The sequence below is a fragment of the Bidens hawaiensis genome, unplaced genomic scaffold (genome assembly GCF_021521415.1).
Source record: "Bidens hawaiensis isolate Kalapana, Puna unplaced genomic scaffold, B.hawaiensis_p1.1 tig00034419_1, whole genome shotgun sequence".
Lineage (NCBI taxonomy): Eukaryota > Viridiplantae > Streptophyta > Magnoliopsida > Asterales > Asteraceae > Bidens > Bidens hawaiensis.
In genome coordinates, this window is record NW_027505320.1 from 34,017 (window position 1) to 94,964 (window position 60,948).

Sequence of the window (60,948 nt, forward strand, 5' to 3'; positions counted from 1 at the left end):
CGTTCGGCAATGGCTAGTGACGGTCATAGGATCCGAATAGTATTTTTTTCCTTGGAGTGTGAAATAGGTTCAGGTTCATTATACTATATATTAAAGCAAATGTAATTGCTACAGTTAAGTATAGTCCATTGCAATTTAGTCCCTTATGTTTTAAATTGTTTCAAATCAGTCCTCAAAGTTTTAAATTGTTTAGTCTCTTGTTGACTATAAATCGAATGATCTGAACATTGATTTTTTATTTTTTATTTTTCTTGATGGGATAAAGATGATTATAATGGTGGTTATGGTAATAGAGAAAGAAGGCAGGGCCGGTGGTGGTGGTGGTGTGGGGTGCATTGGCGAAGTTTAGAGAGCACCCCCCCCCCCCGCGGTTTTTTACGCAGTAGTGTGAAGAGCCCGTTTTTCGTCTGAAAATTTGCATGCGTGGTGTAAATTTGCTCATGTTTGCCTGAAAATTTGGGGGAAGCTGAAAATAGAAGGATGGGGGCGGCCGTGAGGTGTCGGTGGGCCACTTATATATTATTATTACTAAGTAGGGCAGGTTGATCATTTTACATAAACTTAACTGAAAAATTTAACGGCGTTAGCAGGTAAGGACCATTATTGTTACAAAATTCATGCATATACACCATCTTAGTCATAAGTTAAGAACTATAAGGATCAAGTTTGTAATTAGTTTAAGTTTGGGGTGATATCTTGCAATAACCGCAAACCACATTGCTTATTTTCACCAACTTATAACTTACAAACTTTTTGAAAAGTAATAAGGTGTTTGGGATTGTTTATATTGTAAGATGAAAAGTTTCATAAGTTACCAGTGTTTTAAAACCCGGTATGTACCAGCTAGTTGAACCAGTTATACCGGATTTTCGTAAGGTCACCGGTATTTAGAGTCCTGTATTTTTGGGCGGTTTGGTAGAACATTGTACCGCCGGATTTTTTTGAAAATACCGGTTTAAACTGGCAAACCGGTTTTAAATCCAAAAGATTTTTGATATTTTTTGCGGCCCATATTTTTAAAAATGACTTTTAATATAGCGGATAAAGTTGAAACGAGTAAACACGATAAACGATGATTAGTTATTCAATCAATTTTGTATCATGCAAATCCATGTTGGTTTATTTACATCTTTTGTAATCGACTAATTTTGTATATAAAGTATATAAACTTTCTATCTAACTTGACCATTGTTCATGTGCAATATTTAGTTCAAGTGCATGTTTATTAACGTTTTTTTGGGTTATTTTTTGAGTTGAAAGTGCATGTATATGGAATTACACGGTAAATTATTTTACCCGGTTGAACCTCTCGGTACATTCCGGTTCAACTGGTTGTACGATTTTTCAACCAAATCCAGTACGGGTAATCAAGTGTCATGTTTATTCATGTTTTTTTGGGTTATTTTTTGAGTTGAAAGTGCATGTATATGGAAATACAAGGTAAATTATTTTACCCGGTTGAACCTCTCGGTACATTCCGGTTCAACCGGTTGTACCATTTTTAAACCAAATCCAGTACGGGTAAAATACCGGTTTTTAAAACATTGTAAGTTACACTTTTGTAACTTGTTAACTTAATGAAAAGTTATAATATGTTAAAATAAGGAATCCCAAACACCCCTAAGTCTAAACTTTTATATTTAACTTAAAAGCGGTTTAGTCCCTGTTGTTAAACCAAATTATCAATTTTAGTTTAAAGTTTCCTTCTTCTTTTTAATCTAATAGTTTCATTTTCGTATCAATTTTACTCCGGTCCATTAACTTCGTAAAATAACACTATTAAGTTAAAGGGCATTCTAGTCTTTTTTTTCTTTTTTTCTGAACTACATCTCTCTCTCTCTATATATATATGGGGTCAAGCACTATGTTTAATTATGTGAGGGTTTTAGTCAGTTAAGAAGGATTTTTTTTGAAAAGAAAATAATATGGGATTTTATTTGATTTCCTTAAGACCATTCATTTTGGGACTATTCATTTGAAAAGAAAATAATTTACAAATTGCTCTCACACAAATTTAGAGACTCTGGTATCAATTATTTTAGAGACTCTGGTATTAATTATTAAAAGAAAATAATATTTATAATAAATATGGGATTTTATTTGATTTCCTTAAGACCATTCATTTTGGGCTAGAGTTCAAAAAAATGCTAATGTGGTTGTGAGCATTAACCCACAACGCATAACCTAACAAACAGTCTATCTTGATGTGTATTTGGCATGCTTGTTTTGTGTTGGTAAAGGCTTGATTCCCATAGATCATGGCCATAAGGACGGGAACAACTCAATTATTTAAAATATTTATATTTTCCTCTTTTTCGATATGAATTTTCTGTTAGGAACAAAGCGGAGCAGCGGAACAACACACGAACAAGCACACACAATTATACACGCAGTCAACAGAAAATAAATGATAAACGATAAACACGACACAAGAATTTTACGTGGTTCGGTCCCAGTGAGGGACCTACATCCACGGGCTACAACTAGGTTATATCATTGATTGAGGTGCAAAGATTACAATTACATAGCAGGGTTATTTATAAGATATGAACTAGGGTTAAAGGCTTAATTAACAAGAAACAATAATGGGCCAAGTCCTTGTTCTCCTTGTCACCAATTTGAGCCCAAGCCCAAAGCCTTCACAAACCCAGCAATCTCCCACTTGAAGGCTTTGCACAACCGCAACAACCTTCCAAACAAACCATGTACCTAGTAACTTCAGTAATCTTTAATAACAGAAATCCACCAAGCCTCCAGTTCCAAGAACAAGCTAAAACTTCAACAATCCAATCCACCTAGTTGCAGCAAACGGCCTTTGCATCAGTTACCCGAAAGGCCCATTGAAGCGCCCCAGCTCCAATACGGTCATCACAGACCCAGTCATGGCAAAACCTGTCAATGACTCATCTTCAATCTCAACCTGCACCTACTTACTCACACAACCGACTCCAGAGATTTCCAGAAGAAAGAAGCACTCTCCTGATACAGCAAGCATCCAAGAGAGAATTTTCATTCGGAATTCTGGTCTCAAAAGCCTAACGTCATTGTGTAATTGTACTTGAACACCCCCGTGCTCCCACTGTTACCGAATCCCCGTCAAGGTTTAAACCTTCGAATACGCTCAAGATGACATCCTTGTGGCTCTAGGATTCATGTTTGCAATATGAACCCACTTAGATCTACCCGATGTAGCGAGCCAAGACTTTTACAACTATAGAAAAGTCTTCAATAATAGATTCGCCGATGCTTCGTTGAAGTAGGTAATAAGAAAATGAAGCAAAACAGAATCTCAAACCCAAAAGTCTTCACTGCGTTCCACCGAGCCCCAATGCATCACCATCGACACATTCTCAGAAGCAGAATTTATCATTTATAGACATCGACCCTAAAGAATGTCTCACACCTTCATGCAGCCACACCAAGTCAAACTATGCTCAGCTCCCACTGTCTCTGTTATCCCAACCAATGCCAAAACAATACTCATGAGTCGGATCTCCACTAGTACTTCCCTAGCGAAAACCTTCACCCAGTACTAGTACAAAAGACCCCCCTCAAATGTCAAACCACTGATCACCACTGAACAAGAGTAGCTTCACAGTTCCAGACCAGCTAATAGGCAAACAATTATAACAGCAGTCGAGCTTTCAACGGAAAGCCAGCGGTACCAAGGATTCTATGACCGTCACACGATCAGTTAACGCAAACCCTAACCGAAAGATCATCCAAACGAGCAATAGATCACATGACTTGTAACTAAAATTTGTTTTTTCACTTATGTCACCACCAGCGCACCCACTGGTTCAATTTTCTCCAGGTTTATCCATCACCAGTACCACATCCAAGTTCCAATGACAACCCAATCAACCAAAAAATTTATAACCGACAAACATTCCGATCACAATCATCCCATCTTCAGCTATGGCAATAACAAACGAGAACATATCTCAGAGAATCACCCGCAGACAAATCTGAACTCGGACCCCAAACATTCTTCACAAAACTCAATTAAAATAATTATGGTTGATAACCAGTCAAACCCGAACTCAGAAACAAAACGCTACTTAGCCCGTAACACAAACTCGATTAACGACCGAATAAACCTCATCAGTAGCTCCAATCGAATTATTAAAAGTCAACTAGCGGCTCAAGGATTTTTTAAAATAAAGTTCAAATCTTAATCAAACATATTAAAAAAAAGATACTGACCTCCATTCCATATAATGGATTAAAAAAAAGGAATATGGCCTTTCCATATGAAGTCTACGTGATGTTAAACCACCACACAAAATAAGCCTTTTCCTATTATGCACAAATACCTAGACAACATCACATAACTTGTTTGACAATTTACCCGACCACCACCACCACTGTAGATCCGGCCTTCTTTCCGTCACAAAATGTCGGAGACCTGGTGTCATACCTTTGGAGTCGTACAACGCCAGACTTTAATCGCACAGACTACCCACCTGTCTCGATTTTCCGGTCACACCCATGGTAAAACAGTCGACAATCAGCCCCGCGCCGTCACGGAACAAACCCAGCCCGGTTAACGGCCACAACACCAAACGATCCTAGCCACAAACCTCGGTACCAAGAGTTATTTCTGCGTTGGCTAAGAACGCCTACCACTAACCCTAACCAAAAATTGTTATGCCTTTTGATATTTGATTTTGCCGTTCACAGCTGCTGAACAAACTAGTCACCTTCTCTCGCACACAGACTCCGGTTACAAAAGGTTTCCATTGATCAATCCAACCACCAAAACCCTTAACCAATCTGACTTCCAATTATCAAACAAAAATACAAACCAAAACCAAACCGGGAATCATTTTTCGTGCAACCAACCATGTGTTCAACGAGCCAAAGCTCTGGTACCACTTGTTAGGAACAAAGCGGCGCAGCGGAACAACACACGAACAAGCACACATGATTATACACGCAGTCAACAGAAAATAAATGATAAACGATAAACACGACACAAGAATTTTACGTGGTTCGGTCCCAATGGGGGACCTACATCCACGGGCTGCAAATATTACAATTACATAGCAGGGTTATTTACAAGATATGAACTGGGATTAAAGGCTTAATTAACAATAACGGGCCAAGTTTTCCTTGTCACCAATTTGGGCCCAAGCCCAAAGCCTTCACAAACCCAACATTTTCAAGATTCATCGATGTGAACCAACGTATAAAAGAAGAGAAATATTATAGAAACGTCAAACATGATAACATGAATGCGTCGCAACCTCAAAGATAAAGACAGCATTTGCTATTCCAATTTCTATGAAAAGGTTTATATAATAAAATAATAATATGCTTTTAATATAGTATAAATAACTTCTGCCACATTCCACATATATTTAAAGGAAAACTTGATAGCTATAAATATTATAATTTAGACATTAACTGCGAATAGAATCTTCGTAGCAAATCGACAAAGTCACAAAGTGCCCAGCATATTTGTTTATCATTATCATTGTTACTATTAACATATTTAGATAGGTAATCATTTGGCCGACTATTTCATTAGACACACTTGATGAAATAAAATGCGAGGCTGAACATGGTCACCCTTGGAGGGATCAATACTTTTCAGCCTAAATTAAGAAAACATTTAAATATAATGAAAAGCTTATGTGCATGCAAGAACATGAGAACTCATAAAAACATTACACGAATAAGTGAACTGGCACACATACATATGAACAGATGAACTCACTATCATGCGGATACTTACACGCAAACCTTCAAACACTGAAACGTACATACACAAAGACATGAACTAGTATGCTAATTAACAAATACGTGTGAACAAGCACATTACACATACGCATATATGCATGTGTTTACATGACATGTAGTGATTTGTTATAAGAGACATATTAGCTGAAAATTGCTTCGATAAATATGCTAAAATGACATAAACATAAGCTTAATTTATATCATTTTCCTATTTTTACCGTATGTCTCTTGCCGATACACTTAATAGTGGAAATAAATAATAAATAAATAGGACTCTTATGTTTTAAGACCAACAAAAATACAAGCAGCTCCTAAATAACAATTATGCAACAAAACATGAAAAAGAAGACTTAACCCAATTAAGCCATACAATGTTCTTATGACTCAATATATATTCTTAATCCAACCAAAAATATTAGTCATGATTTCCTCCAGGCGAAATCCTGTTGCTGAAGATCTGTGCAAATGAACCAATTAATAGAGGAGTAAATATAATAGAACCCAAGAGACTGTATGCCCAAACAATAATCTCATAATCCAGCAAGAGCCGTAAAACTAAAAAAAGAAAAACATATAATCCAGCAAAAAGCCGCCACATCCCATGCGTCACTTTTTCCTTCTAGAAGCATCCGTGTCATTTCTCCATTTACAGTAACTAAAATACATTTTAGAGAAGTAACTATCATTAGGGATATGTCAACAAATAACGATAGCATAACCTCAAAAATAGAACAAAAGGAATAATCGTCGATAATTATGCACACATCAATACACCATCGATATGGATAGCATAAACCAGAAAGTAGAGACTATTATTAACTTTTGGTCATTGTTTGTGAGAAGCTTCCTTGTATAGATAATCATTTGATTATCTATCGATAATACTAAATGTAGGGGAAACACCGCAAATAACTCAACATAGCATCAACACCACCAAGCCAGTAGCATCGCATCAACATAACAGTGCTACCCTCCAGCAGATCTACAAGACAGTTGGAAAACCTTCATGATAGTGACAGAAAGTGGTCCTCGTGGGGGACATTTATTAGTGACATCATTGTAGATGCAATGTAGGCTTGTATATATGTAAATAGTCCATTGTTAAACCCAATTCGATTCATAATAAAATATCTTTACTGTGTATGCTATCTCACTAACTCTTATCATCTTCTCTATCACATCTATCTTAAATTCCCTGATGAAGTACGTAATACTGGAATCGTATTATTCGGCGCTATTTGCTTTAACATTAAAGATAAATGTCGCTAGAAGACCAAATGTAATCGATAAATCTTCATCAACAATTGGTCATAAAAACCCTGTCATTATCTGCTTGAAACAATGTCTTAACTTCGACACCAATGCAATTACTGGTGACTCGTCATAATATCCTTCTATAAGTTCATTAGTCACGCTATGTTATCCGATAAAGTATCACTAATGATTTTTCAGTGATGCTCATTTTCATTGACAGATTGGATACACACATAGCTAAAAAAACACTGTTTTACAGTGATGTAACTCTTTTTATGCTAATAACCAGAGTGCATTGGACAAAGAATTGTATTATAGATTATTCCAATGACACTAATTGTATTATAGTAAATCCTAAATCAGTTAATATTGCTTCTAAGAGTTTAGATTTATTTAGTTCTAGCTTTATTCTTATTTAGAAATTGGATGATAACTTCACAGTCTTTTAAATTAAGTTGTACAAGTTCTGAATACTACATGCGAACAGCACGTACCGCTGAATCTTGGTATTGACGTTATAATTGTGTTATATGTTTCCAAGTTTCCGCACACCGTCACACTTGTTCATAAGATGTCTACCACCATCATTCCAAAAACCACAAATGTATCATGTAAATGATAACATGTTCCCTCTATCCAAAAACAAAGATGTAAATAATTAACCCACATATGCAACACCGTGCCCATCAAGCAAATTAATCAACCTTTATTGGTATGGGTGAAATCAGAGCGTGTGTAGAATCTTTGAGTGGCAAGCCCTTTTTTTTAAAGACGGTATGATATGCACAGCTGGGACTAGCAGTTGGCTAGACCCCGAACGCTACAAAGAGAGACAAACATTAACAAGTTTAGAATATGGAAGTTGCACCATTTGTTCTAATCTACTCCAAATTCTTTCGATCTAGACCCTGCTCATATGAAACTCAAGAGTTTTATATCTTTCGGTGCTTTGTGTGGCTCGTATTAACTCATTGAAATTCTTGTCATTCCTTGCCTTCCGAAGGATCCAAGTTGTAACCCGAAACATCTTAGCTGGTAAGCATCTAATGTTCTAATTTAGTCATTTGATTGCCTTTTTCTTTAGTTCCATTTTTGACATTTAAACGGCTAAAGTTTTGTATTTGTTCATTTTTATGTGTTTATTGAAGAAGGGGAATTTCATTAGATGTAATACTGTTTTATACATGTTTTATTTCTTAAAATTGATACACATTTTCTGGTAGATAAGATAATTATTAAAATTAGCTAAAATAAATAACTATATAAAACTAAGTGGTTAAAATTATATCAAAAGTTTTGATTTAAATATTATTAATAAGACGGAACAATAATTAAGGACAATTACAATATAAAATCGTTTTTAGCTTTAAAACCTTAACAACCATATTGATATACATAAGAAGTGTATATATAAGGGATGCTTGGGATTGCTTATTTTAAACAACTTATGACTTATTAACTTTTAAAAAAGGTTAAAAAGCGTTGATATTATGAGAGGATAAATTATTAATAAGTTATAAAACTATAACTTATTAACTTATAGAAAATATTACAAGGATGTAAAATAAGGAATCCCACCCCCATAGTGCATAATTTGTCATTAAGGAGCTAAAATTTTAAGGCCGTTAATTGTATACCCCCTCCATTTCAAAAGTTGCCTCTATGTCCCAATACCACCCCTCTTCATTCATTAACATGTTATCGTCCAAGCCAACATTAGTGTATAAAGTCTAATAACTGAATAACACGTTGTATAACGTCAGCCAAACCATTAAAGTATCGCCATAATAGATGTTAACGTGGTGGATAAAGCCACAATAGCCAACCTAATTATGATATAATTCATGGGAAAAAGTTATATCTAGATTTTTAATTTATTTTTATAGGAAGACTAATACTAGACTAGAAACCTTTTTATAAATATAAGTTTTCTTATTTTAATTTTTTTTTAAACTTTATATAACTTTTAGGACGAAATAATGGAAAATACGTCCAACTTAAAAGTTACTTTCTAGAAGTTGAGAACCGTTTATATCCCGGTCCAGCCGTTAGAAGCCAGTCTCCATAACCATAACCACGACCTTTAAGATATTACATCACGCTAACCGCACCGATCGCTTTCAATCTCAGTAACCGGAAACCTAATCTCCGGCCAGTGTACAGCAACACATGGAGTCCAGTTCACGGATCTACACATCTCCCAGCCTCACCACACATTCTTCAAACGACATCGCCGATATTGCCGATCGAGTCGTACACGAACTTCGCACCCAAAACGACGACGTTTTCACCTTCAGCGACGACGAAGAAGAAGAAGGAGAATTCGAGTTTCCTTTATCAACCGGTGACGATCAGATCTCGTTACGGTATCCGGTGTTCGATAGAAGTTTGTTATCTGTTGATTCTCCGCTGACGGAATCTAAGCCGCCGCGGCCGTCACTCAGACAACTGCTCACCGAAGATCGTGATGATACTCCGTCGGATTTGAACGGAGTTGCTCCGGGAACGTATTGCGTATGGAAGCCGAATACAAATACGAAGAAGGAGCTGCCACGTGGCAAGCATAAGAAGAGCATCTCAGTTTCTATTGATAATAATATATCGAGACGGTGGAAGGTTCGGGATCTGCTTAAGAGAAGTCATAATAGTTATAACACCGGAAAGGAGTCGCCGGTGGTTGTTTTTCTGCCCCCGATTTAACCGAAATGTGGTAAGCCGGAAAAGAATATTCCGGCGTATAAAGCGAAGAAGAAGATTGGGAATATTCGTATTCCGCCGCATTATCAGTTCCGCCAAGGTCAGCTTGCGGGGTTTGCCAACGGAACGGCCACAAATCTCTACCGCTACTAAACGTTTAATGTATTGATTTATATTTTTCTTTTCAATTTTAGGTGCTGTTTGTTTTTCCTCAGAAGGACTTCTCCACCTCTTTTGTCTGCACTGAGAAGAGGGCGCGCAGACGTTGGGCTCTGCAGTGTGTTTGTTTTTTCGAAGACGTTTAATTAAAAAACGTCTGCGCGCCCTCTTCTCCCATAAGTGTTGGTATTATTACTTCTTTAACCTCTTCTCCCAGAAGTGATGAGCCAAGTTGCTACTGATGACTCCACCAGCAATTCTTCACTCTTCATTTTATTCTTTTCATTTGTTGTCACCATAATCTTTGTTTATGGCTGTGTTTTTCTATCGATTGCCGACATCATCGCCGATTGTTACCGGGTTTGATTTACGAACCCTAGGCAGCGATCGTGTGGTGGTGGCAGCTCTCCGATGTTGGGAAATTACGGTTGTTAAATCTAGGGTTTATGACCTCTGATTGTTACCGGATTCGGTGTGGTGGCTGTACTCCGGTGTGGGGAAGTGATGGCTTTTAAATCCACGGTTTCTGACGCCGGTTGCCGCCTCTGTCGATGTCGATTGACATTTGATTTGGGTTTTTTGGATGGTTGTTTGAAATATGAAATCAGGTTTGTGGCTGTGATGATCTAATGTTGTTCGAGTTAACATCAGCTCAGGATATGTGCCTGGCGTGGCAAAAATGCAAGATGGCAGGTACCCTTGCAGCCATGGCACTTTGAACCTTTTGCACCAATGTTTCGATAGGTCTGAGCCTCTTTATAGTGATTATTAAATCATTGATGAATTTCAAGTTTTAGTTTCTTTTGATATTTATAGATGATGGTATTTGAAGATTTTTGAGTCATATATTTCACCCGAACCATCATCGTTTATACTACTTATTTTTCTTTAATTATTTAAATTTCAGCTTATTTTAGCAGTCTGCAGATGTTAAAAAACAAACAGTCTTCTTGTTGCAGACTGCAGAGTTTTGGTCCACCTCTTCTGCTACAGATGTTGGCAGATGTGGTTTCGCAGTCTTCTGACATTTTACCTCTGAAAAACAAACAGCACCTTAATCTTATTAAAAGAGACTTTGACTTTACATGTTATTTGCGGTTTGCTTTTTATTTATTATACATTACAATTATTTGATACCAAGAGAAATCATCGTCTTTGATAAATTAATGTTAAAAACAAGCAAAGATGCATCCACAGACTAAGACGGCAGAGTTAAGGAACCAAATTTGAAACTTTTGCCTAAGAAATGATTGATCAACGTAACTTACCTTAAAATTGTCTTATTGTACACGGTGCCGTGGTGGATATTGATTGCCATATTGGTTAACTAGTCTGGTGCTCGCATGATGTAGTGGAAAACAATACTTAAAGGTTGTTAGCACACCAAACCAAGGCTAGCTCTAGCTCAACTCGAACTTCATACAGAGCCTGACTCATGTTTGTTTAATCATTTTAAATATTTGTATAACTTGAATACGTTTAATCACATTTTTATAAAACACACAAGGAAAAAAAATTAAAAATTAAGTACTATTTACATAAACTTGATGGGTCAAAGTTGTAAGTATTACTTAAACTTTGAATTGTAACAAGTTAAAAAGATAAATTGTTAGATATGTAATTATACGAAAACATGAGATTGTAAACCTTTGTGCTTTAAGAAACTTGTACATTCATGCATTAATGACTTGTACATTTTAAACCGTAGATCTGTTTTGAAAAAAAATATATATTGAAACATCGACAAAAATAAGCTCGTTTAAATAGGTATGTTTGGATTTTTGTTAACCATATTTTTGTAAACATATATGAAGAAAACCAAAAAGAATAAAGTTTGAATAAAAAATGGGTAATCATGAGATATTAAAGTTGTAACTAATTCTTAAATGTAACAAATTTATGAGTGTTCATTATTTCGGTCGAAACTATAAGACCGTTCATTAGTTTGGTTTCACGGTTAAAACCAGAGCTGACCGTAAATATAGAATTATTAATTATTTATTTATTAGTGTTAGATATGTTTTATAATATATATTAGATATAGTTAAAATATAGTTAAACAAAATTTTATTTAATATAAGTAAAATCGTCTATTACAACTTTAATTTAGTCCAATTTTCGATATGATTTTTTTGTAATATTTGTTTTTGTTATGATTTCGCCTTCTATTTATTCTAATAAGGTTTATCATTTATGTGACCAAAGCTATCTTTGTTTATATTATTATTCTCTTAAGTAACGTATTAGTTGGTGCCTAGTTTGAAGTGAATGTATAGACAGATTAATAATTCTTATTTTAAACTCAATTTATTATTGAAGTACAAACTATATCGAAACCTAATACTTGGTAGTGGTTCAACTTAGTTGGGTTTTAATTTTAAACCGTTCAGTTTCGATTTTCGGCGACAAAAAAAAAATACGTAAAGTTGGCACATGGTTTAATTTAAAACCATCAAAATCGAACCACTAACAGTTCTGCATAATTTTTTTTTTTACTTCGTAAACTATAACAATATCATACTCAAATTAAAGATAATAAAATACTCGTTTTTATAATGTCATTTAATTTAAAAAATATTAACGTATGAAAAGGTTATGAGCGTTTAAAAATAGTGGGGTAATTGGATTAAAAGTGAAAATTCAAGAATATATAAGTAAAATATCAAGGATCAATTTTGAAACTTTAAAGGATGGAAATTGTAATTATTTTAAAGAAATTTAAAATGCATATGATATTTAATGTTACAATGACGCTGTTGCCCCTATTGAATGTTGTACCTCCTATATTGAAGGTTGTAAATTATTTTAAACAAGCATCTTAATTTGCCTATATTATATATAGTATAGATAGATCATGAGGTCATTACGATATATATATATATATACATATATATATATATATATTAACTAAGCATTGCATTTGAACTTCGTTTAAATACAACCAGGTATGTGTAATTAAAAGCATGTATAAATTGTTATAACTATAACTATATTACTAATTGTCTTGTTATTAAATTTGGATGTAGTTATCAATAGGTTCTTGTTGGTACAACTTTAGTAAAACCGCAACTAAGACCATACGCTATGGGCGCTGTGGAGGGGGGAGAAGCGCGTCGTGGAGGTGCAAACACCGCGGGGGGGCACGTTGGGGTGGGCGTGGAAGGGTTTGGGGTGAAGGGGACGGCCGGCGCGGTGAGAAGGTGGGGTCCCCCCCAACGGATTTATTACCGTTATAAAAAAATCAATTTTAAATAATATAAAATACACACACACACACACACACATATATACCATTCACCTAATCTCTACAAACATCCCATTCTCCTATTTAAACTTTTTAAAACTTTCTTCCCAAATATGTCTTCCGACTTATCTTTGAGACTCGACTTCCAACCCGATATCGACGATATTTCCAATTCGGATTCAAAGGATGAAGCGATATTTAGTGCTATTCGAGAGGTTGCCCAACTCTTAGTCCAACATTGCGAAAGCTCACAGCCACTAAAAAGACGGCCTCATCTTCATTGGGATCGCGTAGGTGCTCATGATCGGTTGACGAAAGATTATTTTTCACATGATGCGAATTTTGATTCGGAACGATTTCGGCGCCGTTTTCGGATGAGTAGCCAACTATTTTTACGAATAGTTGGTGATTTAGAACGCGTTTATGCATTCTTTCAACAACGCCCGGACGCGAGAGGTAAACTAGGATATTCAACTATGCAAAAATGCACGGCGGCAATTCGTCAACTAGCGTACGGGACTGCGAGCGACACCATGGAAAAGTATTTACAGATATCGAAGATAGTGGCTCGTGAGGCGCTTCACACATTCTGCAAATGTGAGAAGTGCTATTCTAATTATTTATTTCAAAACTGTAACATTTTGAGTATGAATTTTATAAAATTTGTTAAACTTAGGTATTCCACAACTATATCATAAAAATATCTGAGGAAGCCGACTCAAAGTGACGTACAAAAAATATACGACGTGCATCAACAAAGACATGGTTTCCCCGGAATACTTGGTAGCCTCGATTGCACGCACTGGGAATGGGAAGCCTGTCCTGTTGCTTGGCATGGTCAATATCATCGGGGTGATCATGATGGCCCAATAGTTATTCTTGAGGCGGCTGCATCATTTGATCTTTGGATATGACATGCGTTTTTTGGGATGTCCGGTGCAAACAATGATGTAGTTGTGATTAATGCATCCCCTATTTTTGACCGCCTCACAGACGGAGTCTCACATGACATCTCATTTTCTACGAACGATGTCAACTACGAATACATATATTATCTAGTCGACGATATTTATCCGGAGTGGGCCACGTTGGTTCTTAGCTTTACGTGCCCAACTGACGAAAAACGTCAGTATTTCAAGAAAAAACACGAGTCGGCAAGAAAAGACATTGAAAGGGCATTCGGGGGTATTAAAGAAACGTTGGTCTATCATTAGACAACCGGCTCGTTTTCAATAAATGGATAAGTTAAGAAACATAATGTACACTTGCATTATCTTGCATAATATGATATTGGAATACTCGGGTATAGTAATTTGCCAAGGCGAGTATAACGATGAGCCAGAGCCGATCTGTACACTAAACGAAGATGAGAAACTTGCTGATTTATTAAAAACACGAAAAAAGGAAACGAATTTCAGCCTTCGATCGGATTTGGTTGAACATCTTTGGAGTAATAAGCAAGATGCCGGCAAGGGCGACGACTAAAAATTGCTGTAAATTTTTTTATATGTTTTCATATTTAATTTATTTTGTATTTTAGTATTGTTGTATTTTTTATTATTGTATTATATATTATTGTATTGGTTTTTTTGTTTTATGAAAAATAAAAAATAAAAAAAAGGTTGGGCTTCAAAACCCCCTCACCATAGAGGGGCATTATGCCCTGAGGTTTTGAAGCCCCTCAACAGTGCCACGTCAGTGCCCACATGGCGCTGATGTGGCACTGTGGAGGGCTTCGAAGCCCCCCACCATAGCAGACAACCTAAGAGCATTATTCGTACATGTTTATGGGTAAAAAGTCGTCATTCTTATTCACAAATCAATCAAACTCAATTTTTATTATCTCTCTCTTTCGTCTACCCAATCCAATCAAACCTAAACTTTCCACACTTATTAACAATCCAATTTTCATTAATTTTTATGCAATAAATATAATTTATAATTATTTTTTTAAGTGGCTAGAAATATAACAATAATAGTTTTATTTAAAAAATAAACAATTTATTATAAATTTTTTTTTAAAAAAACTATATTGATCAAACATTTAAATAAGTAATATTAATTTTATATTAAATTTTTTTTGAACTAACTCATTTTTTAATAAAATTTATACGTGTACACTCAAAAGAAAAAAAAAAACTGAATAATACTATGTTTTTAGATTTTTATAAAAACTTAATTATTAAAAGTTATTAGCAAAACTCAAGATTAGACATAAAACTAATAACTATAAAAGAATAAAGAAAAATAAATTAAAAATATACTCCACTCATATGACGACATGTAACATCAATATGGGTTGCAAACTAGTTTGTTAGTTTGTCATCAATGTTTTTTAATATACATCTAAATAGTGAGACAAATCATCATTGGTTTGGCAATGAGAGTGGTATTAGGTGGCCTTAGTAACTAGTAAAACTTCTTTAAGAACTTGTATACATTTTAGATGTTTTAATAAATATATAATAGTTTTTATAGATGTTGTAAAGTTATATAAAAAAGTATTATCTTTTTAAAAACACTTATAACGATTATAAACTATTTTATAAGTTCCACGCTTTAGTTAACAGCCTAAAATTATTGATCGGTCATGGCGATATGCAATTACATCCCAGCTTAAAGTTAACTAAAATTGTTGTCTGTCATTTTTTTTATCATACTTTATTATTCCGATCAAAAAGAAGACGTATAATAATAGCAGTTTATAAAATCAATATATAGCTATTCAAACTAATGATACAACTTTAGAATAACTGATAAGTGGCTGATTATAAGTCTGTCATTTCCTTAGAATAAATCATGATAGACATATTCATAATTATTATTTAATAAAGTTTATTAATAAATATTAAATACGTGTTTAGTTATTTTATTTGATACGGTTTTTTATAAAGTTTTCTTTATTATTAGTGATTTTAGCATACGTTGTAAAGTTCTATGTTTATTTGCCACGTATTATTTTCTTTGTTATTGCATGTTTTTAGTGAATATTTTATTACATCACGCTCTTAATAATATTATTACTTACGTGGGTATCTTTGCAAGTTAAAGTTAAATGATTTGTATTGCTGTTTCTTGTCTTGTTGGAAAGGGAGAAAAAGAGTAGAAGTGTTTTTTTTTTTTGATTTGACAAATAATACGAATTTAGTTCAAAATATTTATTTTTTTGTATATGGACCATCCATGTTTTTTAATTCTTATCAATTACATCCAAATCACTAACTCCGTTAAATTGAATCGTTAAGTCAGGGGTAGACATGTCTTTTCACTCTTTCTTTATTATATGAGCATAGTGCCAAAATCGTCCCTGAGCATAGTGCCAATTTTGTAACGATTGTCCATAAGCACATGACACTAATTAAAGTGACAGTATTTAATAAACTCATTTCATTTCACAACATCGAAAATGTCATATAACAATTATCCATAAAATAACCATAAACAAGATATCACAAAATATGACAAATTTGATATTGTTCATTTTTACTTATATCCTAAGGTCTTTGATGTCGTTTTCTTCACAATCATAAATCAACCAAGATGCAAACCTGCAACATTTCATAAAATAAAGTTTGTCAACACAAAGGTTGGTGAGCAATTCATAAGTTTAATCATATTAGTATATAACACGATAGCCACAAAACTTGCATACAAAACGATAAATAAAAATGGTAATTTAGATAATAGATATCGCTAAACACATTAGCGACACCTAGCTATAAGGGGATGCCAAATAGTCTAGGATTTTATAGTTATCGTTAATTGCATTACGTTAACGACACCTTACTATAAGGGGATGCCAAATAGTCTAGGATTTTTTAGTTCCACCAACCAAAAGCGATAAACACATAGGCATATAAGCATAGAACACTAAATCGAGCAATTATTTAGGTAAAGTATACAACTACGTTTGTGGTTTAAGATTCAAATATAAAGCATTTTGTTGAATAAGTATGAAATGTCACCCCCAAAATAAAAGATGGAAAATGGGGTATGAAGTATTCACCTTCAAGTAGTAAACTTGAAAGATGATAATTTGGAGATTTGTAGGAACGACGAGTTTAACGCACAATGCCTAAAAAGAAAAGAAGTCTTGAATTTAGAAAGGTTGTCTTGAAGGTCTTTAACCAAAATAAATGTTGAGAAATGTAAATAATTAAAGTTCAAGGTTTTAAAATGTAACTATTTAAGAATTTATAATAATAACCCTTTAAAAATGTAAGTTTGCTCGAAACCGGGTTAAAGTATCTAACCTTAGTATTTACTCAACCTATGTTAAGTAATAAGGTGGATAAAATGCAAGAATGCAAATCCCTTTGGAATAAAGATACTAAAACGGGTTTTTTTTTATCGAGTGTTCGGGTTGTCGGTTCGGATCTTGATAATTGGTCAAACCCAAAGTCAACTTTCCAAAATATTGAATGTTATGAGATAACTCAATAAAATTTAATAAGACTTTACCAAGTATGTAGTTCCATTGTTTTAGAACTAACAACGCACGTTAAGCGAGTGTTCGGTTTTGTCGGTCCAAACTTTGTTATGAGATTAAGTTGGATCCAACATTTCCAAGTACTTAAGAAAATATTTAAAAATCAATTTGTAACTATTTTTAAAGAAATATACAAGTCTTGATGGCTAAAAAAACACACTTGTGTGTCTTAAGCGAGTAAAAATCGGTTTGGTTTCCACATGTCCAAACACTAAAGAACTTGTAGAATAAAATAAAAAAAATACTTTAAGTTTTACAACCAAAAGTTAACAATAAAGTCTTTAAACAAAAGTTCGGTTTTCAGTTCGGATCGTGTTTCAGGTTAAGACCGAGGTAAGATTCTACAAACCCATAACCATAGAATTTGTAAAAATGATTTTAGAAACTTAGATCTAACAATAAGTATGTTTAAACAATTATTTAACAAAACTAGTAACAAAGTTCGGTTTACGGTTTAGAGCTATTTACGGTTAAACCGAAGCATAGACTCTTAAAAACCCATAACCATGGAACTTGTAAACATGACCAACAAACTAAAATAAGCAAGATTAATATGTATGAACAAGTTATATAGATGTATATATCAAGGACACGAAGTCCTCCATGAAGCCTTGCCTTATGAGGTCCGAAACCTCACCGGCCGGAATCGGAGAAGTAACTACCAAAGGTAAACAAGGGGTGTATATTATATATGTGTTGCACAACCATAAACGAGTATTAATAAGGCTACATAAACTAATTAAGATGAAAGACGAAAAACCTTCAAGAACACTTAAGAAGATAACCTTGAATCTTTGATGTTTGAGAGAGTTTTTTTTTTTTTTTTGAGTTGTAGCAAAGGAAAATGAAGAGGAAATGTGGTGTATATATAGGGTAATGTTGGTGGTCAAATATGGGTGTAAGACACAAGAGTTTTCATGTAAAATGAATCAAGACAAAAACACAAAACAACAAAAATAATAATAAAAAATAAATAAATAAATAAAAATAAAAATAAAGGTAGGATGTTTTCAAGACCCAACAAGTGTGAAACAATATTGTAACATAAATCCATCATTTTGATTATAACATAAGCTTCGGTTTACATAATAAACAAATACAAAAAGAATACAATCAAGACCTGAAATTGACGAATGTCACAGTATTTGTGAATTTCGTCCAAAAAATATTTTTTAGCAATTACACCCTCGATATTTCCCAACGGTTGCCAATTTTGTCCAAATTATTAACTCGGTGTAAATTCAATGTTAACTCAAGAGCGTTACTGTCGTTATACATGTTTGTCTACATTATTATTATTATCACTACACTGAGCTAAACCCTTTATATGACTAAAATAAAGAATAATAAACAAACGGATACTATTTTGGATTCAAACATAGGAATCGTGAGATGTTATATATGTCATCGAACAAACACATAATAATAATAATAATAATAATAATAATAATAATAATAATAATAATAATAATAATAATGTAAACCAACGTGTAAAATGACAGTAACACCCCTGAGTTAATGTTAAATTTAGACGAGTTAACAGTTTGGATAAAATTAGCAACGGTTGGGAAAATCGAGGGTCTAATTGCGAAAAAAAAATATTTTTGGACGAAATTCGCAAATATGACCAAACCTCAAGGACGCTTTTAGCACTTTACTCATATAATAAAGAACGAGTGAAAATACATATCTACCCCTAACTTAACGATTCAATTTAACGAGGTTAGTGATTTGGATACAATTGGCAAGAATGGAAAATGTGAATGGTCCATATGCAAAAAATAAACCTTTTGAACTAAATTCGCATTATTTGCCAAACCACAAGAACGAAAATGACACTTTAGTAAGGGAAAATATTACTTTTCATTTGTTTTTTCATTATGATATTAAAAACAATAAAGTGATTATTGTTTAATTTGTAAGGTAGTGTTTATAATAATTTAGAATAGACTTTTCTTAAATGATTAGACTCTGTGTAATGGATAGAGTTTTAATGGAAATTTTATGTTATGTGGCGCCATGTCAGTATTGGAGCTTTCTATAGAAAACAGGTGTGGCCGATGGAGTCCATCAAATCATTACTCAGTTATTGTAATTCAAATTAAATATAAATAAGATAAATGTGTGATTGATTGGAGTTTGTGAGAATAAATTTGATCGGGTTATGGATTTTTTTTTTTTGGGGGGGGGGGGGGGGATTGAACAAAGAGCCCCAACCCAAAAACCCCCATGGGCGGTGTTTTGCGGCTCTTTCACCCCTTTCAAAGCGCCCACTACACATGGTCTTAAAAAATTAGCAAAAAAATAAACTTCCTGCTGTTAAATTCCAAATTTAATATGTGTAAAATGATGTAGGAATTGGAGTCCAATGAGTGGGCTTTCTACTTGAATATGAAATAGAACTATGGGAGAAAACAGCAAATTATGTGTGTGAGCTTCATCGCTATACAAGTAATAGGTAGTAATAGGTGTTCAGGATTCCGTGATCTTGGATCATCCATATTTATATCGCAAATCGCGTATGTGTCTATGAAGAATACATCTTGTTGCATTAGCATCTACAATTCATTTTTGCTATGTAGTTTAATTGATAAGGCCTCATTGGTAGGTGGCTAGGTGCTACAAGATCTTGTAATTAGAGTCCATAGTTGTGGATTCGAATCCATTAATAAGTGTAGCATTCCTCAATTTTCAATACGTTAGGTCCAATCATGTTCCGCCTTTGGTCGGGATCAGGGCCGTCTCCGAGAATTTAAATGCCTCGGCCGAGCTAAAATGAAAAGGCCCTTAATTAGGCTATAGAGGTGCACAGAAAACCAGAACCTGGAACCGGGTTTTTTAATACCCGAATCCGTACCCGACCCTACCCTACCCGTAGGGTATGGATAGGGTATGTATTTCAATACCAAAACTCGTACCTGAACCAGACCCGATTTGTACCCGGTAATACCCGAACCGGAACCGGGTTTTTCCAATGCCCGAAACCGGGTTTCTCAAATACTCGAAATTACCCAAAAAATACCCTTAAAAAGTGCAGCCCCTTAAAAAATCCAATCTATACCAAAAAAATATCCGGAAAAAGCCCGAAAAAAACCCGAAAATAAGGTTTTTCAATACCCGAAAATAGGGTATTTAAATACCCGGTTTTAGAATACCCGGTTATATACCCGACCCCCTGAACCCGATGCATAGGGTATGGTTTTTAGAAACAATACCCGGACCCGATCCGGGTATTGCCGAAACCCGATTTTCTACCCGGTCATACACGAACCCGGTTTCATACCCAGAAACATGTATTTAAAAAACCCGATTTTGCATCTCTATCGTAGGCCCTAACGGGTAACGAAATAAAAAAACACCTGTAGGCCTAATATCTCAAATTAGTTATGGGTAAAAAAAGATTGGGCCATATATCTAATAAAAGGATTAAGATTTGTAGCTATTTTTATAAAGAAATTTTTAAAAATTATGTAAAGGTTTATATATAAAAAAATATTTTATGCCCCCAAAAATTAAGTGCCCCGGCCGATCGCCCGGGTTGACCAACCCAAGAGCCGGCAGTGGTCGGGATATGACAGTAACTATAGTACCTATTCTTTTCCCAGGAAAGTACCGTCCACCATTGGGGCTCATGAGCCTTTGGTCTTTTTGAGGTTTTTTTAAGCAGTTACGAGTTCATAATAGTGAATTCCATCATAGTTGATCAGACTTAAAAAGTGAGAATTTAATTAGCACATTTCCTATACTTCATGTTGCTCACTTCCATAGTTCCATCTATCCTAATCTCCTTTGTCTCCATCTTAACTTTAATAGTCGCTTTTTAATCATTTATTAAAAGTTGGAACACTTGAACTAGTAGATAAGTCTTCTTGCAAGGGATTTAGGTCAATTTTAGAAAGCAAGGAAAGAACTTAGACGTATTTGTAATTAAAAAAAAAAAGAAGCATTAAACAATGTTCCTCACACTGTTTTGTAAATAAAATGGTTCGTAATAAACGAATGTTTATTTTTTATTAAAACAAGATTTTCAACCCGCACGTTACCGCGAGCGGATGAGGTGATACACAAAGTGTAAGCTATACTAATTTAAATTCAAGAAAAAAAAGAACTTGTCACCAAACAATAACTATAAACTGCAGTTAGCCAAACAAAGAGAATGTTGCACAAAACACATTGGTACAAAAATGGTTTTTATGGGCGGTCAATTAAAATCTTTTGGGCGGTCCTCATCATGAAACCGCTCAAAACATGTTTGATTTATTAATTAACCAATCTAGTTGCCTAAAACAAGGAAAGAACCGCCCAAAAAAATTATTATACAACTTAATCGCTCAAAAGGTATTATTTGATGCAAACCGCTCAAAATATATGTTATATATTATATAATTTAAATTTAAATAGACCTAAATAATTGAAAGGGCTTATTTTTAAATTCCAAATCATTTTTCTCTCACGAGTTGTTTCATTATTTAATCTTTCTATCGAATTAATTCTATATAATTTATTGTTCATATATATTTAATTGTTGTTTGAGTTTTGTGTTTAATTTAGTATATTTTTATTTGTAAATAAAAACGAAAAGCTCTAGCCTTTCTATTGTTTATTCTATCAAAACGTTGATACGGACATTTTAGTTTTGTTGCTTTTATAGTTTTATTTATTATGGATTTTCTACAACCACCCCTAAATTGCTAAAAAAAATCGACTAATACGCCGCGTATTGGTGAGTTTTTCTATAAAAACCCACTAGTTTTGTCATATTATATTTTTTTCTCTTTTTTTTTCTTTTCTTTTGTTATTTATTGTTATTTATGATTATTATTAATATTATTTATTTATCAATAATATATATTATTCAAAATTTGGCAAAAGGCATTCAGCTGCAGGGCTTATTTGGGAAAATTGACATTGCGAAACGAACTTTCAATTTATTGGCTTCTTTCGTTATGAGCATCTTGAATCAGTTACAGGGCTTACTTGGGAATATTGACATTGCCAAACGAACTTGATGTCGGATTACAATTGATTGACCATCAGTTTATACAAATCAACAATTGATTTACAGCCTGTTGAAAAGGTTTGTATTTGTGTTTACAAATCAATATGACTATTAGTATGAATTTGTTATCAGTTTACCAAGGTTGTTTTATATATTTATTACCTTTACGTTTGGGGCAAGATCACATTGATTTGCATTTATTTTAGATTATCAAGTTTGTTATATTTTTATTTGGGGCAAGATCACCATGATTTGTATTTATTTGTTACATTTTCAATTGGCTGTAAATCAGCTGTTGATACAATCTTAAGAATGCCTTCTTCATGCAAAATGTGATTTTGTAATTGTTAGATTTTGCTAGATATGGTTTATTGGCCTGGATCTACATATCAAATTGTTTATGTGTTTAGTTTAATAGTCTAGCTAGTTCGCGTGGTGGTATGCATAGTTTCTTTTGTTAATTTGGGTTTTTGTTCATTGGGTTTTGTTGATGTTTATTTTATTACTCTAGTTTTCATGTTAACGAGTCACTTTTGCAATTATGTTAATGTGCATAAGGGGAGGTACCCCGGAACCAATTCATCATCCCAATTAACTGCATCAAATACTAGGGATGCCACACTCTTTAGTGAACGGGTTGCTTGATGCTACAATGTAACATTGGTGCCAAATTTAAGTTTTTATTATTATTATTTTCTTGTATAATTATATTTATTTAAAATATAGTTGAATTTTATTAACCTTGCACTATTTATTTTGTTGATATTAGGTATTTGTATGGCCTACCGATTCAAAATACTTAAGTCGTCCTTTTTAATTCCCAAAAAATAACTAAGGAAGATTGCAACAAAACTTTTGCAAGTGTAAAAGAGCACATAGTTAAGGTCTACAAACTTCATCATGGTAAAGAGTATTTTCCTGCACCATTTTTCAATAAGTAGTAAATATTGTTGTTTTTTAGTGTAAATTTTTTTATTTTTATTACTAAATTTTTATACTGACTCTATAACTTTCTTTTTTTAGCTTGCATTGGGTGTTGTTTATCGTTTTCCATGCAGAACATAAAGGGTGGATTTTGGATTTGAATCATTATTCTCTTTCAAAGGCGGTCGGAACTTATTTTGAATGTTCATTTACTTGGAAGATGATATAGGTATACTATTTATATTATATGGATTATTGAATCTTGTTTTTAAACAAATTATAAGTGATTATTTTATTAATTGAATTTTCTTTTAATTATATATATGCAGTGTAAGCAACAAGAAGGCTCTTGGGTGTGGATTCATGGTAATAATGTATATGTGCGAGTTTGTTATTAGCAAGCAATTTTGTTATCTCAATAGTGTAAGTATCCTATTTTAAATTTACATACTTTGATTTAAGCGTGTAGCTTGGGTTAATCGGGTTTACTATGATATTATTCGGGTTTCGCGTTTTTATTATTTGACTTTTGGGTTTTACAATGACTCGGCTCTTTTTTTATGTTTCAGGTTACTTGGGTTTGGATTATATTAGGGTTGGGCTTAATTAATATATTGTGTTTGTTACATAACTTATATCTCACCTTTTGTTTTCTTATATATTTGGAATGATACAACAGATATCACACAAGAGGAAATCGATACGTTGGTCGTAAACATCATGAAACGTTTTTTATCCTAGTATTAAATGATAAAATGACCGATAGAATGTAGTTTAGTATTGTATTTGAACATGTACGCTTTGTGAACAATGTATGCTTTAATGTATTAACAAGTTTTAGTGATTATTTTGGGCTTGTTTTCTTTTTATCTAAATTTATATTTTTTTAATGGTATTTGAATTTTGAAGAGCTAATATTTGCTGAATTTATAAAAAATATATTTCCTTTTAATTTCTCACATTTTGGGCGGTGCACATACTATATGTAAAGACTTTTTGGGCGGTCCTTTAGTAATTTGGGTGGTCATATCACTTGTTATATTTAGGTTCATTTTGAGCGGTTATCTTCCTTATTATGGACGGTTCCTAAAACAAACCTAATTACCGCTCAAAAGGACCCCATTTTTTTATTAGTGACATAACATAATATAAAACCTTATAGGTGTACATCATTTCCTTTTATATGAACACGCCTATGTCTTCAACATGCCAAAGTTTAAAAAAAACCAAGAGCAACATCACATGACTTCAAATAACCAAGAAAAGAAACATATACATTATTTCAAATCTCAGTTTCCAACTTGTGAGTAGGGGGTGTGTTGAACACATAACACCTTCGCTATCTTTGTAGTGGCCTTTAACAGCTAGTATAAGGTAGCATTCCTCAATATCAAATCATAAAATGTGTGCAGCTAGACAATCGCCATAGCGAAAAGTGGCAGTTGATTCAGACCGTGCAAAGCCGTGCATACTGCCTTGCAACCGGCTCGAGCCTCATGTACATGGTTTTAAACAAAAAGGCAACACATGGATACTAAATTTGTTAACTGGCTCACCTGCGTTGTGGTCAACAAACTCTAGGACTTCAATAGGGATTCATGGAACTTATTATATGGAGGGCCCACAACGGTTTTTAGAGTACCCTCCCGGTTTGAGTGGATTCAAATTGTTTCTCACAAAACCGAAGAACTTTGGTACACAAAGAACTGGATGAACTACCAGTTGCACAATTACAGGTTTTTTAACCTATTTCCTTCACTCTCAACCTTCTGTAGCAAATCAGTTCACAACTTATCAAGTTATCATAGTAGCCTTGTTATGAATCAAGTAAAGATCTTTCAATATCATGTAACTTTTTCATCCCCGCGTCAATCCCAGCAATTAACAATATATTGATCGTAACCAAGGATTCGTAATTGAAACCAAGGATTCATAATTGGTTCAATCATCATAGTCGTTATCAACCAAACCTCATTAAAACTCATGTCTCCATACTAAAAGTAAAAAAGAAAAATAAAATCTAAATTAACCTTCAAACGAATAAGAAAATGAATCATCATAACCGTTATAAACGAAACCAACTCAATGTAATCCAATTTGCATTACTATTCCATTAACGACTATGACAACCGTCACTTTAGCAGACCACCACCGGTTCAGAAAAGGAACCCGGCGACAATCGGAAAAACCCGGCAACGATCGGGTGATTAATCGTACCGATGACCACCCACAACCGCCACCTAGGGTTCCAAAAAGGAACCTGGAAACAATCGGAGTGAATCGTAGCGGGCGAGGTGACCACCACAGAGATGCAGCAAGACGGAAGCATGGTGAAGAGACTGTGGTGGGGGATACAAAGAGTCTGGTTGTGGTTGTGAGACAGAAAGAGAGATAAATGTTATAAAACAACTCATGTATGTGTAAGCTGAAGAACCACAACTTCACGTGAGTATAGGTAAAGATGGTTTTTAATGTATATATAATATAATAATGATATGCTTAAAGAAAAGTGATTTGTTTCACAAACAGTGAACTTTCATAAACAAAAAATGATTGCTTTCTTTTTTAATTGTAAACATTTACTAGTTCTATTATCTATCTTCTGAAAAAGATATATACAAACATGTGCATAGAAAATAACATTGTTCTACTATGTTTGTTGGTTAACGAGATTTTGCTGTATAAGAAGAATATAAATTAGTAATTTTATTAAAATTTGGTTATTATTTCACAATGTTATTTCTTATTATTGGCCTACTTAAAACGTAAAGAGTCCACATTTTCATAAGAGCGTAAAACCTCAATAAGTATGCATATGCATTCATTCATTTATAAATTTGAAACTTTTAAAGATATATTATGGTAAAAATTTATCATTTCTAGACTTTATAAAAATGTTTACAACCTAATAATATGTTTCGTTATAGTAAATACTCATCTAAGACAACTAAACAAGTTTTTAGCATCTATCACTTTTATATAAACTTAAAAAACAAATATGATTATTAAATATTAGTTCTAACTATATTCAAATTTGTAACCCGAACTTGAGCTTAGACAAAAGTTTCTAAACAAACTCTACTTAGTGGGTGTGACAGTTGTGTATTATTATAATGGTTGAATTATTACGCTATTATAGTCAAAATTAACTAACCTAAGAGAGTCAAAGTCAAGATTATGAAGTGAATGCCTAAGTTGATTTAATACTAAACAGACAAAACAAGTAACTTAAGCAAGTTCAAACAATTATCAAAGACAAATCAGACACAGAAGTTCAAGTAAGCAAATTAACATTAATCTCATCTTAGCATTACCGATTAATTATCAATGATCAGTTACAGATTGACTAAGTAGACAAACCTTAAGCATCAACAATCGCCAACACATGGACTGGTTATCAAACAGTCTTTGCCAGTGTGACCCAACTAAGGACAATTGTATGCTTCATTGTATTCAAACTAGTCAAAACAACCATATAAGCAATTATCATAACAACTAGCAAACTAATCATTCTGATCGAAATAAACCTAAACCGACTGAATGCACAACAATATTAGACATCAATACTCATAGATTAATCAAAGACAATTACAGTTAGTTGTTCTTAAATACATAAGAAAACTGAAAAGTTACAAACTCTACATCCCCGGGTATGATTCGAGACGACTAGTCGAGTATCGACATCAAAAGATCTTCGATTAAGTGACCATAGGCCATGTAGATGATCTCTAGGTGTAATGGAATGATGAAAATGGTTTCTTGTCTCCTCAAAACTGCTCTGGAACGTGATAAAGCATAATAGGGTCGTCAAAACACAATATAAATCAAAACCCTAACTTTCACGATTCTGCCACCCGTCGCGGTATGCGATTGGGTCTTCAGGGGGTCCATCGCTTATCGTGATAGACCACAAAGTCAACCTGCCAAATAATAAAGTCAATCGCGATACGCAATGGATAGTCTTCCACACACGCGACGGGTCCCTTCTCCAGCAAATCAAGTTTCATGTCTCGTAACGCGTGTTGGTTATCACGGGTCTTCATTCCATGCTTGTACATGTCCAAAATAGCTACTTTAATCATCCATGACTGAAATATAACAAACGCGCATGAAGTACCATTGTTCAAGCAAAAACCGAATAAAACTAGCAAATAAACGCACTAAACTCTATACAAACTAACCGACTATCAACTACCAAATGCTTCACCATCGCTTGACAAGCTAATAGGCCTTGTTTTAGTAGGCTACACTCCAAGAAAATTCAGAGAAAGAAGACAATAATTGGGGCAATTTTTTGATGATTTTCATAATGCAAAACTGGAATTTAAACATACAATGAAACAGGGATCATCCCCCACGTTCCTTATTCTAATGGAAACATGCACCACCAACTCTACTAATGCACCTAAGACTTAGTAAAATAAGGAGTAAAATCAAGAAATCATGCGATCATGTATCTTGCTCTTCAATCCACAAATCTGTTGGGCTTCCTTGTGTGACGCTTGGGCCGATTGTATCCATCTAGTTCGTCTTGGGCTTGAGCTGCTATTAGGCCCGAGAGGTCCGTAACATCACCTCCCCCTGAAGAATTGGCATTGTCCTCAATGTCGGTAAAAAACGGATATAGTTGTTTCATTTGAACTTCATCTTCCCATGTTACGTCTTCCAAAGGCAATTTTTCCCATTTAATAAGCAATTGTTTTTTGTTATCCGCATAAGTTCGAGAGCCCATAACAGCTTCAGGTAAGAGACTAACTTCAGTAGCTTCAAACTTGTCTAGAGAATCCGTTGGAAGATGAACAGTGCCATTACATTCTTTGAGTAACGACACGTGAAAAATAGGATGGATCTTCGATGTAGGCGGTAATTCCAGTCGATATGCAACCTTGCCAATACGTTCCAAAATCTTATAAGGACCAAAAAAACGTTTGGAAAGCTTCTGATTTTTGCGATGTTGAACCGAATGCTGCTGATACCGTTGTAATTTTAAGTACACGAAGTCGCCGATGTTGAACTCCTTTTCTAGACGTTTCTTGTTAGCTTGTTTTGTCATGTGAATACGAGCTTATTCGAGTGAAGACTTTAAAGTTGCCAAGATGGTTTGATGGGTTGTTAAAGACAGATCGATGGAAGCATTATGGTAGGAACCTGGAGTGCAGTCATGGATAGTGTTGACATCACGACCATACAAGGCCTTAAATGGTGACATGTTGATGGCGGTGAGAGGTATTGTAGGAGAATTCAGCTAGAAACAGGAAACGCTCCCAGTAGGATGGTTTGTCAAAAACGAAGGCACGAAGGTAATTTTCCACGCATCGATTGACGACCTCGGTTTGGCCATCCGATTGAGGGTGGTAGGCACTGGAATGGAGAAGTTTTGTGCCTATTTGGCTGAAGAGAGCTTTCCAGAATTGACTCAAGAAAGTCGGATCGCGATCCGACACGATGGTTTTAGGCAGACCGTGTAAGCGGTAAATGTCGAGCATAAACAGGGTGGCCAAGGTTATTGCCGTGTAGTGAGAGGGTAACAGAATGAAGTGAGCGAACTTTGAAATATGATCAACGATGACCCATATTGTAGACTTACCTTTCGAAATTGGTAGATTGGTGATAAAATCCATGGAGAGATCTTGCCATGTATTGGTTGGTATAGGTAATGGTTGTAGAAGGCCATAAGGTTTGTGAGTTGGGTTTTTGATAGCCTGACATATGGAGCATTCCTTGATAAACTTGGTCACATCCCGTTTCATGCCTAACCACGTAAAGGAGGTTGAAAGTCTCTTGAAAGACGCATGAATACCAGAATGGCCACCTAACGTTGAAGAGTGGAATTCAACCAATAAGTTGTGACGGATGGAGGGTAGGGGAGGGACCATGATGCGACCTTTCAAGAAGACGAGTCCATCGCGCACCACATGGTGTGGAAAGGCTGACGGATCAGCGGTCACTTGCTGGACCAGCTGCTGACCGTTTGGGTTGTTGGCGAAATAGGAGCGAATCTCATTAAGCCATAAAGCTGTTGGATGAGATAACGCCAACATGGTTGGAAGATCAACTCGACTTAGTGCGTCCGCAACGGCGTTTTCTTTACCGGGTTTGAAATGAATTTCGAAGTCATAACCGATGAGTTTGGTGACCCATTTTTGCAGCTCGGGGGTTTGAATGGTTTGTCTGAGAAGGTGTTTGAGGCTATGGTGATCGGTGTAAATTCGAAATTTGCTACCCAAAAGATATTGACGCCACTTGCGTACTGATTAGGTGATTGCATATAATTCTTTGGTATAGGTCGATTGACCTTGCATCGTGGCACACAACTTTTTTGAAAGAAGGCGATGGGTCGATTCTGTTGAGATAGGACCGCAGCGATAGCAAGACCGGAAGCGTCCGTGGTTAAATCGAATGGTTGACTGAAATCAGGTAAGGCTAGGGTAATGAGGTTCTGCATATGATGTTTCAAGGTAATGAAAGCAAATTTAGCAACAGGTGACCAAGAAAACTCTTTTTGTTTCAAGATATCGGTTAACGCCGCGGCTATGTGAGCATACTTGGGAACAAAACGGCTATAGTAGCCCGTAAGTCTGAGAAAGGCGCGTAAAGTGGTGAATGAGTGTGGGGTTGGCCATTGTTGAATTGAATTGATTTTGTCTTGATCAGGAGAGACACCCAAATAGGATATTTTATTACCCAAAAATGTAATGTCATAAACCGCAAAGGTACACTTGAAGCTTTAGCATAGAAATGATGGCTGGTAAGAGCTTAAAAAACATACCACAAGTGAGAGTTATGATCCGATTGGTTAGCACTATAGATTAAGATGTCGTCAAAGAAAACTAAGACTAAACGACGTAAAACGGGTCGGAACAGATCATTCATGGCGGCTTGGAATGTGGATGGAGCGTTCGAGAGACCGAAGGGCATTACAAGAAATTCGTAATGGCTGTCCGAAGTGCGAAATGCAGTTTTGGAAATATCCGGGTTAGCAACACGAATTTGGTGGTAGCCGGAGCGAAGGTCAATTTTGGAAAATATTTTTGCACCGTGCAGTTCATCCAATAATTCATCAATGGTGGGAATCGGAAAACGGTCACGAATGGTCACCGCGTTTAGGGCGCGATAGTCGACACAAAAACGCCAAGTCCCATCTTTCTTTTTAACAAGCAAGACGGGTGATGAAAACGGACTTTGACTGGGGCGGATCACACCATCACGAAGCATTTCAGAAATGAGTTGGCTCATAATCTGCTTCTGAAAATTGGGATACCGGTAGGGCCGAACATTGACAGGTTTGGTGTCGGGAAGCATAGGAATTTTGTGATCATGGGGACGGGATGGTGGAAGGATGTGGGGAGTTTCAAAGAGTGTGGGAAAAGATTGAAGTAGCTGGTTGAGTTGAGGATCTGAAGTGGGTGGTAGAGATGGTGTGGCTGAGGGGGATGAGTCCATGATAAGGGCGTGCATAGAAGCGACCGAATCATGGCAAAGCATGGAGGACAATGAGCCAGGTGTAACAGATTGAGACAGCGGGGCACCACGAAGGGTGGTGGTGGAGCCGTTGAAAGTGAAAGACAGTTCGGGTATAGAAAAGTCAGCGATTATGGACCCTAAACTTCCCAGCCAAGTGACACCGAGGACGATGTCCCTCCCTGAATTTTGAATAAAAAGAACAGAATATCAAAGTGTGCATTTTGAAGTTTAACCGAAACAGAAGGGCAATGACCTTCACAATGGATAAGTTGGCTGTTGCCAACCATGACGGGAAACGGGGTTATGGGTTGAGTGGTAAGGGACAGACTTGTGGCGATTCGTGGTTGCATAATGTTGTGAGTGCTTCCGCAATCAACAAGGACGGTGACCGGTTTGCCCATGATAAAACCTGTAAGACGTAAGGTTTGTGGGGCGGACACACCGAAAAAGGCCGCTGGAGAGAGGGACATGAATGTTGGTGTGGAATTATCGGTTGAGTCATGAGGGGGTCTGGGTCCGAGGGTTCAGAGTCCCCGTGGTCCACGGTAAGGAGGAATTGCGGCGGTGAACAGGAATGACCTGGAAAGTAACGAGCCGGACAACGGAAGCACAGGCCTTCTTTGCGGCGTTGTTGGATTTGTTCTGGTGTAAGTTTGTGAAATGGCAGGGGTTTATTCGGGGTGGGTAATAGTGGAGAGGAAGTAAGAGGTGGGGTGGGGAAAGTGGTGGGTGGCGATTTGGAAGTGGTGGAAGAGGCTGTCAGTGAGTTAGAAGCAGATAATGCAGATGAAGATTTATACGGGTAAAAGGATTTATGTTTGGGAAGGTGGGCCAATTTGTCTTCCACCAAACGGGCTAGGCCTGTGGCTTCATGTAAAGTAGTTGGTTTATGAATAGCCACTTCAGTTTGGATCTCAGGTTTAAGGCCCGAAAGGAAACAGTTGAGACGATTTTGTGGGGATAAACCGGTGATGCAATTACTGAGTCTTTCGAAAGCCAGGAGGTAATCGGGAACGGTGGAGGTTTGGTGAAGTTTGTAAAGAGCAGCTTCATGATTTTCAAAGGAGGATGGGCCAAAGCGAATTTCAAGTTGACGTTTGAAATCAGTCCACGTGCCCAGAAGGTGATCGTCGGCTTGATTTTGATACCAGGAAAGAGCGTCGCCCGTGCAATGAAAAGCTGTCAGGGACACGCGATCCCCCGATGGGATATTGAAGTAGTTAAAGTAATTGTCGGCTTGAAAAGTCCAACCGAGGGGATTGGAACCATCAAACATCGGTAAAGAGATTTTTGGGTGAGGGGTTGACGGTTCAGCTCGGGGAGATCAGCCTGAAAACAGTCATGGATGTGCCGTTCCCAGGGTCGCTCAGCGAAATTGGCATCGGTGTGTATGGAACCGGAAATTTCAGTTAGGTGAATGGTTTGCGAATCAAGTTTGATGTTGATGTTTCGGTGGCGGTAATCAGGTCGGCTAATTGGGCGTTGGTTTGCTGTTGGGATTTGGAAGCTTCGGACGAAAGGGCAATGAGTTGGGCGAGTTGGTCCGTGACGGTAGGGGGTAGGTCGTCGGAACCCGACGGATCTTTGCGAGGAGGCATGGCGGAAGGTGAGACGTGAATGAAAGCACCAAGATGATAGGCCTTGTTTTAGCAGGCTACACTCCAAGAAAATTCAAAGAAAGAAGACAATAATTGAGGCAATTTTCTGATGATTTTCATAATGCAAAACTGGAATTTAAACATACAATGAAACAGGGATCATCTCTCACGTTCCTTATTCTAAGGGAAACATGCACCACTAACTCTACTAATGCACCTAAGACTTAGTAAAATAAGGAGTAAAATCAGGAAATCATGCGATCATGTATCTTGCTCTTCAATCCACAAATCTGTTGGGCTTCCTTGTGTGACGCTTGGGCCGATTGTATCCATCTTGTTCGTCTTGGGCTTGAGCTGCTGTTGGGCCCGAGCGGTCCGTAACACAGGCTTTACTTTTTTTTTTATCAAATTGGGGTTAAGTTTTATTTGTTTAACTTGAATGTCTCGGTCATAAACCAAATTATTTGTACGCAGTGTTTTTTTATTCCAACTTTTTATTACTTGACAATAGAAATAAATTTAACAGGCGTGTGAACTCTGTGTGCATAAGACATTTGTTATATTAATATATTTTATATATGTATTAGTGTTGAAATTGTGAGTTATATTTTTAGTAAAATTATATATTAATAATTCAAATCATAATTAATTGGTCGGGATAATCCGTTAAAGCAACGTTACCAATAACAGTCCTAATCAATATTTTTGTCGTGAAGGGTAATCATAGTGAGATTGATAATTCAATGAAAGTGAAAGTTATAAGTGCAACTGTTCACGCTACAATATGGATTATTATTGATTAATGAGTCATAGTTTAGATTATTAAAGTCAAATTTGCTAACTTGTTCAATCAAAAAATAAGGTGAGACGGGTTGGATAATGTGTTAGGTCGGAGCGTTATGATACGTTATATATATTAAAAAAATACACAAAAAATGTGCTTACGATATTATTGACAGGTCAGTTAGTTGTTAACGTTGGTAATTAAAACCAACTCTTGTTTTTTGATTATGTGATTATTTACGTCATTGATGGTCTTAACAATAACTACGTAAGGTCTAAGATTTTAGGATTTGGATGAGTATTTTGACACATTGACTTGAGTAAGGTTGTAACCAGAAATAACTAAAAGTTAACAATGTCTAGATATATGCTTGTTTGTTTAAATTTAATTGAATGAAAAATGAACACACTCTTGTGTTTAGATTTGTTCAGAAAGTGAGTTCTTAGTATTCTTTCATATTCAATGATTTTAGAGCTCAGACGGTAAATGAAGGTTGTCGGGTACATAGTAAAAACAAGTGAAAACATGCGCACCTTCTTTTGAATGTCTGCTTATTTTGTGTTAGGTTAAGTATAATAATTTAATAGAAGTTATATATTACATACTATCAAACATTGAAAAAAATATATGGCGTATGTTGCCATTCACTCAAAACAATCAAACAAATATATATATACTAGTTTAGAGTCCGTGTTACACACGAGATAATTCAAATTATAAAATTATAAGTAAAACAAATAATTATATGACGTATATGGAAAAAAATATGTTACATCTATGTTTGTATCTATACAATGTGTACATAAATTGATTTTATTTATATCACAAAATAGTTTTTTTAAATGAACTTAATAAAAAAATATCCGTGCAAAATCGTACCCGAGAATGCTTCTTTCTACTGAAAAATTCATTCTCTGTGTCATATATGTATAATTGAAAGAATTTTGGTTATGAACCAATTTCGAAAATAAGACTTCTCATACGATAGTAGTTCTAACCACTCGGCCTAAATACAAAAGAGTCGTTACCTTTATTGATATATTTATTAATTTACCACCCATCAAAAAAAGTAGGATATTAATTATAACAATGGATGTTCTTTAAGAACTATGTTTTTCTGAGCTACACCATAAAAAAAGATTTTGATAAGTTTCAGAGGGCTTTTCGACTTTGTTATAATGACAACATAAAAAATAGCATGTTAACTCATTCAATTTTGTGAATATTTTGTTTTTCATTTGAGTATAGTTTTGCATGACATGCTTCCCATACAACGTTCTAATCACCATTGAAGGAAAAATAAATGTTGACATCAATATTTGAAATTTGATAAAAGTTAGAAGCATTGATAGGCATGGGGGTGGCATGTCGAAAATGTTCGCAATCTTTTCTTAAGTTTTAATAGTTGAGGGAAAAATAGTCAATTTGCCAAATTCCGAACCTTTTGATTATTTCAAAAAATGCCGTTAAAAATAAACTTGAAACCCGAATCATGTTTAAAATTCTAATTTTCATACTTTTGGAATTTTAAAGTCAACACTTTAAACCCATAACAAATTTGACGATAAATTTATTTTGCATTCTCAAACTTTTAGACATACTCAAAATTTTCATTTTTGACCCGCAACAAAATTTGACCTAAATGTAGTTAACTTGTACCAAACAATCTATTTACCAACTTTTGACCCATAAAATCAAATTTAACTTCCACAAAAAACCCGAAACAATTTTCATTTGAGAAACATGAATTATTGTTGATTTTTGGAGTTCACCAAGTATTTTGAAATATATAGTAAAATAATATGTTAATATTTGTATTTATAAAAATATATAGATATTATATAAATATAGTGTAAAAGGAAAGTTAATAATTATTGATTTACTACATATATTAGGGTATATTAGTTTTGGGGGGGGGGGGGGGGGGAATTGTAATAATTAACCAAAACATGACAAGTGTCTCTATTTATTTTACTTTATTAGAATAGGTAGATTGTTTCTTAATTATAAATAATATCTTTTTTTAAATAAAATAGGATATTAAATTTTTAGTATATCCCTATTTTATAGGATTTTCATATCAAATATTTGATTAGATTAATTTTTAACATAATGAGATGTTATAACCCGTTTAAGAGCTATGTGGGTTACCCGTGAATTCGAGTCAAATGCGTGAGAAGCCTTCATTTACAAATAAAGCAATCTGATGACTTGAGAGAATGGTTGTTTACATTTTTCGTTTTTTAATATTTACTTTTTGGATTTTAATTTTCTTTATTATAAGAAAGTTAAGAATATACTTAGGGTTTGATGATGAAATGGTTTCATAAAAAAATGATAAGTTATACCCATTTAAAAGCTATATGGATTTGGTGATCCATGACCCGCTTATGTTTTTTTACTATAAAATTGTTTATCTATAATATATATAAACGAAAACCCAAAAATCATATGTGTCGCGATGTGGTCGCTTCCCCCTTTTATGGAAACCACCAGATTTCTTGATTTTTAAATGGAGGCCCCTCATTGATTTAACCAAAATTCATGGGTATGAGTCTTATCAAAACCAGATAGCTTTTAAACGGATTATAACATCTCATGAAATTAAAAATTAATCTAACCAATTATTTGATATGAAAATCCTACAAAATAGGAATATACTAAAATTTAATATCCAATTTAAAAAGAAAAGGATATTATTTATAATTAATAAACAATTTTATAGTAAAAAACATAAGCGGGTCATGGGTCACCAAATCCAGATAGCTTTTAAACGGGTTATGACATATCATTTATTTATGAAACCCTTTCATCATCAAACTCTAAGTATATTATTAACTTTCTTATAATAAAGAATATTAAAATCTAAAAAATAAATATTAAAAAACAAAAAATGTAAAAACAACCATTCTCTCAATCCATCAGATTACTTTATTTATAAATGAAAGCTTCTCACACATTTGACCCGAATTCACGGATAAAGGTCTCACCAAACCCAGATAGCTCTTAAACGGGTTATAACATCTCATTATATTAAAAAAATAATCTAATCAAATATTTGATATGAAAATCCTATAAAATAGGAATATAGTACAAATTAATATCCTATTTTATTTTAAAAAAAGATATTATTTTTAATTAAGAAACAATTTTATAATAAAAAAAATAATGGGTATCACCAAACCCAGATAACTTTTAAACCGAATTATAACATAGCATTTATTTGTGAAACCATTTCATCCTCAAACCTCAAATATATTAATTATTAGTTTTTTTACAACAAATAAAATTAAAATCCAAATATACATATATAAATATTAATAACGAATAATGTAAAACAACCTCCATAATACGGGGGATAAAATCTAGTTAATTATAAATAACATCTTTTTCTTTTTAAATTGGATATTAAATTTTAGTATATCCCTATTTTATATGATTTTCCTATCAAATAATTGGTAATGTTAATTTTTAATTTAATGAGATGTTATAATCCGTTTAAAAGCTATCTGGTTTTGGTAAGACCCATATCCATGAATTTGGGTTAAATCAATGAAAGGTCTCCATTTAAAAATCAAGCAATCTGATGGCTTCCATAAAAGGAGGGAGCGACTAAATCGCGACACGTAGGATTTTTAGGCTTTCAATTATATATATTATATATATTTTTTCATAATCTTATGACTTAAATAACTTATAAGTAAACCTTGCTACTTGTTATAAATTAGGCTCTAAACTAATTGATTTATTTGGTCTTGTAAAACCAAAAAATAAATCCATAGATTCATAAACTCATCTTATCTTAAGTAGTTGACTTTTTGTTGATTTGGGGGTTAAATTACATGTATCTCTATTACTATATATACACCGTCGTTTGATTTTAAATCTAACAAATTAATAATTGTTAAAAGTGGTTGAATAAAAATGTTTAAAACCCAGATGCATGACACTATGACGGATAAAAATGTTTTAATGACAGCTGTGGGATTTGAACCCACGCCCTTTCAGACCAGAGCCTAAATCTGGCGCCTTAGACCACTCGGCCAAACTGTCATCGGATGTCTTTTGTTACATTTTAATTTACTTAATACAATAATAATAATATTCACTATATTAACAGGAACTTATAATTTGTTTTATTTTTGCCATATTATCTCCTCTCAATTTCAAACTTACAAAAAATCATCTTCAATTTTTTTTCTTTCAAAATTTTGTTCCTCTTCATTTATTCCGTATCGAATTTGTTTTGACCTATTGAGATACTAAAAAACGTTGGTTGATTCAAATTTAAAATCATTTTATTCTACATCAAGTTTCATACTTAATAATATATACAAGATTTTTTTAGGCATTGTCACAGTGGAAGCAAGACATATTTATCCTTAATAAGTTTTCAATAAATTTAACAACATTAATCTATTTAACAATATATCAGTTGATTCAAATAATGCATTATACTTTCAACCCATTTAACGATACATTTTATATTTGATGTTCATAGGGGTTGAACTTGAAAATCACTGATATGATTAAAATTCTTAATAACTTTCTTAAGTAATTAATTTAGCCCTCGGAATCCCGGAACAACCTTGACACGATTTACTAGGTTATGTGTGTGAAATGAGTGTGAAATGGTGATGGAATGGGCTGAACCCGTAGTTGTCTTTTTATAGGTGAGATTTGCAGACCATCGCGTAGCGCGATGGCCTTTTCCCAAGGTCGTCGCGTAGCGTGACGCCGCAATCAACCAGGAGTTGCCACGTGTTGACACGTGGTTGGCCACGTGTCCCCGGTTACTTAACATGGTCATCGCGTAGCGCGATGATCCTTTGGGTTTTGGCCGTCGCGTAGCGCGACGCCCTCCTTTTTCTTGAATGGTGTGATACTCTGTCGCGTAGCGCGACGAGGTTTAATAGGAGACCATCACGTAGCGCGATGGGTCTCAGAACTCAAATTTTCAATCTTAGTCCCTCAACTTTCAAATTTAGCATTTTTAGTCCCCTAACTTCTAAAATTTGCATTTTTAGCCCAAAACTAGATGGGGTATTTTCAAGGTGTTACATCCTCCCCACCTTTAGAAAAATCTCGTCCTCGAGATTTATGTAAAGAGATGTGGATATTTTCGTTTCATCTCGGACTCAAGTTCCCAAGTTAATTCCGGACCACGTCAGGAATTCCATCTTACTTTTTACCAATTTCAACCTTTTGCGCTTTAAGAACTTGGTTTGGATATCTTCAATCCGTATCGGCTCTTTTACAAATTTGAGTTTTTCATTAACTTGTACGTCTTTTAGAGGCATAGCTAGTGCCTCATCAGCTAAACATTTCCGTAGATTTGATACGTGAAACACGTCATGGATTCCTTGCATCTCTTTGGGTAACTCAAGGCGATAAGCCACATGACCTATTCTTTCAAAAATCTTGAATGGTCCAACGAATCTCAGACTTAACTTCCCTTTCTTTCCAAAACGAGCCACACCTTTCTAAGGTGATACTTTGAGCAACACTTTGTCTCCTTCTTTGAATTCTAACGGTTTTCGTCTTACGTCAGCATAACTCTTCTGTCTATCACGTAATGCTTTCAATCTTTCTCAGATTTGAATCGCTTGGTCAGTTGTTCTTTGAACAATCTCGGGACCTGATAACTGATTATCACCAATTTCAGACCAACATACAGGTGTTCTACATTTCTGTCCGTATAGTGCTTCGTATGGAGCCATTTGTATGCTTGTGTGATAACTATTGTTATATAAGAACTCCATTAAAGATAGGTGAGTATCCCAACTACCACCTAGATCTATAACACAAGCACGGAGCATATCTTCTAAAGTTTGGATCGTTATTTCACTTTGTCCATCGGTCTGTGGATGATAAGTAGTACTTAAATTTAAACGTGTACCCATTGCCTTTTGCAAACTTCTCCAGAAGTTCGAGGTAAAACGACTGTCTCTATCGGATATAATTAATAATGGCACGCCGTGTAACGCTACAATGTTTTCCACATATAGTTGTGCCAATTTATCCATGCTATATGTTTCTTGAATCAGAATGAAATGGGCTGATTTGGTCAGTCTATCAACAATGACCCAGATAGCATCATTTTGTCGTGACGTCTTAGGTAATTTCATAATAAAATCCATGGTAATCATGTCCCACTTCCAGATTGGGATTTCAGGTTGTGTCAACAAACCTAATGGTTTTTGATACTCGGCCTTGACCTTTGAACATGTTAAACACTTAGCCACATACAAGGCAATTTCTTTCTTCATTCCAATCCACCAATAATCATCCTTAAGATTATGAAACATCTTGTCACTTCCCGGATGCATCATATACTTAGATTTGTGAGCTTCTTCCAATATCTTTTCTCGCAAGTTTCCAACCATTGGTACCTAGATTCTTTTCCCTAATCTGAGTATATCATCGTCGCCTTTGACTAATTGATCTATTGTTTCATTTTCTTTTTCGGCCTTTATATTCTCTTGTTCTAGTGCCAATTTCTGAGCTTCCTTAATCTCAGTTAATAGATCAATTTTGAGTTCTAACCTCAAAGCTCGTACTCTTTTTGGCTTTTCATGTTCTTTTCTACTTAAAGCGTCAGCCACCACGTTAGCTTTGCCCTCATGATACACAATTTCACAATCATAGTCATTAAGTGTTTCCATCCATCGCCTCTGTCTCATGTTCAACTCTTTCTGAACAAATATATGCTTCAAACTTTTGTGATCAGTATAAACGATAAATTTTACACCATATAAATAATGTCGCCATAATTTCAATGCGAAAATTATAGCTCCAAGTTCAAGATCATGTGTGGTGTAATTCTTTTCATGAAATTTTATTTATCGTGAAGCATAAGCAATTACCTTCTTCCCTTGCATCAAAACACATCCCATTCCTGTATGTGAAGCATCACAATATACAATGAAGTTATCTTGCTCTTCAGGCAAGGCTAAAACAGGTGCATTTGTTAATTTCCGTTTAAGAGTTTCGAATGCCTCTTCTTGTTTCCGTCCCCATTCAAATTTAACAGTTTTTCGGGTCAATGATATCAAAGGAACCACTATTCTTGAAAAATTCTGAATAAATCTCCGATAGTAGCCAGCCAGCCCTAGAAAACGTCGAACTTGCGTCGGGGTCTTGGGTTTCTCGCATTTAAAAATAGCTTCTATCTTGGCCAGATCTACTTGGATTCCTTTGTCGTTTACAACATGTCCAAGAAATTGTACTTCGGACAGCCAGAACTCACACTTAGAAAATTTTGCGTAAAGCTTTTTTTCCCTTAATGTTTCAAGTATGGTCTTCAAATGAACTTGATGTTCTTCCTTCGTCTTGGAATATATTAAAATGTCATCAATGAAAACGATAACAAATTTGTCCAAATATGGCTTACAGATTCGGTTCATCATATCCATAAAATCTGCCGGAGCATTAATGAGTCCAAAAGGCATAACGGTGAACTCATAATGTCCGTATCGGGTTCTAAATGCTGTCTTGGATATGTCTTCTTCTTGAATCTTCAATTGATGATACCCGGATCTTAAATCAATCTTGAAAAAACAACTTGCCCCTTGTAACTGGTCGAAGAGATCATCTATTCTTGGAAGTGGGTATCGATTTTTAATCGTCACTTTATTCAATTCTTGGTAGTCGATACACAGTCTCATTGATCTGTCTTTCTTCTTGACGAACATAATCGGAGCTCCCCAAGGTGAAGAACTTGGTCGAATAAATCCCTTCTCCAATAATTCATCCAATTGCTTCTTTAATTCTTTCATTTCGGTTGGTGCTAATCTATAAGGAGATTTAGCAATTGGAGCCGTTCCCGGAACTAAATCTAGCTTGAACTCAACTTCTCGATCCGGTGAAATTCCAGGCAGCTCGTCAGGAAATACATCCTTGAATTCAGAGACAATTGGGACCTCTTCTATTTTCTTAGACTTAGGTTCCTTGGTTACATAAGCCATAAATGCTAAGCAACCTTTACCCAAACAATGGCTTGCTTTTATTTTTGAAATAATTCCAATTCTACTAGAATCCTTATCGTCAGCTATTCGAATAATTTTCCTATTTGGAGTTAAGATTTCAATAGCTTTTTCATCACATAATATTCAGGCTTGATTAGCGGCTAACCAATCCATTCCTAAGATAACATCAAAGCCAGCTAACTCCATAGGTAGCAATTGAACTGGCATATCATGTCCAGCTAAGGAAATATAACTACTTAATAATTCAGATATTTTAATCAAGGATCCATTAGCCGTTTTTACCTTGTATTGATTATTTAGCTTAGCTAGAGGTTCATTTAATAGATCACAGAATTTATAATCTATGAAACTTTGATTTGCTCCTGAATCAAACAATACTCTAGCATAAACGTTATTGATAAGAAACGTACCAGTAATCACATCTGGTAATTCTCCCGCCTTTTGAGTGTTAAGCATGAAAGCGCGGGCATTTCCCTTTCTCCCCTCGTTCCTGGCACCACTACCACTGGCGCCAGCAGCTACCTATTTCCTTTTTGTGCATTCCGCACTAAAGTGACCCTTTTCACCACACTCAAAACAAACAATCAACCTTTTCCTGCAATCCTCTCCTTGTGCCCTGGCCTCTTACAGAAATTGCAAGTTGAGAACGGATCAAACTTGCGTACATCAGTCTTAGGTGTGGGCTTCAAACATCTGCCCTCGTGCTTCTTACCACAATTTTTACACATTGGCCGATTAAACACATTCGGCCTTTCCTTCCCTTTCTCAAAGCTTCTATTCTCATCATTCTCTCTCTTTTTCTCTACCACACTCTTCTTTTCTTCATCCTTGTTTCTGATCTTGCTCTCCATTAAATACCCTGCTAATTCAATAGCAGACTCGATGGTAGTAGGCATATGTGATCTTACATGATCACGAATCTCTTTTGGTAACCCATAAATATACCGCGTCACCTTGTTATATTCGGGCGTGACTAAATGCGGTACAAGCCGGCAATACTCAAGGAATTTAGTGTTGTATTCCTTGATATTCGTACCAATGACCTTGTGATTCCAAAGCTTAGTTTGGATTCGATCCACCTCATGAATGGGACAGAATCTTTGCTTGATTAACTCTTTAAAAGTCTTCCATTCCAGGTTATACATGTTACTCCTTCCCTTGATCTCAATTAACGTATTCCACCACTCCGGCGCCTCTCCTTTGAACATCTGAGAAGAATACTGGATACTTTCCTCCTCGGTGCGTTTACTTATAATCACTATGGATTCCATTTCCTCAATCCAACGAAGCTTGTTATTGCCCCTTTATCCCCCTAGAATTCTTTTGGTTTATATACTTGAAAATCTTTGAAGGTACATCCCGTGCTAACTTTGGCTCTTTTTGTCTTACTCGGGACGTGTTCAGCAGTGGAACTTTCATAGCCTTCCTGTTTCTTTTCCTTCTCATCTTTTGTCCTTTCAGTTTCCTTTCTTTTTTAATGTACCAATATACTATGGCTTGGCTGCGTTTGTTTGACTAATTTTGATTTGGCTAAACTTTTAGAATTTGCCGTGTGGTCTAGCACCATTTTTATCAGTGAAGTTACAGCTTCTTTGATTAACGGGAAAACCGTTTCTTTTATCATATCACGTATACCTCCAATATATTCTTCCGGTATTGAATTATTATTATTTTCAGGGGTCTTCGCTTTGTTAGCTTGACTCCCTTAACTTACTCGGGTTTCTTGTTGTTCAGACATTCTGTGAATCACATAAATACATGGATTTAAAACACAAAACAGAAGCTTTTATTCATAACAGTACAGGAGGATAGAAAAATACAACATGTTTAAACAACATTTATATAATCCTAATCCTTGGCCCATTTCTTAACTAGGCTCTTCATTTTATCACACTTCTTGATGATCTTGTTGCCTGTGTTTTTCTTTTTAACCCTCTCATTTCTTAATTCGTCCATTACTGAGTTAGGAGGGTTGGGATATCCTACGGGTGCAGATGAAGAAGGGAAAAGATAAGCGTTTTCCCTTGGATACAGGTGAGGATTTGCTATATATGCCTGCATTTCCTTATCGGGAAGGTTGTTTGTATAAAACTCCTCGATGAGACGGGCCTCCTCCCTTATCTCGTGTGCTTGTTCAGACTCAGTCGGTATAGGACCTTGGTATATAGGAACCTCAGAATAGTGGACTGGTCCTTGGGTTGGTCTTGCTAGAATTTGGACACCTGGTGGCCGGTGATCCAAAATGCCACAGACTCTGGTTGGAATGACAACTCATCCAACTAGAAGATTCGGTACTTGTTTCTTGTTTTACTCTACTCTGAACTTCCATATCATATGGGTAGTAGTTCGGGGTACCAGTCAGCGGAACACTTTCTGAAGTGTCACTCGATATTTCAATTGGCATCTCGGGGCTTCCCGGAGCATATACTGGTTGGCTTCTGTAAGCCAGGTAAGGATCGATTTGATCAACAGGATATTGGTTCATCTGATTCATCGGATTTGGATTCACCGGGTTATTACAGTTATTCAGATCAGCCAGGTTTGTGTATACCGATTCAGTCGGGTTCACTGCTATAGTTGGCCATCTAGAACCAAAATTTGTGCTAGATCTATCAGACGGCTCGGCATCGGGGGCAGGATTTGACCTCCTTGCAACCCGACGTCTTTGTTCGTAATAATTTGTATACGACATCTGCAGATATATAAACTTAGGGATAGGTAGACTACCAATCATAACTTATCCCTACTTATCGGATAAATGGTTAAAGCTTAGGTAATAATTTTTATTAATACCTAATTCGCTAAAACTGATGGCTCTGATACCAACCTGTCACACCCCAATCCAGGGCCTAAGAGTGTGACCAACAGTTGGTACTTGTTTTGTAAATATATTAGAGTAGCGGGTTCATTTTAGCGGAAGTCTTTAAATATTAAAATATTAATTTACAATTATCAAATTTCTCGGGAATTAAACACCAGAGTTGCAATTTTACAAACAGTGATATTATTAATACAAGGATTTATAATATTCAAAAACGAGCCATCTCGAGCGATCTTCTATGACTCCAATCCTTGTATACCATCTATTGTCATCTAATTACCTGCGAGGGTGGGAAAAACACGTCAGCTATATGCTGGTGAAACGTTGACTAGATAAACATTTATAACAGTCGTTAAATACAAACATAGTTTTCTGTTTCACAAACTCAGCAGAAATTCACGTCCATTCCTGGGATTTGTACCACTGCCTTACACACACAATTCAAAGGTTCCCCGAATACATAGCCCCTGTTCGGAGACAACCTTCCCCTAGGCTATGTAACCCTTATGGAGAACTGGTTATGACTGACTTGGTTTTGTATGCCAATTATCAGTTATGTTTGGATCCAGACACATGTGTATTCGGTCTGAGTTGCTTTTTATTATCTATTTTGTATTATAACGATTTTAGAGATTATATCTCATGTAAACATTTATCAGAGTCTTTGTAATAACCAACCAGTCTATTACAAGAGTAAAAATCAGTTCAGATAGTAAAAGGTTAACGTGTTCACCTTGTAATATCAGTCGGAATATCAAAATCCTTAGCTTCAGTATGCTATCAACCTATATTCATAATAGGTGTGCATAAGTACCTAGTTGGTATTATTCAGCAGACTTTTAAGTCTGTTTCAGTTCAGCAGACTCGAGGTCTGATCAGCAAACTCTTAGGTCTGACCTAACCTTAGTATAGTTATGGTCGTTTTTTGAAAATACTTTGGATTTAAATATGACGTTTGGAATAGCACGCTTTGGCCTAATAGAGGATATCACGTTGGCAAACTTCTCCAGGTAAGCAAACGGGTCCCGCGGTTGATTGGGATGTATACGAATTGCTTTCCTTAGGCAAGAAGAGTCTACTAATGATACCCACCTTCCAGTTACTACATGCCCGTCAAAATAATAGTTTTGGTAACATTACTTCACGTGGAAGCAACGTCTTACTTTGAAAACATTAATTGGAAAAAGTTTACAATTTAACGACTACATCCTTGACTAAGTTATATCTATGTATTTAAAGTAACTAATAAAGTAACTTAACCTTAATCCTACCTTAATCGGCTAGGCGGAACTTAAGAACTTAAGAAATCAGCAGCACTTCGGCTTGTGCCTTGTTTTACAAGATCAACAGCTCGTTAATCAGGGTAATGACACCTCGTTTCTTCGCGAGAACAGCCCTCGGAACCCCGGAACAACCTTGACACGATTTCCTAGGTTATGTGTGTGAAATGAGTGTGAAATGGTGATGGAATGGGCTGAACCCGTAGCTGCCCTTTTATATGTGAGATTTGCAGACCATCACGTAGCGCGATAGCCTTTTCCCAAGGTCGTCGCGTAGCGGGACACCGCAATCAACCAGGAGTTGCCACGTGTTGACACATGGTTGGCCACGTGTCCCGGGCTTAGTTTTAAAAACGAGAGGCGAAGAAAAGCGACAGGGTTTAAAACAGAAGCGTGAAGCGCCAGGCGCAAAAGCGAGAGCTTTTCGTACTCGAGGCGAACGTAATTATATAATTTTTATATATGTATATATCATGGGTATTTAGCATCTTGACTCATGATGTAGCTATATTTAAGCATTATATATGATTTAATATATAAACTACCTACACATATGACCTAAAAAAGCATATTGTACAACATTTAGATGCTTAAAAACCATTTTCGTACAAAAGGTGAGCGCTTCACCTTAGCTTTAGGTCGTTTTTTGCCTAAAAAGCTCGCCTTTTGAACTTTGCTAGCCTTGACTAGCCTAAAGCGAAGAGGCACTCGCCTTAGGTCGCCTCTCGCCTCGGCTCGCCTCAGGCGTGCTTTTTTAAACCAAGGTCCCGGATTACTTAACATGGTCACCCCGTAGCGCAATGATCCTTTGGGTTTGGCCGTCGCGTAGCGCGGCTCCCCCCTTTTCTTGAATGGTGTGATACTCTGTCGCGTAGCGCGACGAGGTTTAACAGGAGACCATCGCGTAGCGCGATGGGTCTCAGAACTCAAATTTTCAATCTTAGTCCCTCAACTTTTAAATTAGGCATTTTTAGTCCCCTAACTTCTAAAATTTGCATTTTTAGCCCAAAACTAGATGGGGTATTTTCAAGGTGTTACAGCTAATGTTATTTAAATATGTCCAAAAATTCTATTTGATTAAAAATTAACTGGCTACATTTGCTAATAAAAATCACAAATACAAAATAGGGCCCCTTTTATGTCTATGTTTATATAAATGCAACTACTTAGGTATTTATTAAAATGTAAGCGAACGCACATAAGATCTTGTTCCAATAAGATATGTTCATTAATATTTGTTCTTTTATGTTGTTTGTATTCGATTATGTTCATGAACTGCTCGTTTAGAATGTTAACAAGCAAACACAAACGAACACAAGCATGTTCATTTTCTTCTAGAGCAGGCACGAACAAGAAAATGCTCATGTTTATGTTCGTTCAGTTCGTTTACAGGCCTGTATAGAATTAACCAACAAACCTTTTTATCTTCTTGAAGTGCTTGTAACTCATCTACAGATTGAATAATGATTCCTTCTACCTTGAAACATAACATGACATGTCAGCATTGCAAAGCTATCAGAACTGATTTTTTGAAACAGAAAAGGTCAAAAGTAGTCAAATTAAAGAGGATGTTACCCTTGATAGAGATCCACGTTAGAGGAATCTCAAAATCCAGTCAAGGTATCTAGTATCTACATGTAAAAATGAGGCATCCGAAATCTCGAAGACAGCCTAGACATATATTATATCAGGTCGGTTTTGGATATATTTTCACCAAGCCAAAATCTCCAAGAACCGGATATTTGATTATATTTTAATTATAGTAACAGTGTATCACTAACTAACGTTTTCACATACCTCCTGATCGACCCGGGTTGACCCAAACCAAGCCAATACCTTTTCAAAATGGCCTGTTTTGACCTAAACCAAACTGATACCTTTTTAAAATGATGGCTCGTTTTGGCACAAACCAACCCAATACCTTTTTGAAATGGCCCATTTTGACAAAAACCAAACCAAGACTTTTTTAAAACGGCCGTTTTGACCCGAACCAAGCCGATACCTTTTTAAAATGGCCCGTTTTGACCTGAACGAAACCGGGCAAAACCGAATGATTGAACCAAAATGTTTTAGACCAAGACCCTAAATCAACTACAAATAATATAATCCTAACTCTTTAACACACATAATTATGTACCGGCGGTTATATTATTAAATTAAAGCTCAAACTTGATACACGAAAAAGAAACATAATACTTACAAATTTGGTTGGATCCATGTATGGCTATAAAAAGACAAACTGCTATAGTGGCCGCACTACTAAAACTATGACCATAGTGATCTTTGAAACCTTGTGACTTTTGCACTGCATAAATAAATATAATAACCATCATATAGTGAATAATTGTTAATATGATAATGATATACTTCATAAATGGCAATATGAAACAACGTAAATGCAGTTAGTAAAACCACGAGAGCAGAGAAAACAAACACCTTTTGCAGATACTTGTACCATTTGTATGAATAATAAAGAAATGAACACATATCAACAACTATCCGAATTTGATTATAATTATCCTAACTATCAGAATGCAGTTAGAAGGGGAAACAAAAGAGAAGTAAAAGCAAATTCTATGTATAATAATCAGAGCAAAACTGAAGAAACAAATAAAAAAAATTATAGGCGGTGTATTTTTAATTGCATTTTTTACAAATAGGCCCGTAACCCGAACCCCGGCCAACTCATTTTCCAGATACAGTTTAATAGTACCTGTAACACGGTAACAGTAACACAGACACTTAGAATATAATCTCCTCCTCTAACTGAAAATGTTTCTTGTTTTCTTTCCATTGTCCGCAAAATACCCGTAATATCATTGAAACTAATAAACTTTCAGTTAGACTGAAACAAATAAACTTTCAAGTTTCATCACAAACTATTGCAAGTTCAAATTTATAACCTCATAGTCAACTCATTGGATGTAAGCATAACTCAAGTCAACCAAAGAGAAAGATAGCCCAGTTATCTGGAAAAAAAAACTGATAAATTGTATTTAAAAATTATATTATTCATAAATATCATTAAAAATGAACAAGCTGACCTCGTATATGAGCTGAGCCCAAGCTAGGGTCACAAAAGTACCGGCAGCCTTTGATAACAGCTAATAAGGAACTTTCGTTTCCCCTATATAAGTCTTGTACAAAGTCTACTGCAGTAGGGTACCACAATCTACAATAAAATGTGATTTTGAATTTTAAATGATATAAATCCTCTTTAAAAGTAAATAAACACTCGGTAACAAAAAAAACGAAGACATTTTGATCATATATATTGATACTTTTTCCAAAGCTATGTGCCACAGCAATCTAAAACATTTGAACATTTGTATGAAACTTTAATAAAAAAATATGTGTGTGTGTGTAACCTTTCAATTTCATCAAATTTGTACCGTTGACCATTGACTTGGGCTGAAGCAAAGCCCGGCTCACCTAGCTTCACCAACTCCAAAATCTTGAGGTGATACCAAAAGTGTAAGCATTTCAGCATCTGAAAAGTTATTGAGAACATGTGTAGTTGAAATCAAAAGTGAAAGAAATTCAAAACTGTTTGAGCAGAAAGTCAAAATTGGTACCTATACCATCACTGTTCATTTTGGAAGCAATAAGGTGTCCATACGAGTCAACACTTCCCAATTTTAGGCAATATCACTACTACCTGAAAAATGTGGATTACATAGAACAAGAACAATAAATAAGAAAACTATGTATGTTTTGACATAAGTAACATTAGAATTAGAGCTAACGAATAAAAGATATGTTATTTCATAATAAAGACTCCTTAATTTTGAATTGAGCAAATGCACTCTCGATTTCTTTCAATAGAGAAGAGGCTGTTCACAACCTATAAAGGTAAAATTCCATGTCTATTAAAATTACACCAATTTGAGAGTATCATCAGGATAATTGTGTAGCATTAAGATCATACATATCAAAGGTTACCTAATTTTGTTCAAGTATAAGAAGACTATGTTTTCCTACGTTGACTAAAGAATCATTCAAATAAACCTATCAATATTGGAAACAAGTTGATGGTAAATTGGCCTGAAAACAACCATACACTTGTTATCAAGCATTTAAACAACCGAAAAGTCGATTAGATTAGGGTTTAGACTGTAGAGGTTTACCTGATCTGCCTCAATCTGCCCGGAAATCTTCCGATCTGTTTCCAAACCCTTATTTGTAATGAAGGTGAGCTCTCTGCCTGTGAGAGGATGGTGGTAGTACAGGAGGAATACTCTCACAGATCCACTTGAAATTATATCTTATCCTAGACAGAGGGTGGGTGTGAAACCCTAGAATTCAAATTCAAGAACGGGAGGCTTCAAGCTTTATGAGGAGTTACCTTGGGCAAAGAGGGTTGTAAACTCTTAATTTTAAGAGTCTTATATGTATTATAATATAGCATAGATGCCAAGAGGCATTAAGTCATAGCGGGGCGTTAAGGAAAGGGCTTTGAAGCCCCCGATGCCCACGTGACACTGTGGAGGGGAGGTGATGCCCCTCACTATAGCATACAGCCTAAAAAAGTGGGTTATTCACAAACACGCGTTGTTCATCTACATTGCCACCAACTGTCATGGCAGAATACCACTTCATTGTAATGGATCCGGCAGCAACATCAATCGACATTGAACCAACTATGATTGGTGGAGGCATTGAAAATCCGTAGACCGCAGCAGCGGTGGTGGCAACAAGTTTTGGGATGGTCACCAATCGCCAAAAATCCAAACAGACTGAAGGGCTTCAAAGGCCTAGCCTTTGCCTCCAACAATAGCGGTGAAGCTCCGACGAGCAGAATATATTATTTCGTTTTTCATGATCCATATATAATTTCTGATTCTGGTGAATTTAATATAGGGTAGAAAGACAAGATATTAATGTTTGAGAGGTAGATATGAAAACAGTAGAAACAATGTGTATAATTGTGTTCATACCCGACAGTTTACCCTCATTTTTATATTTTTTTAACTGGTCGTTATTTTTGTGATCATATTGATTTCGGTCTGTTAATTTACAATCACTTTTTCGGTACCTAGCCCGGTTTGGTAGAGTTACAAACTTGTTTATTGTAAAGCAAACACTCCTAACAACATAGTATATTCCAACTTGTAATCTTGCAAATAAATAATTTAAACTCTTGCCAAATCATGTATTAACAAAATAATAAACTTACACAATTAATGTTACTCCTCTCAAATACAATCATTAATTTGAATAATGGAGGGAATTGAACACAAAACAATACAAAGAAAAAGCTTGCAATCATATATTTTTAACCAGTTTGACCATTTGATAGTCAAACAACAAGAATACTATACCTTGATCAATGCCCATAGCAACACCTTATGAGTTATTGCATCTCATATATTGTTTGAACAAAGACCGATCATCACGCGGTTCATATGTTGCGAGAAAGTAAACATCTTGGTCAACTGACTTTGAATATCCTTCCAACACTTCAACTATTTCAACAAATCCGGGCCGTTTATGTGGATTACTTGACCAGCAACGGTTAATAAGTTTGCGAAATGCCCTTGGACATGAAGCTGGCAATGGTGGTCTAGCATTCTACATAAATAAATAAAAAATAAAATAAACATGTAAGAAAACTTGTAACGTTCTTTTTCCTTTAATTTTAATTTATAATTGTAAGTTTTGTATTACATTGAAATAGAAAGTAAGCCGGTAACAAGCTGACTTTTATTCAATTCGGGCCCAGTTAATCATATAAATGGGCCTTATAAAGTAAAAATGATGGTTCAAATGGACCCAAACATGGAGTTGACTTAGTTCGTGTTGTATAAAGCTCGATCTCGAATCATGAGTAATTTTTCAAGCTTGGGTTTAGCTCGTTTATTATTTAAGAAATATGCTATTATTTCACTTATGCATATTATAATTATATAAATATTTTTCTGTATATTTAAATTTATATAACGTTTTATATATAGTATTTAGTTATTATAATAACAATTTTATAGATAATAATTATTATGTAAATATTTATTGATATATCAAATAAAAGTTATTCAAAGAAGGCTTGCTAGCCTACTCTAGCTTGTCAAGCTCAAGTTCGTTTAATAAACGGGCTTATTTTTAGCCTCGAGCTGACTCAATTCAAAATTTTAACAAGCCGTTTTAAAGTAGCTCACGAACATATTTCCTCGCTACACATTCATCACCTATCGCAAAACGATTAAAAACATACCTTTTGGCATACCGCAAATGCCGCCTGTTCGGGAGTCATATCATCAAACGGTGTCAACGCGGTCAAAAGCTCCCACATAACAATGGCAAAACTATAAACATCAACTTTCTTTGTATGTTTCTTTTCTTTAATCATTTCGGGTGCCATCCAACGATAAGTACCCGTAAACCCTTTCGTATTCCCGCATTGAGATTCCAAACACGAGATCCCAAAATCGGCCACTTTTACACACATGTTTTCACCGAGCAGTAGATTCTCAGATTTAAGATCCCGGTGAATTATACCCTGCGAATGAAGATATTGCATTCCCCGTGCAATATCGATTGCTAGCTTTAGAACTAAGTTTGGGTTTAGTGAATATGGTTCTTGTTGATGAAGAAACGCCCTTAGTGAACCACCAGATAAGTACTCGTTTATTATGCAAAATACCGGAGGTTTCTTGCAGGCTGCAAAAAACTGCATGACAAACATAAATTAACAAACATAAATGAACGTACAAGAGTGAACATAAACATATTTGAATGAACGAATGTTCACGAACATAAATGAACGAACAAGGCATGTATTCATGTTTGTTCGTTAAATTAAATGAGCAAAATTATCAACCATTTAACACGAGGCTATTCGAGGTGGTAAGATAGTCGGTAGGCTTGTAAATGAAGTGAACGTACATGAGCAGCGCATGTTCGTGTGTGTTTGTTTAAGCTTTACCGAACAAACGATTGAACATGAACAATTAAACTAACGTGGTTTCTTGTTCATGTTCGTTTGTTAAGAAAATGAACATGTTCGTTTATGGTCATTTATGTTCGTTAACTGTTCACAAAAGTAAACAAACAAACAAACATAATTTATTGAACATAGATGCATGAACGTAATTGAGCAACACCAATTAAAGGTAAACGTGAACAACAATATATTGGGTTTATAATTTTGTTAAAACTAAAATAAGAACGGCCAACATTACAATTTCATAAAGTAAACTAATTCATAACGAGCCTAAAAAACTTCAATGAATAAATGAAGTAACGAACATAAATGAACAGAAATGGATGGATGTAAAACATGAAATAAAGCATCATGCAACTAGTGGCACTTATGTTGCCAAAACTGCACAAGATGTGACCCTTTAAGTTCATATGATAAACTGTAAACAATAATGAATGTTATTTAGCATCTCCATGTGTAACAATTATAAAAGGTAGGAACTTTTGGTAAAAGCAACACATAAAAAGAGATTCTATAAATTAGTCAAACAAATTAAAAACAGTAAAAGCACTTCCTTTCACTCAAACCTATTTATACCAAGATTATGATTATGCTTTTAACAGCAATAAACGATTATTAATCACGCCAAATAAATGCAATCGGTATGATAATCAAGCCGCAAATCTTTTGAAAACATATGCAGATAAGAAAACAATGGGAGGTTAATATGATACAACATATCACCAAATGGATATTATCATGATGTAATGCTTTAATATGAGACAAACAACAAAACTTAACCTTGGTGTGTTGAGATATTCAGGTCATAGAAATGTAGAAAAATCAAATGAGTTAGAAAAATTATTGTGGGCCATGTTATGAGAATAAGCAGCTGGCAGTGTCTCAAAAGGTCTTAATCAGTTAATCTAGCAATCTATCTATCACAATTAAATTGCAAAAACCAACCACCAAATTGATCATTTTTTTCAAAGAATCACAATGAGATTTGTATGAAAATGACCAAAATCACTTTAATGTTATAAAATCCTCACTAGTGACAATTTTAACAAGATGCATTTACAAATAGAATACTTAAAATTTTAGGGAATTAAGTGATTTTGACGGAAATGGCAAAAAAAAATTGAAACTAAGAGTACGTTTTTCAACGGAAATGTAAAAAATGAGGAAACCATGTGAACGAAAATGACAATTTACTCTAATAATAATAAAAAAAATACAAATAAATCTACAGATATTGGTCTAAAATCCTTAAAATTCTTAACAATTCAAAACCAAGAAAGCAAAAAGAACAACTTACAGTGATGATATTCGGATGATGAAGACGAAACAGCAAAACAACTTCAGAAATAAACTGTCTTTCCAACATCAAAGCCAAATCTTGATCTTCTTCAGGCTGACTAATAAGCTTAACAGCCACGTCATTTTGCTTGTAAACACCTCTGTAAATCCTACTATGTCTCCCCATGGCAAACTTATTCCCAATAAACAGTTGTGACATGTCAGCACTCCATTCCAGTTCCTCTTGTTTCTCCCCTTTGCCTTTGATCTCACCTCCAGATGATATTAAATATTTGGACCATGATTGTGCCCGTTTGTATTCGCCTAATGATAGTCTTCTTTCTACCTTCCCATTATTAGAAATCTGATTAAACCAACTGAATTTTTTCATATCTTTTTTTTTTTTTTTTGTTATTTTTCACAAGCTGGCTACATTTATATATAAATGATTTTGAAAAAGTGAAAGTGAAAAGTAACTGTTAATGAAAAGAATAAGAAGATAGGAAAAAGTGGATATGAATATACATATATAGGATTCTGTGCAAGCAGCTTTGAGATTGGTGAAATTAATCTTTATGGTTGTCTGAAACTGAATCTGAAGACAGATATTCAACTACGTGAATTTATTATGTATTTTGAGGAAGAGGAAGAAGGTGGTGGTGGCCGGAGAAGTGAAGTGAGTTGTGTTGTGTTGTGTTGTGTTGTGTTGTGTTGTATTCAGTCGGTGGTTAATTATCATAACGTGAGAAGATCCATTTCAAAGGAGACAAGAGGGGATTGCACTTTGATCATGACGTCTAACATTTTTTCTCTCTTTCCTATTTTGCCCTTTTTACTTTATTATTATTATTACTAGGATATAGTTCGTGTAATACACGGAAGGTTAAAAAAATACAACAAAAAAATTAAATTTTAATAATATAGGTAATAACATAACTTGTCGTCTCAAAAGCATATTAAAATATATTTATATGTCTAAAAATATGTTTAATACAACATATTTTTATCTTATGGATTCATAATAACATACCTTATGAAAGAATGATTTTGTTTTAATAATATAAATAAGTAGATTAAAATTACATAGCTTATTAGGTGTAAATTATAATTTTGGAAATTGTTGAGGTGTAATCTTATGTAGATAGCTTAATTAAATGCCATGTAGAAACCATGTTGCTTTAATGTAACAGTTAGATTAGATTAGATTGTAAATTTAGAGGGAGTACACTAGTACCTATACACACTCGGGGTCGTTTACCTAAACTACTCATTTAACCAATCAATAAGTTAGTGTCATATCAAAACAGCTTAGACGACTCACTTAATCAACAATTAATTAATAGAATAATGTCACCTCAAGTCAATAAAAATCATCCCAACAAAAATCTCATCTGAGCACATGCACCCGTTCCAAATTACCAAGAAATTTGCTCGGCCAAAGGGGGTGGTTTCCACAGGGTACTTGACTACTCTGACTAAGGACTCGGGTAAGCCAAGTAAAATGCCCTTTCTACCCTTATGGTCTGGTACAACTGGTTTTGTAAAATATGCGAGTTGAATTGTGGTTTGTTAAAGTGTTTATTATGGAACCCATAATTTGTTCAAAACCGTGGGAATTTGTGTACATGTTATTTTAAATGTGATATACTCGACGGTCATGTAATCACATTTTTTTTTATCTCTTTCGATACTTATTATTTTATATATGAGATGTACATGTGTATTTTATGATTCTCAACATACTATACGATTGGTTATGTAACAAATGTGTCCCTTATCAAGAATTTCTGGAAAAAAGACATGCAAGTTTAGCGGATTGGCGGATTTTGACATGCGATTTTCAAGTGGTGAATCAGTGATAAAAAACGCAGCAGAAAACACAGAACGTATGCCAACTTGCAATATTATTAATCAGAAAATCTACATCAAAAAACTGATTACAGAGGTGAGTATTTATAAGAACTAGATGACTCCTAATTCTACTCAAACTCAAACACAAACTATCTTTATCTAATATACTTAAATAGATAAACCAACATGTTTATTTATTCCTTAATATTAGAACGAGTTTGACTATGACTCGAACTCCCGGTTTGGCCCGACTCACCAAAACCGGTTCGGTAGTTCCCAACATTCATCCCCTGAATTTCTGAACCGTATTCGGGAGTTCTTCAATTCTAAGTAAATCTCTCATTTCCTTGAATTTGATCTTTGCTAGTGCCTTTGTTAGTATATCAGCTCGTTGTTCGCTTCCGCTGACGTGAACAACATCTATTTCTTCAGCTTCATAACATTCTCGAATAAAATGATAACGAGACTTTATATGCTTAGTCCTTTTGTGGAACACGGGATTCTTAACAAGTGCAATAGCCGAGGTTTTGTCAATGTAAAGATTTACTCTTTGAGGCGGTTCACCCAACAGCTCGCTTAGTAACTCGCGAAACCATACTGCCTGACATGCTGCTTCTGTAGCAGCCATATACTCGGCCTCACAAGACGAGAGTGCCACGGTTCCTTGCTTCTGCGAACACCATGAAACCGGCTTGTTTCCAAAATAAAATATATGTCCCGACGTGCTTCGACCGTCATCCGGGTCAATATTATGACTACTATCACAAAAACCAACAAACCTCTTCATTCCTCCTCATTCATAATTAATCTCGAACCCAACAGTTCCTTTTACATACCTCAGAATCTGTTTTATAGCTGACCCGTGAGGCTCTCGTGGACTTTGCATGTACCGACTTACCACCCCGACCGAGTATGCGAGATCGGGTCGGGTGTGAAGTAAATACCTGAGGCAGCCGACAACTTTTCGGTATTCGGTTGGGTCGATCTCGGCTTCATCTTCAGCTTTCGAAAACTGCAACCCGAACTCCATAGGAACGAGAGTCGAGTTACTCGGTTCCATCCCGGTTTGAGCCAAAATCTTCCTCGCATAAGCCTCCTGCTTAATTTTAATTCCACCTTGCTCTTGTGAAACCTTGATTCCGAGGTAATATGTTAAGTTTCCGAGGTCTAACATCTCGAACTTAGATGCCATTCCTTTCTTGAACTCGTTAATAATGCTCAAGCTCGTGCCTGTTACAAATAAATTATCAACATAAACAGCAACGATTAGTAAATGTTTTCCGCCTGTCTTGCGGTACACCGACTGTTCTTTTGAGCAACAAACTAACTTCATATCCTTTAAAATCTGATCCAACTTGGTATTCCAAGCTCTCGGTGCTTGTCTCAGCCCGTACAAGGCTTTAAACAACTTATAAACCTTATATTCCTCGCCCCGTTTTTCAAAGCCTTCTGGTTGAGACACGTACACATCTTCTTTTAACTCACCGTGTAAAAACACAGTTTTCACGTCTAGATGATGAATTTCCCATTCATTGGCAGCCGATAAAGCAATCAATAAGCGAATGGTCTCGATACGGGCCACGGGTGCAAATACCTCATCGAAATCAATCCCGTGCTGCTGAACATACCCTTTCGCCACCGAACGGGCCTTGTGCTTATTTATTGTACCATCTGAATTTCTTTTAACCTTGAATACCCATTTTACCCCTATAACTTTAACACTATTCGGTGGCTCAACAAGCCTCCAAGTTTCGTTCTTCACGATGGAGTCAATTTCAGCTCGCATAGCCTTCATCCACTCGCTCTTCTTTCTCGCTTTGTCATAACAATTTGGCTCCTCATCGGTCGTAAGCCAAAGTTCATCATAGTCGAGATCAACGTGTAGTACATAATCATCTAGTTTTCGGGGTAAAATGTGAACTCGCTCAGATCTACGAATTCTGGTTTGAGCTCGGACCTGATTTGAGGCTGTTACTGGGTCCGTTGACTGCCCAGTTGACTGCTCAATTTGGTCCGTAGGCTGCCCAAAGTGGGTTGTTTCAGGTGCTGCACTTTGTGGGCTCGAATCAGAATTTATTGTCTGGCTTGCGTTGCCATTCTCAGCAAATTCTGAGCCCCTCGATGAACTTGACGGGCTGCTGTCAATACTAGGCTCATTCCTAGTAGGATTTATCAATCCAAGTCCAGAATGCACCAAATCTCCCCACACATGCGTTAACATACCCGGTTCACTCTCGTTTCTTTCAACCGGTTCTTTCCAGTTCCAGCCAGCTCCTTCGTTAAATTCACGTCCCTACTGACATGAACTTTTCTGGTTCTCGGGTTGTACAAACAATACGCCTTTGAGCCCGGTTCGGTTCCGAGATGAACTAGCGATATTGAGCGATTGTCTAACTTCTTTAGATGCGTAGCTTCAACTTTAGCATATGCCATACACCCAAATACTTTTATATGCTTCACACATGGTTTTCTTCCGTTTAACTTCTCATACGGCGTTTGATTGATTAAAGCTCGGGTTGGTACCTGATTTATAAGGTACGTTGCGTAACGGGCAGCTTCCCCCCACAAATAATTAGGAACCTGTAATGCTTTCATTATGCTCCGAGTCATCTCCATAAGAGTCCGATTTCGACGCTCCACCACGCCATTCTGTTGAGGCGTATATGGCGCGGTGAGATGCCGAATGAGCCCATTATCTTCACAAAAACCTCGAAACTCGTGTGAAGTGAATTCTCCTCCCCTATCGGTTCGGAGCGTTTTGATCATCTTCTCGGTTTCTTTTTCGACAAGCGCCTTAAATTTCTTGGACTTTTCGAACGCATCACTCTTTTCCTTCAACAAGATTATCCACATATATCGTGAAAAATCATCAATTAAAACAAAAATATGCTTGTTACCTCCGAGTGTTGTCGGTGTTATCGTTCCGCATAAATCACCGTGTATTAGTTCTAGAACCCGAGTAGCTCGATACGAGGTTGCGTTCTGGAAAGCGTTTCTCGATTGCTTTCCCACCACGACTCACATAAGTTCTCTCCATGTTGGATATTTGGCAACCCGTGCACCATCTTCTTTTTCACCATGGAATTTAGTTTGTTAAAACTGATATGACTGAGACGTGCATGCCACCTCCACGTATCTTTCTCAATCACCGTCATTAAGCACACCGGGCTTCAAACCTTCAACTTTATCTTGTAAAGTCGATTACTCGTTCTAGCTACTTTCATCAATAACCGACCCTCGGTATCGTGCATCGTTAGGAACTCATTCTTCATCTGAACATCGCACCCCGACTCGGTTGCTTGTCCAAGACTGATTATATTACTTTTCAGTTCCGGTATGTAATATATTTCAGTCATTAACCTTTGTTCACCTGATTTTTCTTGGAAAAGTATCGACCCTTTCCCCTTAATCTCAACGCACGACCCGTCACCGAACCTAACTTTACCGGTTGTTCGTTCGTTCAACTCCGAGAAAAACCCACAATTTCCCGTCATATGATTACTAGCCCCATTATCCAAATACCAAACGTCTTCCATCTTGGTGTCGTTTTCATATCGATCCGGTCTTAAACGCTCCTCGTTCAAGTGGACCGTTTCATGCATATAAACGACCCCGTCGGATTTTTCGGTTTCAGCTACGTTCGCCTCCTGTTGTTTTGGTGGTTTTCGGTCCGGACACGCTGACGCGAAGTGTCCGAGCTAGTCGCATCTGTAACATTGCACCTTGGACCGGTCTTTTTTAGGCTTGGCTGTTCCTGAGCTTGAACCTGCCTCGTTATTAACCCGCTCTTGATCTTGACTACCCGACCTACCACGTCCACGACCCCGGTTCCCATAACTACCTCGACCAAGAACATTATCACCTTTTCGGTTATTATACGAGTCGGACCTGCCAAACATTAGCCTCCCGTCCTCATGTAGTTCTTCGTTACCGATTCGTTCATCGTAAGCCTTCAATCGACCGACCACATCTTCATACCCAACTTCCTTCAATTTAACAGTTTGTTTAATTGAAGCAACAATGTGAATATACCTTCGGGGAAGGCTAGTAAGAAACTTCTTGACAAGCTTCGTCTCATCCACAACCTCACTAAGTGATGCAGATCTTGAAGCAACACCCGACAACCTGTTGGAATATTCGTCAATAGTTTCTGTCTCCTTCATTCTCATGTTGTCAAGTTCTTGAGTTAGGGTTTGTAACCTAGCCTCTCTCACTCGATCAGTACCCATGTGACGAGTTTTGAGTGCCGCCCACAACTCCTTGTCGGTAGCCATGTTCCTGACTTGCATAACCTGATCTTCGGGAATAGCTTGAAATAAGAGAGCAACAGCCAAACTATTCTGTTTGGCATCTTGCGATCCGGGATCAATCGCATCCCAAACCCCATATACATTAAAAATCGCCCTCATCTTCATAGCCCACACAGTGTAATTAATAGAGTTTAACATTGGGCAATGAAGGGCCGGCGTCCCACCGTCCTTAACCGCTCCTGATGTCGAACCAGAACTCGATTGAACCATGTCTGGCCTTCTTCTTGTTCGACTGTACTTCTGATTAAAAGACTTTGGTGTTGGTGGCTCTGAATCCAGAACGTGACTATAAACCCTAGTCACACTGCAGCTATCTTCTTAACCCAACTCCGGACGTCTCCTTTGTTGAATCCCCACAGCAGCAGGTCTTGATCATAACTAAGCTCTGATACCAATTCAAGTGGTGAATCGGTGATCAGAAACGCAGCAAAAAACACAAAACATATGCCAAATTGCAATATTATTAATCAGGAAATCTACATCAAAAAACTGATTACAGAGGTGAGTATTTATAAGAACTAGATGACTCCTAATTCTACTCAAACTCAAACACAAACTATCTTTATCTAATATACTTAAATAGATAAACCAACATGTTTATTTATTCCTTAATATTAGGACGAGCTTGACTATGACTCGAACTCCCGGTTTGGCCCGACTCACCGAAACCGGTTCGGTAATTCCCAACAGATTTGACAATTCAAATCGAAGTTTTCGTTATCAAGCTTTTCATGAAACCAGCATGATTCTTGTATCATGTGGAGGCATGTAAAGTTTTATTGTAAGCTTTAAGTTAATAATATGGATACGTCATCTTTGTTCCTCTAGTAATGATGCTATGCTTGTCCGATTCGTTTTGAGAATGTGACAATAGAAGAAGCAAGTGGGTTCGATTGTGATGGTAGAGAAAGTGAGTGATGTTAGATTTTATTGAATGAACATGGCTAAGAGAGAAGAATATGTAAACGCTATTATACTTTAATACTTTAATAAATTATATATCAACTATTTCAAAATGGTTATACTAGAAAATAATAAAAGTAACAGCTTCTCAGAATGTGGTATATACATCAATGGTAAATTGGTGATGTAGAAACAATTTAATATATACAATTATGAGATA

General features: G+C 35.7%; 4 protein-coding genes and 1 non-coding gene across 5 annotated transcripts; 1 reads left to right on the plus strand and 4 right to left on the minus strand.

Moving 5' to 3' along the window:
- The first annotated feature begins 9,168 nt into the window (after positions 1-9,168).
- Positions 9,169-9,699, plus strand: LOC143612347 (uncharacterized). The gene has a single exon (XM_077086355.1). The coding sequence runs from the start codon at positions 9,169-9,171 to the stop codon at positions 9,697-9,699; it is 531 nt and encodes a 176-aa protein (XP_076942470.1).
- Positions 9,700-27,976: 18,277 nt separating this feature from the next.
- Positions 27,977-28,564, minus strand: LOC143612348 (uncharacterized). Its single transcript, XM_077086356.1, has one exon. It carries the CDS (start codon positions 28,562-28,564, stop codon positions 27,977-27,979), a length of 588 nt encoding a protein of 195 aa, XP_076942471.1.
- An 8,766-nt stretch (positions 28,565-37,330) lies between these two features.
- Positions 37,331-37,410, minus strand: TRNAL-UAG (transfer RNA leucine (anticodon UAG)). The gene has a single exon. It is a non-coding gene; the product is annotated as a tRNA-Leu (tRNA).
- A 13,382-nt stretch (positions 37,411-50,792) lies between these two features.
- LOC143612354 (serine/threonine/tyrosine-protein kinase HT1-like) lies at positions 50,793-54,055 on the minus strand. Its single transcript, XM_077086361.1, has 3 exons — positions 53,684-54,055; positions 51,658-52,113; positions 50,793-51,017 (listed from the first exon to the last, which is right to left on the minus strand). The coding sequence occupies exons 1-3, from the start codon at positions 54,053-54,055 to the stop codon at positions 50,793-50,795; spliced, it is 1,053 nt and encodes a 350-aa protein (XP_076942476.1).
- Positions 54,056-59,213: 5,158 nt separating this feature from the next.
- Positions 59,214-60,035, minus strand: LOC143612349 (uncharacterized). The gene has a single exon (XM_077086357.1). It carries the CDS (start codon positions 60,033-60,035, stop codon positions 59,214-59,216), a length of 822 nt encoding a protein of 273 aa, XP_076942472.1.
- Between the last annotated feature and the right edge of the window lie 913 nt (positions 60,036-60,948).

What these genes read in the sequence shown, in the direction of transcription:
- LOC143612347 (XM_077086355.1), top strand. Translation starts at nt 9,169, where the DNA reads ATGGAGTCCAGTTCACGGATCTACACATCTCCCAGCCTCACCACACAT.
- LOC143612349 (XM_077086357.1), bottom strand. Translation starts at nt 60,035, where the DNA reads ATGGTTCAATCGAGTTCTGGTTCGACATCAGGAGCGGTTAAGGACGGT.
- LOC143612354 (XM_077086361.1), bottom strand. Translation starts at nt 54,055, where the DNA reads ATGAAAAAATTCAGTTGGTTTAATCAGATTTCTAATAATGGGAAGGTA. An exon ending in ATCATCCGAATATCATCACT is followed by an intron (nt 52,114 to 53,683) that starts GTAAGTTGTTCT and finishes TTTGTCATGCAG; the next exon opens with TTTTTTGCAGCCTGCAAGAA. An exon ending in CATTTGCGGTATGCCAAAAG is followed by an intron (nt 51,018 to 51,657) that starts GTATGTTTTTAA and finishes TTATTTATGTAG; the next exon opens with AATGCTAGACCACCATTGCC.
- LOC143612348 (XM_077086356.1), bottom strand. Translation starts at nt 28,564, where the DNA reads ATGACAAAACAAGCTAACAAGAAACGTCTAGAAAAGGAGTTCAACATC.